At 40.8% G+C, this 72,089-nt stretch overlaps 3 protein-coding genes across 6 annotated transcripts in view; all 3 read left to right on the top strand.

Moving 5' to 3' along the window:
* The window catches only part of LOC311297655 (uncharacterized protein), a gene marked incomplete at its 3' end in the record, with an annotated part of 13,104 nt that extends 7,103 nt beyond the window's left edge, over nt 1-6,001 (top strand). The window contains exons 3-8 of the mRNA XM_084420042.1: nt 5,000-5,070; nt 5,153-5,329; nt 5,403-5,455; nt 5,538-5,603; nt 5,691-5,744; nt 5,816-6,001. Coding sequence (XP_084276168.1) covers nt 5,000-5,070; nt 5,153-5,329; nt 5,403-5,455; nt 5,538-5,603; nt 5,691-5,744; nt 5,816-6,001 — 607 coding nt within the window. The remainder of the gene's footprint in view (nt 1-4,999; nt 5,071-5,152; nt 5,330-5,402; nt 5,456-5,537; nt 5,604-5,690; nt 5,745-5,815) is intronic.
* Nucleotides 6,002-32,588: 26,587 nt separating this feature from the next.
* LOC311301925 (uncharacterized protein) lies at nt 32,589-47,941 on the top strand. Its single transcript, XM_084427340.1, has 3 exons — nt 32,589-32,639; nt 33,973-34,216; nt 45,638-47,941. The coding sequence occupies exon 3, from the start codon at nt 45,643-45,645 to the stop codon at nt 47,554-47,556; it is 1,914 nt and encodes a 637-aa protein (XP_084283466.1). The 5' UTR covers nt 32,589-32,639; nt 33,973-34,216; nt 45,638-45,642; the 3' UTR covers nt 47,557-47,941.
* Nucleotides 47,942-50,645: 2,704 nt separating this feature from the next.
* Nucleotides 50,646-53,533, top strand: LOC311302463 (uncharacterized protein). 4 transcript variants are annotated; one of them, XM_084428366.1, is made up of 4 exons: nt 50,646-51,227; nt 51,353-51,496; nt 51,612-51,867; nt 52,155-53,533. In XM_084428366.1, exons 1-4 carry the CDS (start codon nt 51,189-51,191, stop codon nt 52,271-52,273), a joined length of 558 nt encoding a protein of 185 aa, XP_084284492.1. In that variant the 5' UTR covers nt 50,646-51,188; the 3' UTR covers nt 52,274-53,533. The 4 variants fall into 4 exon arrangements, 3 of the variants coding, with proteins under 3 accessions (XP_084284492.1, XP_084284494.1, XP_084284493.1); XM_084428368.1 differs by having other exon boundaries at nt 52,067-53,533; XM_084428367.1 differs by lacking the exon at nt 51,612-51,867 and having other exon boundaries at nt 52,219-53,533.
* The last annotated feature ends 18,556 nt before the right edge of the window (nt 53,534-72,089 follow it).

Below are 72,089 nucleotides of genomic sequence, written 5' to 3'. Positions count from 1 at the left end.
ATATAATATTCATGAACAGTATATATCACGTATAAATGATGAAATAAAAAAAAAAGTTGTCACTGGAGGGTTTGTGAAGGAGGGACATTTTTTTGTTAAAATCAACTTTCATAATTATGAAATAATTATGAATGCACTGTAAGTGGAGGGTTTGTAAACTGAACATTTAAATGTTCTGGAGACCCCTCCTAACTACGTTGTCTTGCCAAGGCACAAGTCCAGCTGGTGTTTGGAAAAATGTTGTCAGATTGTGCCTTGTGTTCAGTGCAACCCTTGATGCTCTTCCGGCAGACAGCTGTGTTGCCTCAAGAAGGTTTGTGTCGCCTGCCACATGCTGCCTCCATTCCCCTGGCTGGACGTCTCCATTTGCAGTGGGGCTATCTGTCAAGGTGGATGGAATGTACCTGATATTCCCTGGATTTTCTGCATCAGTGTGGATTAGGTAGTTGTGTAAAGCCACACAGGCTTTCACAATGTGTACCACGTTGTCTGGACTGCAGTCAATTGGTCGGCCAAAAATCCTCCACCGGGATGCCATTATGCCGAAGGTGTTCTCAATGATAATTCGGGCCCGTGAATGCCGGTAGTTGTACACTTGCTGTACTGTTGTGAGGTTAGAGCCTGTGAGATGAAGTGAGAGGGCAATAACATTTCATCAGCAAATTTATGATAATTTATGATAATGTGGTATAAAATGATTATATTATAACTATATTATGACTATATTACTGCAAAATATAATTTTATAATTCTTTTGTACATTGTGATAAACAAAAGACTTTACCTGGGAATGGACGCATGAGATTTGGGAGCAGTGGGAAAGCTGCATCTGCAACAAACACAAGCGGGTTGGTGACATCAGTGCCTGGCAGGGTGTCTGGTCGAGGCAGCTTCAGAGTCCCGCTGATTAGCTTGGATCCATAGTTGCTTTCTTTGAAGACGCCTCCATCGCTTTCACGTCCATACGCCCCCACGTCCACCATCGTGAACCAGTAATGGGCATCACAAGCAGCCATCAGAACAAGTGAGTGACTCCCTTTGTAATTAAAATAGTCACTACCCGCATTTCGGGGGGCTTTGATGGTGACATGCTTCCCGTTGATGGCGCCGAGACACAGTGGGAAGTTCCAGATTCTCCAAAAATCATTCGCTATCTCCTTCCACTGTGTCTGGGACGGGAAGGGGACACATTCCGGCTGCAGTGTGTCCCAAATAGCCTTACACACCTCTGGAATGATCGTCGATACAGTGCAGCTGCCCAGTCTGTAACTTGCAGCTACACCGACCTGAGAACATCCAGATGCTAAATAACGTAAAGTCACAGCTAACCTTTCCGCCACACTGATCGGAGCACTGTGTGTTCTGCTGTGTTGAATGCGCTCACCAATTCTGCGTGCCAGAAAATCAAATTTCGCGGCGGACATTCGGAAATACTGATGGTACTTCTCCTCGTCCATTGCATGCATCTCCTGCACCAATGTGTTAAATTCCCCGTCGTTGACCCTATTTTTATTTAGTGGCCGCACACACCACTTTCGTGCTCTCCGTCTTTTCTTCCTTTTCTGTACTAAGTATAGCAGACAAAGCAGTTCTTCCTCATGCATTGACGTCGCCATTTTGCTACTGTCCCGGCCGATCTACTTCGCATGCGTTGAACGCGTTCACCGAGCGGACCTCAGCAGAAAGTATAAATACAAGTAGTCCACGTCCGAGCTGTGCGCGACTGTCGTGTACGCGTCCAAACTGGAGTATAACAGAGGCTTCAGAGGTGGACTCGTCCATCACCCAAGCTGAAGTCACCGAGGTAGTCAAGAAACTCCTCGGTGGCAAGGTACCGGGGGTGGATGAGATCCGCCCTGAGTACCTCAAGTCTCTGGATGTTGTGGGGCTGTCTTGGCTGACACGCCTCTGCAGCATCGCGTGGTGGTCGGGGACAGTGCCTCTGGGATGGCAGACCGGGGTGGTGGTCCCTCTTTTTAAGAAGGGGGACCGGAGGGTGTGTTCCAACTACAGGGGGATCACACTTCTCAGCCTCCCTGGGAAAGTCTATGCCAAGGTACTGGAGAGGAGAATACGGCCGATAGTAGAACCTCGGACTCAGGAGGAACAGTGTGGTTTTCGTCCAGGCCGTGGAACTCTGGACCAGCTCTACAGGGTGCTGGAGGGTTCATGGGAGTTTGCCCAACCAGTCCACATGTGCTTTGTGGATTTGAAGAAAGCATTCCCTTTCGGCGGCCTGTGGAGGGTGCTCCGGGAGTATGGGGTCCAGGGTCCTTTGCTAAGGGCTGTCAGGTCCCTGTACGACCGAAGCAGGAGCTTGGTTCGCATTGACGGCCGTAAGTCAGACTTGTTCCCGGTGCATGTTGGACTCCGGCAGGGCTGCCCTTTGTCGCCGGTTCTGTTCATAATTTTTATGGACAGAATTTCTAGGCGCAGCCAGGGGCCGGAGGATGTCAGGTTTGGTGACAACACAATTTCGTCTCTGCTCTTTGCGGATGATGTTGTTGTGTTGGCCTCATCAAACCAGGACCTTCAGCACGCACTGAGACGGTTTGCAGCCGAGTGTGAAGCGGCTGGGATGAGAATCAGCTAGGGCTGAAACGATTAGTCGACATTGTCGACAACGTCGACATTGCCGACAAATATCTTTGTTGTCAAGTAGTCGTTTGATCTCACGTGACCTAAAAGGGCCTGCAATATCGCGATTTGACCGCTACGGCGCTGTAGCGCTAGAGTGTAATGCAGCCGTTACAAATGCTACTGTGGTAGAAGAAAACACAGCGCGAATTATGACGGTGTGCAAACGAATCCGAACTAGGTGTGTGATTAGTTTCACAAAACTTCAAACCAAGAATGCTGTCGTATGCAATACATGCAAGGCGGAACTTGCTTTTCACGGGAGCACAATATGCATGTTAAAGCACTTAAAGAGGAAACACCCCGGCACAAGACGAGCCGGTGAGGTGAATGTTCTCCAGCTGGAGCTAAATAACTAGCAGTAAATCTCTTTATTAGAGAATGCAATACTACTAATAATAGTAATAATATTAACAATAATAATATAATTACAGAAATGTGGTGATTTATTTTTGCATAGAATAAAGCTTGATCGAGCTTAGGAATCAGGGCTGGTTTTATTATTTCTTATCATTTGCCTGTGTTTTGTTCCATAATTCATCAAGACTTACAAAAGGAGACGTTATGAAGAATATTATGTCAGTTAATTTTTCATACTGTAAATTCAAAGGTGAATGAGAACGTCTCTGTCAGCTCAATTGTCATGTAATTTTTTTTTTTATGTTATACTTATAATAATTGTTTGCAGATCAAGTTTGTCTGTAATGCAGCTGATTAATTTTTGTTTATTTTTTTCTATTGAAAGAGAAGAGAATATTTAAACAATGCTTAGAGAGCATTTGTGTGTGATTTGAGTTGGACAGAAATCTGAAAACTTAAAGAGAATGACCTGTTTAGTTGTCTCAAAGTTCATTAAAACAACCATTTCAAAAGCTTAAGTGATTTTCTTTTTTTATACTATAGTTAGAATATGTATAACTCAGTGTTTTAACTAATTGAAAAAGCGAAATAATCGTTCCAAACGTACTGATTAGCCGGCGAAATAATCGACGATTAGTCGACTAATCGTTCTAATAATCGTTAGATTAATCGATTATCAAAATAATCGTTTGTTGCAGCCCTAGAATCAGCAACTCCAAATCTGAGGCCATGGTCCTCAGTCAGAAAAGGGTGGCTTGCCCACTTCAGGTTGGGGGAGAGTTCCTGCCTCCAGTGGAGGAGTTTAAGTATCTTGGGGTTTTGCTCACGAGTGAGGGAAGGATGGAACGGGAGATTGACAGATGGATCGGTGCAGCTTCTGGAGTAATGCGGTCGATGTACCGGTCTGTCGTGGTGAAGAAAGAGCTGAGCCGCAAGGCGAAACTCTCGATTTACCGGTCAATCTACGTTCCTACTCTCACCTATGGTCATGAGCTTTGGGTCATGACCGAAAGGACAAGATCCCAGATACAGGCGGCCAAAATGAGCTTTCTCCGCAGGGTGGCTGGGCGATCCCTTAGAGATAGGGTGAGAAGCTCGGTCACTCGGGAGGAGCTCAGAGTAGAGCCGCTGCTCCTCCACATCGAGAGGGGTCAGCTGAGGTGGCTCAGGCATCTTTTCCGGATGCCTCCTGGACCCCTTCCCGGGAAGGTGTTCTGGGCACATACCACTGGGAGGAGACCCCGGGGGAAGACCTAAGACACGCTGGAGAGACTATGTCTCCCGGCTGGCCTGGGAATGCCTCGGTGTCCCCCTGGAAGAGCTGGAGGAAGTGTCTAGGGAGAGGGAAGTCTGGGCATCCGACCCGGCCCCGGATAAGCGGAAGAAGATGGATGGATGGATGGATGGATCGTAAATACAATGTCTACTGACCAGAGGGTTGTTCCATAAAAGATGCTAAGAAAAGCGGGGATTAAACTCCAAAACCCGACTTGAATAAACCTAACAAATAAGTTGGGGCTAAAGCTGTTTCATAAAAGGTCATTCAAGTTCAAGCAATCCCACTAATTTGATCCAGGTTTATCTAGTCTAGATAATTGCGTGTGCACGCTATTCTTAAGAAGCCCTGATAGTGGAGCATGGATTCATCAACTTACCATGGCAATTAAGGGGAAAGAAAGAGCAGCGATGTTCACTGCGACTGAGCAGCGTTTGCTTCTCGAGACTTACGAAGAATTTAAACATATGATTACCAAAAAAGGGAATACCTCAGCTATTTATAAAACAAGAGAGAAAGGCTGGCAGGAAATTGTTGATCGTCTCAATGCGTAAGTAGCAACTAATATGAAATGTACATTTTCACTAACATGAAATGTACAAAATGTACTATATTTTACTAAAGTGAAATTAAATATTTGTCACAATACATTGAAGTAAGTGTTTGTGTGTGTGTGTGTGTGTGTGTGTGTGTGTGTGTGTGTGTGTGTATAACTAACTTTTACAGCAGCAACTTAAGTGAAGAAAAAAGAACATGGCAGCAGGTGAAAATAAAATATAAAAATATTGTTCAGAATGGTAAGTATAGTCTATGTAAGTACTTAAGCATAGCCAGCTTGATGTTACAACTGCCCAGTCTCATGATGTTTTTTAATTGCAGCTGCCAAAAAGAAGAGTGAGGTTGCTGGCACTGGGGGAGGGCTACCAACAGCCAACTTTACTCCTGCAGAGGAGCTGGCATTAGAAATGAACAAAGGGAGGCCTGTCATTGAGGGAATAGAGGGGGGCACAGTATCTGAATCCATTCCACCTAGTATAAGTAATGACTACATAAAAGGTGTTTTTTAATTTTTACATTTTTATTTATTTATTTATTCTTGCATTCCTAACCAAATCTTTTCGTTTCATAGTGATGCCAAATTATGTGTGCTTGCTGGATCCACTAGACATCATGCTGAACCCTGTGAGTATGACAGTATGAGTTTAAAGCACTGATTTATTGTCAAGTGGTGATTTATTAAACTGAGTTTAATTAATGGTTTCAGGTTGAAGGCCCATGTACAGTTGAGGAGGATGAGGAGACTGTGTCAGTATGTTCAAGGAGGCCTGAGGTAGGCACAGATTTGCACATTATATATTTAAAAGCCTACCTGTGAGGTGCTAAATAATGTGTATTTCCATTACTATTATATTGGCAGCAGGATGCTGACACCCTTCTAGAGCCATCTCAGTCTGGGACCACATGTGACCAAGTGAGTATTAAGAAATTACAAGAAAGTGCCAAGAGCACTCAATCAAATAACTTAAATTTCTGTTCCTACAGAACCCAGAGAACATAAAGGGAATCTACAAACGTTATCTCCTGAAACAAATGGAAGCCATAGATACTGACATACAATATAAAAAACTCAAGATACGAAAGTTGGAGCTGGAAATCCAACAGCTTGAGAAAAATGCAAGTAGAACTGCCATATTTAAAACAATGACACATGACCTTTTTGTTTTTTGACAACATTTAATTGTATGTTTTCACCCCCAACAGGCAAGCTGCTAAATTAAAAAAAACTAATTCTGACTTGTGTGTCTGGTAAATTAAGGGAAAAGTTGAGGAGAAAGTGAAAACTTAACATGGTTTGGACCGTATTAACCAAAACTGTCTCTTATAACCCTGCATGTTTTATTGTCCTCAAAAATGGCTTCAATGTCCCAGTCCTCCTCTACAATCCTTGGTTGCCTCTCTCTCCTCAGACAGGCAATGTTATGTAGCACAACACATGCAACTACAATGTCACATGCCCATTGTGGAGTCACTCTGAGGTAATTCAGGCACTGGAACCTTGACTTGATGAGCCCAAATGCCATCTCTATACAAGCTCTTGTGCGTGCATGGGCAATATTGTAGTTGTGCTGTGCCTAAGTCTGCGTCTCCTGATAGGGAGTCAAGAGATAAGGCAGGCATGCATATCCCTTGTCTCCCAGCAAAACTCCTTTTTAATTATTTAGATGATTTGTGATGCAATCTGCATCACAAATCATCTAAATAATAAAAAATGTAGGTCACCACACTGGACTTATACCGCTCATGTAGGTAGTTGTCATAAAAAGCCAACGGGTCTGCCCTGTCCCTGAAAGTACGTTCTCTTTGAAATGCCCTGCATATGATTATCGCTCCCTCATCCACCACCTAATCAATGAAAGGACACGCCATGGCTATGCGTCCGACATATGGGTTGAGCTCCTATTTATAGACATTTAATTGATTCATTACAAAAATCACACCAACTAAACAAATGTAACTTTAATTCTTTACATTTGTTTCACTTTTTGTACGTTCGAATAGTGGTTACATGAAATAAAATGGCAGCATGCCAGAGAGTCCGATGTAATATCATCACATTTCCAGCGGGTCAGTGTTAAAACGGTATTCTGGTTAAGCATCAACTCAGGCTTAGCCTGACAGTTAGCCTGCCCCGGACCAGGCTAGTTTCCCAGCATAAGGTTGCCACAGTAACTGAGTTTGAACTATTTTGAAGTTCGCTTTATGAAACTGAATCCAACGACAATAAGTCTGACTAACCAAAATAAGCCTGGCTTGAATTCTAATCTTGTTTTATTGAACAACCCTCAGGGGCCTCATTTATAAACGTTGCGTACGCACAAAAGAAGGCGTACGCCGCTCTCTACGCAATAATTGGTATTTCTAAAAAGCAAGCTTGACGGGAAAATGTGCGATCCTTCACGCAAACTCTGACCCAGGCGTACGCACAAAAACAGGTGAAATGAGAAATGGCGTCACCGTCGGCAGATGGAAGAAACACGTGAAAGCGTGTGAAACTGTAGACCGTTGTGTAAAAGAAATGTCAATACTGCCTCTCATAAATAACATGAAGACTTCACAAAGCAAGTCTTACAATTCACAGCCTACACGAACACCCGTTTGATCAATCTGCAGTGTAAAACAAACAATCAAACGAAGATTACAACAGAAATGCAAATTAACACATATTTGCAAAAAAAAAGTGAAATATGTTCTGCAATAATATTGGCATGTTATGCAATTCATCTTCATAATAACACATCTGTAGCTTTCCCCTTTCCCCCACCTGTGGCAGACACACTCTGCCGATGGAGCGCTAGACGCTTTTTTGCATCGACTTTGATGTCCGACCATTTCTTTTTTATTTCGGCCACGGTTCGAGGTTGTGAGGCTGCAGCATTAACGGCGTCTGCAATCTTTCGCCACTCAAGTGCTTTTTTGGCATTAGTTGCCTAATACCACACTGTGCCCTCCAAACAACATTTTACTCCTCTTTTCCACCTCGCCAACGATAATTTCTACTTCACATTGAGTGAAGTTACGTTTCTTGGTTTTCCTCTCTGTGTTTGCCATGATTTCGCAATCAATGAATATTAACTTGTGGGTGGACTATTTATGGGCAACTATGGGCGTGACATGAAGCCGCAAAAGCTGCGCTACATTTAGAATTGATTGTGATTTATTAAGGGAAAACTGCGTAGGATGTGCGTGCGCACGGTTTTATAAATCTGAATATTTCTGTGCGTACGCACGTCCTATGTTTCATCCATACGCCACTTCTGACGCAAATCCTACGCAAAGTTTTATAAATGAGGCCCCAGGTAATGTTTCACGACTTCATACAAAGATTAGGCTACTGCATAGTTGTATATGTTGTGCTATCGAAGATGAACTTCTGATGATGGTAATATAAGTTTATCAAGCGTTAGCCTACTTTATAATAATAAAGTAGCCAACCGCGTTTGATGGCTTATACATTTTTTTGCATGATTGCAGCTAAATCACAAGTAAATAGCCTATAGCCTAGGCCTTCTGTGTAATTTCATTAGTGTAATATAAACATTACAAAATACCAGATGACATCAATAAAGTTACATGTACGTCACATTTCATAACATTTGCCGTTATGACGTTAGACATGATTATTGCAATTCATCACAATAGTTTGCAAATTGCGCTCGTTAACACTATTTACAATGCGTAGGCCTATTCATGTCCTGATAATTATGTGAGATATTGACAATTGTTCTCAAGCTAGCTATTATGTGGAAATTAGTGGACTGTTCTTATTATCAACAATGGATGAATGAACAACTTTTTTCGTAAAAATGACGTACAACAACATAGAATGCAAACAAGTTTACAGATTTAATTACTAGTACATCAACAAGAACGCCAGGTCAGCATCGCTGTTGCATCCAGTGCTGCGTTTAGCTCTCGCCAACGAGTGAAAGCCTGACCGAGTGGGAATCTTGTCCAGTTCCTCGCGCAGTCAGATTCTCGTTTCCTTTTCCTGGACTCTTCCGACCGCGTTTTCTTCGTCGAGTCTGCCATGATTCACGTCTGAAATGCGTGCTAGTATATTTCTCCTATAAAGGCTGCCTGCTTCGTATGTTGTTGATGTATGTGACGTCGTGCCGCAAAGCAAGTCGTGATTCTCGCGAGATTTTGCGGGGCACCACCTCTCAAACTTGCATTGCTGGTTTTTCCAGCGGCGTCCCCTGCCAGCTTTGCTATCGCCCTACTACGAGTTTGTTTACCATAGAAATGACTTTGAAGCTGTTATATTAAGGTACAATTCTTGCATAGTGTGCCTGTAAAAATGTCCTGGCTCTTTATAATGCACTTATAATGGCAGTGAATTGCTGTTTCTGTTTTGGAGTTGTAATAAATATTGGAGATCAAATGATTATGAACTCTTCTGATAAATTCCCAGAAAAAAACAACTTCTGAAGAAATGGTATATATTAACGATTATCTGCATGCTTTGAATGTAACGGATGGAGATGACCCAGAAATAAGAAATGTTAATGTAACAGACAAGGCTGATGTTTTTATGGACGATCTTATAGTTGAACACCTCCGGAGGGACAACGCAAAGAGAGCTCGCAAGACTGAGAAGGAGAGAAAGGCGCTGGCGAAGATCTTCCACGAAGGCTCAAACGGACTGATTCGTCGTGCACAGCAGTTAATAAAAATGATCAGAAAAGCTGAACGATTAAATAGGAAAATAATACACATTGCAAACTGAAATAATCTGCTCAAATGAGGATGTGTTGAATTTACAAAGTCCCTGTAAAGGCAATTCTAAAAAAAATTCTAAACACATTATAAATGTTAGATTTGTATTGCTAAAACATATGAATGAATGAATGAAGTTTTATTGTGTCATGCGTATGATTACGCCCCGCCCGCATGGGCTTACAAGACACCAACATTAGTAAGCATAAGTAAGAGGATTCATATACAAGATAGATATACAAAATAGACAGATCCAGAGTACATTGAATACATTGCTCCCCAAATAATAGTAATAGAAATAATAATAGTAATAGTACATATGTATTCAAATACATACATGTAATCATATACACGTGTATCCTCATTTATTCACATAACCACCCATATAAACCCATAATCCTACACAGAACAAAATTAAATCTAATTAAACAAACTAGCTTGCCTTCTTTTCCAGGCCTACATCGAGTACCGGGTAGGTCGGTCATTAGCATGCGAGTCAGTCTCATTCAGCAATCGTCAGAAAGCGGATGCAAAGCACGGTCATAGGTACTGTGCACATACGATTGTTTATATATTCATATTTAACATAGAACATTACTCAACGTTTAACATAATCCCAGATTTATGAATGTGTAAATGTCTGACCAAACAACTAAAATGTTAATTATGCAAGAAAACCTTTGTGCTTTGGTCATCTGAACCACTGATTTTGACTTATTTTATTAATTTAATAAGTAAATGAAAAACACATTTTAATAAAGCCAAATAATTTTTTTTGTTAAGACAACACATAAAAGAGACTCTTTTTCGCCCCCTGCTGGCGTATTTATGTAATATGAAGAGATTGTCACAGAACAAATCAATGAACGAATCATTTTGGTGAACGAACTGAAAATGAACGAATCTCGGGAAAGAATCCAAATTTCCACCACTAGTAAACACATTCAGCCATCACGGTTCGGTGCGGTTAGCCAAGTGTGCCCAGAGTTCAGGGCCGAGAATGGTTGTAATTGTGCCGTGCCGTACCAGACTCAAGTGGAAACACAACTGGAACCTTTTCTAAAGGTGGAAAAGCAGCTTTTGTTTCTCAGCACATAAAGATGAACTACTTACCATGATCTCAGACTGAGTTGATGTGGTTTCTCCACTGCATGGATCTTCCTGTGTCGCTTCAGGTCACTTTTAAAAGAGAAACTCTTTACACACTGATCACACGTGTGCGGCTTCTCTCTGCTGTGGATCCTCTCATGTGATCTCAGATGTGTTGACTGACTGAATCTCTTATCACAGTGTGAACACTTGTATGGTTTTTCTCCAGTGTGAATTCTGTCGTGCTGTTTTAAATGTATCCTTGTAGCAAAAGTCTTCTCACACTCAAAGCACATGTACTCTCTCACACCAGTGTGAGTTTTCTCATGTTTATGTAAAATAGACAGCAGTGAAAAACTCTTTGCACACACAGAACATGAATGCGGCTTCTCCTTCGTATGAACTGTCAGGTGTATCTTCAGGTGTGATGCACTAAGAAATGTTTTGCCACATTGATCACAAGTGAACGGCTTCACTCCAGTGTGGATCCTCATGTGAGCATTAAGGTGTGAAGATTGACTGAAACTATTCCCACATTGACTGCATCCATGTGGCTTCTCTCCTGTATGAACTCTCATGTGAATCTTAAGATCTTGTTTGTCTGAGAATCTCTTTTCACACTGATCACATGAGAACGGCTTCTCTCCCGTGTGGATCCTCATGTGAATCTCAAGACGTCGTTTGGTTGTGAAACTCTTTCCACACTGAGTGCAGGTGAAAGATTTCTTGGCTCTTCTTTTCTTTAAAAAAATTATTTTTAGTTTTTAACCGACTCAAAGGTTTTCCTCCAGGTTGGACATGATGTTCCTCCTCCACTTCACTCAGTTCTTCACTCTCCTCGCTCTCTTCCATCAGGTCTAAAACGACAGTAAAACTCCTATTGTAAAATACACTTGAAAGGATTGCTCCTGTCTGCCTCGCTGCCTGCTGTGAGTTTGTTTGCTTCAGTGCTATAAGCTACGTATAGCCTTGTATTTCTTTCTATTTTGAACCATCATTTACTATCATTTCTAGTTGTTTATACTACTAAATACAGCTTACCCAACATCTCAGATTAACCTGACATCGCTAGCTTCCGTTATTATTAGCACAGCACGCTAGTAATTCGCTAGCCTGTTAACGCGCCACCCGTGCGCTCAGTTATTTATTATTTATTTTCTCTCCCGCGCCCACGCCTTTGAGTTCATAAAAAGCCCAGGTGAGTAAGAATCAGTCAACAAACACGGTGAGTAATGTCTTGTCCTGTTATTGTCACCTGCACTTCATGTCACATGTTTAGCATAGCCTTCTCTGTTGGCAATATAGGATTTGTATGTGATAAATGCAAGGAGACAGTCAGGCTGACGGAGAAGATTTCAGAACTAGAGACACGCATCCAAACTTTAATTGAGGATAGTAAGAGGGCTAGAGCTTTAGATACTGCTTTGGATGCGCCTAGCATAGTGAACTCTTTACATGAATCGGTTCCAGCTGAAGTAGAGCCTGTGCAGCCGGGCAAATGGGTGACAGTGAGGGATCGCTCTAGTCGCGGATCAAAAAATCACTCTTCCGTTCCGATTACCATAACAAATCGATTTGCCCCGCTCAGTGAAACACCCACTGAGAATTCAGTTGATTGTGCCCTAGTTATTGGTGATTCGATCACACGGAACGTGAAAATAGAGACACCAACCACCATAGTCACATGTTTGCCGGGAGCCAGAGCGCCTGACATCAAAGCAAATTTTAAAGTGCTGGCTAATGCTAATCGTACATTCTCTAAGATTATTATTCACGTCGGCACTAATGATGTTCGACTCCGCCAGTCGGAGATCACCAAAATTAATATTAAAGAGGTGTGTGAACTCGCAAGTACGATGTCAGGCACTTTAATTTGCTCTGGCCCCCTTCCTGTTCGCAGGAGTGATGAGATAGTCAGTAGATTGTCCTCACTCAATGGCTGGCTGTCGCGGTGGTGTCCGCTTAATAATATAGAATTCATAGACAATTGGAAAAGTTTTTGGGGCAGACCTGACCTGTTGAAAAGAGATGGTATTCATCCATCCTGGGATGGTGCTGCTCTTCTCTCTAGTAATCTGGCTCATAGTCTTTGAGATAAAAAAATGACAAACTGGGCACCAGGTCAGGAAGCAGACAGACTGGCTAAACCGACCGTCTGCTAGCGGCCTCGCGTCACCAAGGTCAGATAAATCCCATCACATAGAGCCTCTTTCACCTAGATATCATCATATAGAGACTGTGTCTGTTCCCCGAATTTGGAAATCCAAAAAACGTCCAAACCCATCTAAGGTTAAAAATTTTACTGATGTTCAACCAATAAAAAACAAATACAGATGAGCAAATGCTAAAGCTTGGGTTGCTGAATATTCAATCCCTTACTCCAAAATCTCTCATTGTTAATGATATGATTTAAAATCTAAACATGTTAATAAAAACAAATTACTATTAGTACTCTTATAAAAGTGAACCGATTATCTGTTACTCTTTACTACTAGGCTAAATAAACACGAATGAATTTGAAAGATACAGTTCAACTTACCGAAATGAAATAAAATCGATCTGTGTTTTTCAACTGCGGAAAGAGGTTTATAATAACAGCTGGAGAACAATATGTCACGTGACATAGCATTTAACTTACCTCTGGAAAGCCATTTAATGACCATAGCACGTTAGTTGGACTTTAAAATAATTGCTGTAGAGAGGAGTATTTTGCTAAATATGATAACTATATTACATATTTATTATATTTTTACCTATATATATCATTAAAATATTATAATGTTGTTATTATAAAAGTATGCATAATATTAAATTTGAGATGCTATTTTTAACCTTTAATAATAATACCCGCTGACAGGGCTTTAAATTAACATGTATCTACTGTACCTAGTATTTATCCAAAGGAATCGATATTGAATCAAGATCAGAATCAAATCACAAGAATTGAATTGAAATTGTGAAAGCAATAATAAAAACAGTTGCATACCAGTCATTGTACCACGTAAACATTGTGTTGTCACTAAACTTAATAAAATTCTGTTTAGTTACCAAATGTTTTGACAATCACAATACACTTTATACAAATCCCAGAAGGGAAAATCAAAACAAAATAAAGTTAAAACTTGTTTTGAATAATTTCTTTGTCTTCTGCAGATTGATTTCAAGTAAGGGAAGAAAAATAAATCGATTTAAATCGTAAATCGGATTTTTTTGTGAAAAAATCTGGGATTTTTTTTTTTTAGGCCACATCACATCGCCCAGCCCTAGATACCGGTAACATGAAATGCTTCAAAACAGAGCGCAAAAAGCGTGTATGTGCATCGCGGGTGCAGAATGATGTGCTCAAAGCAACAACTGCGCTGCACAAGTGCGCATTTAAAAGTTCACGGCACAAAGCGAAGAAATGTCGAGCACACAAATCCTAGTGTATATCTGTCCAACAGTTTATTGATAATTTGTTTCTACACAATTTTAAATTCCAGTTATTGTGCGTTTGATGCCGATTCATAGTCCTTGTGATGTGTGTGATCTAACAGGCACACGGTAGCGAGTCTTTAATTTAAAACTTTAATTTAATGATGTAAATAGACTTCTGTCCCTCACATTAAGCTATGGAATGGCTTCAGATGACTTTGTGAAATTATAAGCAGACCCTCTCAGACCCAAACTGATGTGAAAAAAGCGGGAGGCGCCGAAAAGCGCACTGTTTGCATCCCTGAATAATCTAGATGTGCTGTGTTTTACAGAAACTTGGCTAAAACCAAACGATTACATTACTTTACATGAGTCCACCCCGCAAGATTACTGTTATAAACTCGCTGTAATTTATAGTAATATTTTTAAAACCACTAAGAAATCTAGTTTTAAAAATACTTCTTTTGAAGTGTTGGTGCTTAATGTAAAAATATATAGTGTTAAGACATTCACATTAAACTTCTCCTTCCATTGACTTTACACATGTGAAAGTGGGACACAAGAAACACAAGATCAAGGGAATTTCCCTGCGAGAAAGAACACAAATGTTTGCAGTAAAGCAGAGTAGATTGTAAAATTTACATTTTGGAATGATTATTATTTGTTATACATGTTCGTAAAAATACGCACAAATTCTGGTAACATTGTTACAAATTGTAAACCATATGTTGTAAAATAAAACAGTTATAATATTTAAATTTAGTTTGACCTGATGTTGACAATATGAAACCTCCCTTTACCGACCATTTGTTAAAAAATAAACTTTTGCAGCCATGTCATAGTTGAACTGTTTATCTAAATGTGATGAAGTGCTTGAATGTTTCTAACATGAATGTTCTTCAGCATCATGAATGAATGAAGAATAAACACCAACCTCTTTGTTCTTCAGGATCTTCAGTGTGTTTCATTCTGCAGGGTTCTGGATCACTCATGTTCTCTCTGTCCTCTTTAATAAACTCAGTCTTTGCAGATTTCAGCTCTTCCTGATGCTCTGATGCTCGTCTTCACTTGTAGCTGATGCGAATTTACAGCATTTATAGGGGAAGTACAGTGGGCGGAGCTTCATTGATGATGAGTTACAGTGGGAGGAGCTTCACTGATGATGAGTTACAGTGGGAGGAGCTGAGTTACAGTGGGAGGAGCTTCACTGATGATGTGTTACTGTGGGAGGAGCTTCACTGATGATGAATTACAGTGGGAGGAGTTGATCTGCCAAAATCAAACATATATAATTTACTGAGTTGGTTTAGTTAAATAAAAAAAAATTGCTATAAAACGAGAGATGCGATACATGGATGTGCGCTGTGTTATAATGCGTTGCTATTGACGACGGTTATTATAAGGAAGGAAATGCCACAGAATATTATCTTGCTTAAAAAAGTGCTTGTTTTATTTGTTGATTTTCAAATATTGAACTGTTTTTAGTGTGAGCATCAGTTCTTTTTAAGAACTTTCATCGCGTTATAACAAAACCGTGATAATAATAATTACAATAATTTTGGTCATCATAATCGTGATATGAAATTTTCATACCGTCCCATCCCTAAATATGAGGGGAGTTACAGCGAGTTAACCAATAAGATAGTGTATACCTTACATCATATATGAACACAAGGTCATATATGGTCAGTTTCTGGCTATCCTACCACATGTACATTTGTAGCCTGGAGGACCCTAATACTGTGTTCATAATAGAGAGAATAGGAGACAGTGCCTTCTTACAGAACAAAGAAATGCCTCTGTTATACGCTTTTGCTGAGACTACCATACTAGAATTTCTTAAAGCTGTCAGCAGACTGAGGGTATTTGTTGCTTACTATATGACAATTTACAGGAGATCTGAAGACATCAGCATAATAAATGAGGTGAAAACAGGAACTATTGTCATGAAATAAAGAGTGTTTTCAGCAGATCTGTTAATATTGATGAGCCTCGGACTATCAACACTCATTCAACAAGCCATTCAGGATCATCAGCAGATCATCTCACTTTATTCTGAGTGTTTGCTGTTAGAAACACATTAATTGAGTCAGGATACATGACAAAAGCCTGTAAAACTGCTATATTGCAATATATCTCACAATATAACATAAATCAGAATCAGAATCAGAATCAGAAAGAGCTTTATTGCCAAGTGTGCTTGCACCCACAAGGAATTTTTCTTGGTACTGAAGCTTCCAGTGCACATATACAAATACAAATACAACAAGAACATAGTAATACAAATTCTAAGAATGAAAATATATAAAAAATAAATAGAAATAGTATAAAAGTAAAAAAGTAGGGTCACAGTTGGGTTTAGTCTGAATAAACATTTACAGATTATGAACATATTTACAGTATTTTGAGTAGTATGAATAATATAAATATCACCTGAATTAGAGAATATTACACTAGACAGTGGGAGTCTAGCGCATGTTACAGATTATAAACATATTTACAGTATTTTGAGTAGTATGAATAATATAGATATAAATATCACCTGAGTTTATTGCACTAGACAGTGGGAGTATTCCACTTACAGGCATATGCTTTGGGGGGCATGTTAAGTGTTCAGAAGGGAAATGGCCTGTGGAAAGAAACTGTTCCTGTGCCTGGGAGTTCTTGTGGCCAGTGATCTGTGTCGCCGTCCTGACGGTAACAGTTCAAACAGGGGATGTCCAGGGTGAGTGGAGTCCGTGATGATTTTACCTGCTCTCTTCCTCACTCTGGAAGAGTACAGGTCCTGGAGGGTTGGCAGGGGGGCACCAATAATCCTCTCTGCAGTCCGGACTGTCCGTTGTAGTCTCCTGATGTCCGATTTGGTAGCTGAACCAAACCAGACAGTGATGGAAGTGCTTAAGACAGACTCAATGACGGCTGAGTAGAACTGGATCAGCAGCTCCTGTGGCAGATTGAACTTCTTCAGCTGGCGAAGGAAGTACAGTCTCTGCTGGGCCTTTTTCACAATGGAGTCAATGTGATTTGCCCACTTCAGGTCCTGGGAGATGGTAGAGCCCAGGAACCTGAATGACTCCACTGCTTCCACAGTGCTGTTCATGATGGTGAGAGGAGGGAGTGCTGGGGGTTTTCTCCTGAAGTCCACAATCATCTCCACTGTTTTGAGTGTGTTCAGCTCAAGGTTGTTATAGCTGCACCAGACAGCCAGCTGTTCAACCCCCAGTCTGTAAGCAGACTCGTCACCATTTTGGATGAGACCGATGACAGTGGTGTCGTCTGCAAATTTCAGGAGCTTGACAGAGGGGTCTTTAGAAGTGCAGTCATTAGTGTACAGGGAGAAGAGCAGTGGGGAGAGAACGCACCCTTGGGGGGCGCCAGTGCTGATGGTGAGGGTCCTGGATGTGAGTTTCCCCAGTCTCACTAGCTGCTGCCGGTCCGTCAGGAAGCTGGAGATCCACTGACAGATTGTGGATGGCATGGAGAGCTGAGTCAGTTTGGCTGTGAGAAGATCAGGGATGATGGTATTGAAGGCCGAACTGAAGTCCACAAATAAGATCCGTGCATAAGTCCCAGGTCTGTCAAGATGTTCCAGGATATAGTGCAGTCCCATGTTGACTGCATCATCCACAGACCTGTTTGCTCTGTAAGCAAACTGAAGGGGATCCATCAGGGGTCCGGTGATGTCCTTCAGATAGGCCAACACCAGTCTTTCAAACGACTTCATGACCACAGACGTGAGAGCGACAGGTCTGTAGTCATTAAGTCCAGTGATTTTAGTTTTTTTGGGAACCGGAATGATAGTGGAGCGTTTGAAGCAGCAGGGAACTTCACACTGCTCCAATGATCTGTTGAAGATCTGCGTGAAGACTGGGGCCAGTTGGTCAGCACAGGCTTTTAGACAAGCAGATGAGATGCCGTCTGGGCCTGAAGCTTTCCTAGTCTTCTGTTTTTTGAAGACTCTGCTCACGTCCTCCACACAGACCTTAAGCTCAGGTTGGATGGCAGAAGGGGGGAGGAGAGGGGTTGCAGGAGGTGATGGTGGATGTGTGAAGTGCACATCAGGGCGGGTGTGAGGTGTGAGTCTGGGCTTCTCAAACCTGCAATAGAATGCATTGAGAATGTCAGCCAGTTGTTGATTCTCCACAGATGGGGGGGATGGTGATTTGTAGTTGGTGATGTTCCTCAGGCTTCTCCAGACTGATGCCGGGTCGTTGGCTGAAAACTGGTTTTTCAGCTTTTCAGAGTAGCTTCTTTTAGCAACTCTGATCTCCTTTGTCAGTTTGTTTCTGGCCTGGTTATACAAGATTGTATCCCCACTTCTGTAAGCATCCTCTTTGGCATGACGAAGCTGTTTGAGTTTCCCAGTAAACCATGGTTTATCATTAGTGAATGATAAGAATGTCCTGGTAGGAATGCATGTATCCTCACAGAAACTGATATATGATGTTACAGTATCTGTGAGCTCATCCAGATCGGTGGCTGCAGCTTCAAAAACAGTCCAATCAGTGCAATCGAAGCAGGCCTGTAGATCCTGCTCTGCTTCGTTGGTCCATCTTTTTACAGTCCTTAATACAGGTTTAGCTGATTTCAGTTTCTGCCTGTAGGTCGGTATAAGATGAACCAAACAGTGATCAGAGAGCCCCAAAGCTGCCCGTGGGACGGAGTGATACGCATTCTTTATCGTGGTGTAACAGTGGTCCAGTATATTACTGTCTCTGGTAGGACATGTAACATGCTGTCTGTATTTTGGCAGTTCACGGGAGAGATTTGCTTTGTTAAAATCCCCAAGAATGATTAAAAGAGAGTCTGGGTACCTTTGTTCCATTTCAGCTATATGTTCAGCCAGCTGTTGTAGCGCCGCGCTCACACACGCGTCTGGAGGAATGTAAACATTCGCGAGAATGAATGAGGAAAACTCCCGCGGCGAGTAGAAAGGTTTACAGTTTATGAAATGCACCTCTAAATTAGGAGAGCACATCTTCTTCAGTGTTGTTACATCTGAACACCAACTTTCGTTAATGTAGAAACACAATCCACCACCTCTCGTTTTCCCCGTTAGTTCCGCGATGCGATCCGCTCGGAACAGCTGGAAGCCCGGCAGATGTAGTGCGTTGTCCGGTATGGCTTCACTCAGCCAGGTTTCAGTGAAGCACAGAGCAGCGGAGTTTAAAAAATCCTTGTTAGTGCCGGTGAGGAGAAGAAGTTCGTCCATTTTGTTAGGAAGAGATCGGAGATTCGCAAGATGAATACTGGGTAGTGCAGTGCGGAGGCCGCGCTCGCGGAGTTTAACCAGCGCGCCGGCGCGCTTCCCGCGTTTGCGTCTGACCGCACGTTTTAACAACACCGCTGCGCCTCCAACGAGAATGTCCAGTAAAACGTCTGAGTAATCAAAATCTGTAAAAAACTTGTCTGGTGTGTGTTTCCTAATGTCCAGAAGTTCGTCTTTGGTGAAACTGATAGGAAAATAATGACTAAACGCAGAACAAACGAACAAAAACAACACAATGACTGGAGAGCTCCACACCGAGGCAGCCATCCGCGGCGCCATCTTGGATCGAGAACCATCAATAATGATAAATCATCAATAATAAAACAAAATAATTAAATAACCTCTCTTTATGAACCTCTTCAGGCAAATAGCTACAACACCATCATATGTGAATCTAAATATAGTTTGACTTTATAATAACTATTAATTGCAATAAAGTAATTCCATTATTAACATGTTACATATTCGTACAGAAACTGACAATGATCATAAAACTCTAAAAAATAAAGAAAATGTAACATTTCCTGTGACAAACTATCTATATTCCTATGCATGTATAGATTTGATATTTCCCACATTCATTACTCATACAGGGGCAATATAAAGTGTCTACATCAATTTTAATAAGTAAATGTAATCTGCCAAAGACAAATGTCGACAAATAAATAAAGGTAAACATGAAAACAGCAACACTTGAAATCGATTCCCATTAATCCCCCTCACAGATCTCAAACTTTAACTTGACATTCAGTAACAGTTCTCACTCCAAACATCGAGACAATCACACAAACGAACACAAACTCGCTCAGGTCTGAATGAACTCAACATATTCTCCTCATGCTCGCTGCTGCTGCACTAAATGTTTATTTCAGAAGGAAGACGCCAGAAAAGACGCACAAGTATCGCTGTGATCGATGAAAACAATACAGAAATGAGCCTGTCGCTTAATCAAACTGTATAAAGTGTGTAAAGACTCGACGCTGAAACTCTCAATGAGAGAAGAGACGGCGCGAGCGAGCGGTGACGTCATTAGTGATGTCCTGTTCGTGAACGAATCGTTCTTTTGAACCGGTTCTTTTTAGTGAACTGGTCGAACCAGTACCAGAGAATGTCTAATAGGAAGAGAATTGGCACTCTCTGGTTACTTCCGGTTTCTGGACTGGCTGCAGTAACACGTCTCTGTCCATGCGGGGGCGCTCGCAGGCGAGTGCAGAATGAATGGAGGTCTATGGAGCTATACCCCTCAAAATCCACTTTTCTCAGGATATAATTTTTTGTCAAGTAATTTGAATGTTGTATTCGAAAGGAGATGCTAAGAAATTACACATTGTTGGGTGTTAGATTTTTTAGAGTCACTTATTTGCTTTAAAAAGTCATTTAAAATGTCAATGACGTCATACACATCGTACGACCAGAGATACAGCTTTACGGCAATCCTTCAGTCGCTTTGGTGCTTTCGCGCTCTGCACTTTCCTTTCTCTCGAGGCATCGACAACACAGCTGACACAGGTAAACACACAACACAGCTGACACAGGTAAATACACGTGCTAGAGTTTTTGTTTTGTTTGTTTCTGGTCCCGCTTCGGATGCCACGATGCCATCAAGCGGTATCTCTGGTCGTAATCAGTCCTTCACTGACCAATCAGCGTTCATTAGCAGAATGCTAGCGTGTTATGGGCAACAACAACTCAACCTGTAAGAAATCGAAAGGACATAAGTACTCGTTCATTCAACTTTCGACCTATAACCCATGTTGAACTTGCAAAACCTACAATAAAATCTGAGATTTCTCAACGGCAATCGGGTGAAAGAGACACATTTAGCCGTCTAGCACCATAGACTCCCATTCAGTCTGCACTCGCCCGCGATCACCTCCAGTGGAATTCTAATGGAACTGCAACCAAGATCGATACAATGGGGCTAATAGGAAGTGCCAAGGCTCTCCGTAGACGGGCTCTGGCAGTACATTAAATCGGACTGAACCGTTCGAAACAGTTCGCGTCTTGCGTCACTCAGCACCAGGGGCGTGTCTAGAGGGGGGGCACGGGGTGGCTCCGGCCCCCCCTGGAATAAGATTGGCCCCCCTTGGTGCCCCCCCCCCCCCCCCCCCCCCCCCCCCCCCGTCAACATGACAATGCCCAACGCCATTGGATCAGAGTGCTGTCAATCACTGCTTGATTTGCGATTCGCAAAGCAGAATCACTGGTCCGCGTTTTTCAAACAGGAGAGAGAGACACCTCGACACGTCACTGTTTACACACTCAATTACAGTATATATTTTGAAATATCGCATCGTATGTTAGTGTGCAAGGACCTTAACGTTAGATTAGCTAACGTAACTTCGACAGACTAACGTTACTGAATAGAGAGGACTTGTCAGTGTTATTCAGCGGCAGTGCACTCCACCACATAAATAAAAGAGATATACTACTTTATGTTGTTTTAAAGGCACAATAATATTTGTCCATTTTAAACATTAAAATGTGAGAACGTTAACTAACACCATAACTACATGCAACTCTGTGTAATTTCGATACTTAATGGTTTTTTATTTATTTTTAGGCAGAATTTTTTAGGGGGGGAGGGGGCTGTCTTTTTTTTGTTTTTTCTTTATGCCACATTTAATAATGCCCAAATATTTTTGAAATCGTGCTTAATGTTTTCTAAACAAGTATTTATTTCCAGTTGAATTTTCTGATTTCCTATGGGCCCCCCCTCCCTGGTTCTTGGTCCCCCCGTATCCCCCGTATCCCCCCCCCCCCCCCCTGGAATCGCTGAATAAAATCCTGGAATCGCCCCTGATATGTTCAAGGGTCAATTTATAATACATAAATTTACCTGACTTTTAATTAAGTGTACATCCTCATGTGCATGTCTCTAAGGAGTAAAGGGGGATATTATCGTTCCTGCTTTCCGAGGAGGAAAAGCTACATACAGCACCTTTAATATATGTAAATTTAATCTAAATTAAGCTTTGGTACCGAAATTGGTACCGAGAACCATGGATTTTCACTAGTATTGGTACCGAATACTGAAATTTTGGTACCGTGACAACACTAAAATACAGTAGGCCTATATATACGTCTGCCATATGTTGCCACCCCTCAAAATTTCCTGCCCCCTGTAGCTACCCCACTTGAATGATGGTCAAATTACTCCTTAAACTGATGTTTCCATTAGCTTTTTATTCGTGACACTCATGTAGACACCGTAAGAGCTACAGCAAAACAAAAACAATAAAACAAACAAACACTGTCACTCCAACACATTAACCAACATCACAATAAAACGATACAGTTACAAAAATGATAAACATTACACTTCGTTTACCTTATAACCCTCAAATGGGATGCACAAAACTTCATGGGGGGAAGAAAACCGTCATGCATTAAGCTGCGTCCTTCACGAAAGTGTGCGCACATACACAAGGCGGAAACACAGCGTGCTTTATACACGTGTTGGTGCACGTTAAGGCCGTATCATAATAAAAGTCCTTCAAAATAACTAAACACATAAATCGGTACAGACCTTATATTCAAGCAAATTAGCAATCAGTTACACTCCCACCAAATCATGAGTTATAATAAACAAATGATTTCAAAATTACAATGACACTTCAAACATTAAAATAAATAAATAATAATAATAACAGACAAAAAACTTTAACAAGTCTCCAACAGTAAAACCAATTTCTGAACAGGACGTTCAATTACAGAAAGCTTCCCTAGACGTTCTCCCTTCTTTCCAAGAAGGGAGAACAAGGTTCTCCCAAGAAGGGAGAACATTTGTCACCATAGGGTTCATCTTTGTCACCAAGATGAACCCTAACTCTCCTCACAAGTCCATCCGAATCTATGGTCGTTTCTACAATCCTACCTAACAACCATTTGTGTCTAGGTAGATCATTGTCCTTGACAATCACTATGTCCCCTATTAACAAATTTCTCTTAGGGGTGTGCCAACGCTGTCTGACTGCAATATTTGAGAGATACTCTTTACGCCAGCGACTCCAGAATTGTTCAGCGAGATATTGGACATGGCGCCACCTTTTTCTGGCATAAAGATCTTCTTTAGTGAACTTGCCTGGAGGAGGTAAAGCAATAGTGGATTTCATGGTAAGAAAATGATTTGGCGTTATGGGTTCAAGGCTATTTGGATCGCTTAAATTGTTGACAGTGAGTGGGCGACTGTTTACGATTGACATAGCTTCGTAGAGGAACGCTCTTAAAGATGAATCATCAATCCTTTCAGAAGCAATTGAAAGTGTAGACTGGAGGACACTTCTGACAGTCCTAATCTGTCGCTCCCATACACCTCCTGTATGACTTGCACATGGTGCATTCATTACAAAGTCGCACTGATTCAAAGCCAAGAAGTTATTCAGCCTCTCAGTGTCAAGTTCTTGGAGTGCTTCAGCCAACTCATTCTTAGCCCCCACAAAGTTGCTCCCTTGATCAGATCTAATCTGACGCACAGCTCCACGTATGGAAATAAAACAGCGCAAGCCATTAATGAAGGAATCTGTTGACATTGAATCAAGCATCTCAATATGAATGGCACGAGAAGACAGACAAGTAAAGATCAATCCATATCTTTTGTGCACCTTTCGTCCTAGTTTCACAGAAAATGGACCAAAACAATCCATACCACAGTAAGTGAATGGTGGAGAAGGATTCACTCTCTCTGAAGGCAAGTCAGCCATCCTTTGCTCTTCTGTTGGACGCCTGTGTTTTCTACAGGTAACACAATTACGCACATGAGATGCTACAACACGATTGATGCCTGGAATCCAAACCCCCTTGAACGAATCTCATTGATGGTAAATCCTTTGCCTTGATGTTTAACTCTTTCATGGCAGTCAGCTATGATCAATTTTGTAATGTGATGGTCTTTGGGGATAATTGTAGGATGTTTGAGTAGACTACAAATAGAAGAATTGCGAAGTCTTCCTCCCACCTTAAGCACACCATCACTATCAAGAAATGGATCAAAGTTGTACAATTCATTGTGAGATGACAATTGGATACCTTTACTTAATGTTTTCAATTCAATTTCAAACACATGTTTTTGCAGAAGTTTGTTTATGAGGCACTCAGCCTTTTCTCTTTCCTCAACTGTAGAAAGTCTGTTTGACTTATCCTTGCGAATCCATCGTTGAATACGTGCAATTGCTCGTATTACCTGAGACCAAGACGAGAACTTTGACAGGCGATTTACAATAGTTTCCTGTTCCACTGCTTTTGTGTTAAGCGTTTGAGAACATCTGACTTCAGAGTCACCTAGTTGCAATTCTGAAATCTCGTTGGCGGGAAGAACCATATCCTTATTCCATAAAAACCTCTGCCCTGTGAACCAGTCAGATGAAATCATTTCATCAACAGTGAGACCTCTTGAGACATGATCTGCAGGATTGTCCCTTGTTGGAACATACCACCATTGCTGCGGAACTGTACTTAAATGAATCCTTTGTACTCTGTTAGCAACAAATGTATGAAATCGTCTGGCCTCATTATTGATATATCCCAGAACAACCTTGGAGTCAGTCCAGAAATACTCTGTGATGTCAGGATACCGAAGTTCTTGCTTAAGGATTTTACTAACATTTACTGAAACGACTGCAGCAGTCAACTCCAACCTTGGAATAGTTGTAATCTTTAAAGGAGATACACGAGACTTCCCCATGGCTAGAGCAACATGGACATCTTTACTTTCATTCTTCAACCTCAGATATGAGCACTGTCCATAGCCACTAGTACTAGCATCTGAAAAATGATGCAGCTCTACTTCTGTTACCTTTCCAAACCCAGGAGGAGCATATGTGCGGGGAATATTCACTTTCTTCAAGTTGCCCAAATCTCTTCTCCAGCACTCCCAACTTGGCTGCAACTCATTTCTCAGTGTGTCGTCCCAACCTGTACCATGTCTGCATACTTCCTGAAGTATTTTCTTTCCATGAAGAATGAATGGAGCTAAGAACCCTAATGGGTCATACAATGATGCAATCGTAGATAAGATTCCACGTCGAGTTGCTGGCTGTTCCTTGAGAGAAATATCAAACTTGAAACAATCGCGTTCAATGTTCCACTGAATCCCCAATGTTCGCTCTGTCAAGGAATCAAATGAGAGATCAGGTTCCTTTACATTGATTGCTCGTTCTGAGGGAGGAATACTTTCCAGCACAGCATTATAATTGGACACAAATTTGTGAAGTCTAATGCCACCAATGGCACAAAGGTCTCGGGCCTCTTGAGCAAGTTGAATTGCATCCTCTGTTGTTTGTACACTTGTAACACCATCATCGACATAGAAATCATTCATTACAAACTGAAATCCCAAAGGGTACTGATCTTTGTTAAAGAAGTGTGAAGTCCGCACACTGACATTAACTGCTTCCAAATTTGGATTGTGCCTGATGAAGACCTGAGGGTCGAAACGTTGCCTTGTTAAAGTTAAATAAATCCATTTGGAAGCAGTTAATGTCAGTGTGCGGACTTCACACTTCTTTATTTTTGTTTATATCACTCAGTTGTCCTGCACCTGAGCCCAATCTGGGTGTTTGGGATGTGCACACCAGCTTTGTGTTTTTGATTTTCTACTGATCTTTGTTACCTTCAGCCAAATGCTTCAATCCATAGTTCACACATCCTGGAGATGAAGACGCTCCAAAGAGATGAACTGTCATTTTGTACTCTCGAGGTTGTTCTTTTAAATCTCCATTTCTCCACCACAAGAAACGCAGAAAGTCTCTGTCTGCTTCAGGCACATGGAACTGATGAAACATTTTCTCAATATCACATATTAAAGCAACAGGGTGCTGGCGAAATCTGAGAAGAACACCGATCAAATTGTTCATCAAGTCAGGTCCTTGTAAAAGATGATCATTTAAACTTATTCCATCATACCTCGCAGAACAATCAAAAACAACTCTCAGCTTGTCTGGTTTCTTCGGGTGATAAACACCGTGATGAGGAACATACCATGTTTCACCTTGACTCCCTCCATCTTTAACTTCCTCTGCCTCTCCTCTGTCAATGACCTCCTCCATAAATTTCACATAATGCTCTTTGTACCTTTGGTCCTTTAACAATTTTCTCTTTAGATGGTTAAGTCTCACAAGAGCAAGTTGTCTGTTATCTGGCAAATTAGGTCTCTCTTTAAAGGGTAGAGGCATTTCATAGTATCCAGAGCTATTTCTCTTTATACCGTCACTTAATTTGTTCAAAAAGGTGATGTCATCTTGAGAAAGAGTTTTTTCATCATCATTAGCATCTTTAAAATCAGATTCTAAAATGCGTATGGCATCTGCTGGAGTCAATGAAGGAATTTCTTTAACAGAAAGTCTATGACAAAGACTAGTGATACCCGAAGAGTCAAACCTGGGTAATGAAGGTCCAACAATGCTCCAACCCAAATCAGTTTTGACAGCATAAGGTTCATCATTCTCTCCTAAAATCGCTTGTCTTGGTGCCAGCGCTCTAGCACAATTATAGCCAATCAAAAGACCAGCTTCACAGTCCTTCAAAGAGGGTATCTCCTCAGAAATTGCAGAAAGATGATTCCAAAGTTTGGCTGTTTCACACGTAGGTATATGTGCATGGTTGACTGGAATACAATCTTTAGTATAAACAGGGGGAAGTTCAATATAAGTGGCAGAACTATAACCCCTTACACGAAGTCCTGAAATCCTTTCACTCTTCACTATGGTATCCCTTCCAGTCATAGTGGTCAGTTTTAACTTGACAGGAAATTTATCTGCCTGCAAGACATTGCTCACTTCTTGGTCGATAAAGGTTGTATCACTCTGTGAATCGAGCAAGGCATAAACAAGTTTTTCCATACTCACATTGTTGCTTGATGATAACCATACTGGCACAACCATCGATGTATAAGATGATCCCTTTCCGGCCACACTCAGAGACAGAACGGCTGTTGACTCATCTTCTAACCTTGGAGCAGATGCAGTTAATGGAACTAGCCTTTCTCCTTTGGTGAAGTTATCATCATGAAGGCAAGTAGGATGTTTCCCTTTACATGAGTTACAGGAATGGCGATGACGACAGTCTCTTACACTATGGCCAGTTTTCAAACATCCATAACAAAGATTGTTTTCCTTCACATATGCCCGTCGTTCTGCTAGTGTCTTGGTCATCAATTTGGAACAATCATAGAGCTGATGTTGAGGATCTTGACAAAACACGCAGGGAGGTTTGACATTTTTCTTGATCTTTGGTCTGTTAAGTCCCAAATCAGTCTGAGTATTAAAGACATTAGCTTTATTTCCTTTGGACTCTCTGAAAGTTTGTTTGTTAACAGATGTTAAGCTGAGAGCGTAAGATGATGTGACTGGATTACAACCAATCTCTGCTTCTAACGAAACAAATGCTGCAAAGGTCTTAAAGTCAGGAAAATCCTTATTGTCTCTCAAGGTTTGTGTAACTTGTCGATTCCAACACGAAGCAGCCCATTCAGGTAGTTTTTGAACTAACTTTTGGTTTTCATCACAGTCATTTAAGATTTGTAAACTTGCAACATGAGGTATGGCATCTTGACAGGCGTTAAGAAAATCTGAAAATTCTCTAAGTCCAATAGCATCCTTTGATTGAATTTTTGGCCAATTTGCAAGCTTCTGGCGAAAAGCACGTTGAATCACAAATGATTGACCATACCTTTGATCTAATTTTCTCCAGGCATCCTTATAAGCTTCATCGTCACTCCTGTAGAAGGTACCATCCAAGATTTTGCGTGCCGATCCACCCACATACCTTTTTAGATAATAAAGTTTGTCAGCAGCAGATATACTCTTTCGATCAATCAATGACATGAAGGAAGCCTTCCACTCAACATACTGAATGGGATCACCATTAAACACAAAGGGCTCTGGAGCTGGCAATCTGTTCAAATTTATGCTGTCTTGTAGGGCTTGAACAAGAAAAGGCAGTTCATTTTGAGATGGTGATATATTATTAGCAGGTTGGCTAGAAAAGCTTGGAGGCAGGCAATGTTGTTCTCTGTTAACCCGGTTTGTTGAAGGATTATCAACTTCCTGCACTGCTATCCGATTGTAGGCCTCGAACCTTGCCTGTGCTACTTTTAAATCCCTTTCCGCCTGTAACAGCTCTAGTTCACGTTTCTGAGCATCTAGGTCTCTTTCTTGTTTTTCTTGCAACTCGTGAATTTTCTCCTTCCGTTTATTTTCCTCCATTAACATTTTGTACTCCACTTCCTTTGCCGCCAATTCTGCAGCTGCTTCGGCATGTTTTGATGCTACACATGAAGATGCAGAACGATGACTTGACCGAGCACTAGACTTATGGCTAATTCGAGAAACAGTAGAGCCATAGATAGAACGAGCATGGCTAGATTCAAGCAAATCCTTCAAGCGATGTTTTACTTGTTCTACATCAAATTCATCAATGCCTGATATTCTTTCATAAGCAACTTTTATTATTTCTGTTGTCACAGCCTCACAGGCATCTATACGACGTCTCATTTCAGGAGATGGCGTGACATAATTTCTAACTTCAACATAGATATGCATAACTTTCTCCTTTTCCTCTTCCAGGGTATCAATTAGAGTTGCTAGCTGGCTCTCAGTAATATCAGACTTGAGTTGATTTCTAGCCTTACGTGCAGACATTTTCCATTGTTCGTACATGGAAATAAGCTTTCTTTCTCTCTTCTGAATTTCATCTTTTTGAAATGCAAGCATTTTTTCTGTAGGATTTCGTGGACGAACAGAACGTCGAGGACCTTGAGATTCTGCTAAATCTTCTTGAAGTTTACTTTTCACTTGAAGTTCACTCAAAGTTTGTTCTTTAGTCTCAATTGTCTCTATTATCTGTTGTCTCTTTAAACTGTCTGTTGATGTTTGATATTCATGATTAAGGGTTTCAATATCATGTTGGAGACTATTAATCAGCCCTTCACATTCAACAATATCAATACAATTATTTGACTCAGTCATTTTAAAATTACCAGATTAACACACACAATTATATAAGATGTCCAGCACAGTTAAAAAGTCATTTAAATTACAAAACAGTAATCATGTAGCCTCAAACATTAATATCAAGTGTTTTAAATAACCCTTTTTAAAGACAAATATTTTCTTTAAAACTCGTATAAATATCCCTTCTTCATACACAACAAAGGATTTGGTCTTTCAAAAGGCTTTAAACATTTCAACCCTTGTATTAAACTTGAAGAAAATGTCTATCGTTGGTTAAATGTTTCACCTTAATATCCTTTTACTGCTGTAGAAGTGCGTAGAGGGATAAATGTCACCTGAAGAAGAACACAGTCTTTCGCAATCCGTATCGTTTAATCCTTGATTTCAGCCGTAGTAGTTATCCGTAAACGAACCACATTTGACCATCGGAAATCGACCTGCTGCCCGTGAACCAAGGTTATAATCGTTAACGAAAACGAACGAAAAAACGAAAACTAGGTGGGAAAAAACATTGTCGTTAACTGAAATAAAAATAAAAACGAGGCATTACAAAAAAACGATAACTAACTAAAACTGTAATGTGTGTTTGGCAAAACTAAAATAAAATAAAATTATAGAGTAAATGTCCTTAGTTTTCGTCTTTGTCAAGGTCTTTCATTTTTTAACGCTATTTAAAACACGCAGCATATTCATTCAGCTGCATTTCCTTTCCCCATGCGTCTCTCACATGCGCGCGCGCACGCACACACACACACAGCCCCTCCCCTCTGTGCACACCGCGTCTCCATGAGAACGAGTGTTTGTTCGACCAGAGAATGTCTCTGGTTTGACGTTGAAAGCAAGTTCGCGAAAGGTTGGTATGTCTATCTCGTGAACACCTTTACACAATCACACATTAAAAAGTGGTATAAAAATATTTTAAATTCTGAATATAATTTTGTCAGTGTGTTAATGTCGACCCGAGAAGCGATTGCGCCTTCTTTAGAAAGTTAACTAGTCGCAAGTTTGAGGTAAAATGCACTTTTTGGTTGTGGTTGTCGATGTCAAAACACTATATAAGCTGTGATTCAAATATTAAATAATGTTATGTCATTTTTTTACTTTTACACTGAATGTTTGCTGCTTCAATCCAGATGACTAGGCTATTGGCTGTATAGGGTAAATTTAGTATAGGGTGTGAAAATTGTACAGCTGTGGTATTTGTATAGGGTGTGAATTCTGTATAGAAGATGTGTAGATTTTTGGTATGGCGTGTGGATTTTGTAGCCTGGTAATACCAAACTCTGCTACTTCGCTTTGCTTCGTAGACAGAGTCTGGCATGGCATAATTGAAAAGCGTTTTCTTTCTCGCGGGGAGGCGCTTGTCTGAAGTTTAAAATCATTGGTTCCCGTAAGCCAATCACATAACGTTTGGTTATGGCGCGTGTTATGCGCTTGCTCAGCTGCATCTAACTTCCACTGTAAACACATGTATGATGCGAAAACAAAACCATCTAGCGAAATACCGGCGTGAACATGGCTGTGAATGACTTTTGCAGATTATGTGAAGTAAATCTACGCATCCACGGTACAATCAGTGTCTACGTCACGGCTCTCAGCCCGCCCTCTGTTCGTTGATTGGCCGGCTGTTTTCAGGCCGGAGGAAAACGGAAAGGTATTACGCTGTCTCAGACTGAGTACAGAAGCGAAATGAAATTGAGCGGAAGTAAGAAGTCTGACGTAGTCGGGCTATGGATTTTGTAAGAGGTTAAAGAATTTCAATGGGGTGTGAATTTTTTTCTAAAATTGTATGATGTTTTTGTTGAGTTATTATTACACAATACTTTTTCCGACCTTTTTGAATCTTGCCCCTGACAAATAACCCAAATTACAAAAAAAGACTAAAACTAACACTAAAACTAATAAAAACTAAACTAAAACTAAGCATTTTCCAAAAATAAAAACTAAACTAAACTAGCAAACCCACTTTAAAAACTAATTAAAACTAAACTGAATTTGAAAACAAAAAGTCAAAACGAAATAAAAATAAAAACTAATGAAAAATGCAAAACTATAATAACCCTGCCGTGAACATCCACTTCTTAAAGACCCGTCGGCATGGACACCAGTCATTAACGCAGCAGAGTCGAACGACGAATGGCCAAGCTCTTACTGTAGCTACCCCACTTGAATGATGGTCAAATTACTCCTTAAACTGATGTTTCCATTAGCGTTTTATTCGTGACACTCATGTAGACACCGTAAGAGCTACAGCAAAACAAAAACAATAAAACGAACAAACACTGTCACTCCAACACATTAACCAACATCACAATAAAACGATACAGTTACAAAAATGATAAACATTACACTTCGTTTACCTTATAACCCTCAAATGGGATGCACAAAACTTCATGGGGGGAAGAAAACCGTCATGCATTAAGCTGCGTCCTTCACGAAAGTGTGCGCACATACACAAGGCGGAAACACAGCGTGCTTTATACACGTGTTGGTGCACGTTAAGGCCGTATCATAATAGAAGTCCTTCAAAATAACTAAACACATAAATCGGTACAGACCTTATATTCAAGCAAATTAGCAGTTACACCCCCCTCTCGCTACCCCATAAATATTTTTCTAGATCCGCCCCTGGCAACATGCCAAAGTAATATTAAATAGTCATTAAAATACATTACAGGATGTGCTCTATCAGCATAATTGCGTAATCAGTGTTGGGTGTAATGCAGTACTAACTAATTAATTAATTACTGTAATTTAATTACTTTTTATTCTAAAAGTAAATAAGGAATTATTCTTAAAAAATGTGTAATCTAATTACACTGTTGAAGATGTAATTAGTAGCTTTTAGTAGAATACAGTAGAAATTACGAGAATACAGTCTTCTAGAAGTGTTTTTATTTCAGTGTTTTTTCTTTAGTAAGGAAATGCGCTAGTCGAACTGCCTCATGGATCTAAACATAACAGTAGCTTTCTACTTTTATCTGGGGTTTCAACAAAAGGAAATTCTACAGGTGCTAATCTACCAACATGCCTTTACTATTTGTCTTAGGACGCTACAGAATATACTGAGCCGGACTTTACAGGCCAAAACACTTCAGACTGGATGGAGGTGATCCTCCTCTGCTTATTCTGACTATTTTGTGCTTCACTTGAAAAAGTTCCTTTCACCTTTAGTAACTGGAGTCACTTAAGTTCTAAAATAATAATAATAATGGAAGGCTACTAGTAAAGCCGAATCTGCGTGGCCCTGATTGGCTGCGGAGGTGTCCCGTACGCGCGTGACCGCGTGCTTTGGAGGCCGATGACGTCACCGCTCGCTCGCGCCGTCTCTTCCCTCATTGAGAGTTTCAGTGTCGAGTCTTCTGAGGTGAGGAGAGCAGTTCACGGTATTTCTCATATTTACTCAACCATCACACACACTTTATACAGTTTGATTAAGCGACAGGCTCATTTCTGTATTGTTTTCATCGATCACAGCGATACTTGTGCGTCTTTTCTGGCGTCTTCCTTCTGAAATAAACATTTAGTGCAGCAGCAGCGAGCATGAGGAGAATATGTTGAGTTCATTCAGACCTGAGCGATGTTGTGTTCGTTTGTGTGATTGTCTCGATGTTTGGAGTGAGAACTGTTACTGAATGTCAAATTAAAGTTTGAGATCTGTGAGGGGAATTGATGGGAATCGATCTCAAGTGTTGCTGTTGCCGTTTTCATGTTTACCTTTATTTCTTTGTTGACATTTATCTTTGGCAGATTACATTTACTTATTAAAATTGATGTAGACACTTTATATTGCCCCTGTATGAGTAATGAACGTGGGAAATTTCAAATCTGTACATGCATGGGAATATAGATAAATATGAATAAAATTTGACACAGGAAACATTACATTTTCTTCATTTTTAAGAGTATTATGATCATTGTCAGTTTCTGTACAATCATGTAACATGTTAATGATGGAATTACTTTATTGCTATTAATAGTTATTATAAAGTCAAACTATATTTAGATTCACATTCTATGGTGTTGTAGTTATTTGCCTAAAGAGGTTATTTATTTAATTATTTTGTTTTTTTATTGGTGATTTATCACTTATTTTGGTGGTTATATTGTGAGAAATAACAGTATTGTCTTTCAGTAGAGCAGTTTTACAGGCTTTTATCATGTATCCTGACTCAAATAATGTGTTTCTAACAGCAAACACTCAGAATAAAGTGAGATGATCTGCTGATGATCCTGAATGGCTTGTTGAATGAGTGTTGATAGTCTGAGGCTCATCAATATTAACAGATCTGCTGAAAACACTCTTTATTTCATGACAATAGTTCCTGTTTTCACCTCATTTATTATGCTGATGTCTTCAGATCTCCTGTAAATTGACACTTAAAGCTCATTTCATTGGTGTCAGCAGACTGAGGGGATTTGTTGGCTATACGTTTATTTCTGTCTTTATGCTTTTAACTGTTTTCCTTACCATTATTTATATTAGGAAGAATTTAAATTATTTATATTATTTTCTATAGTTCTAGATACCTGTATTTTAATGAAGAAGCAGAGTAATGTTAGGATTAGTAATAAAAATAAATAAAAATAATGAATTGGCATCAGTTACTGTACGATAAATAGATAGACAGGCATAAATGCTTAGAAGTGTCATTTATTATTTAAACAAACTCAGTAATTGATATTTTTGATTTTGGCAGATCAGCTCCTCCCACAGTAATTCATCATCAGTGAAGCCCCTCCCATAGCAATCACATCATCAGTGAAGCTCCTCCCACAGTAATTCTCCAATAAATGCTGTAAATCCCCATCAGCTACAAGTGAAGACGAGCATCAGGAAGAGCTGAAATCTGCAAAGACTGAGTTTATTAAAGAGGACAGAGAGAACATGAATGATCCAGAACCCTGCAGAATGAAACACTGAAGATCCTGAAGAACAAAGAGGTTGGTGTTTATTCTCCATTCATTCATGAGGCTGAAGAACATTCATGTTAGAAATCAGTGTTTCCCACAGAATTAGATTCTATTTGTGGTGGTGGGCTATGGGATGGGATGGGATTGGATGGGATTGGATGGGATGGGGAGGGGTGGTGTGGTGGTGTGGTGGTGTGGTGGGGTGGGGGTTGATTAAGGCACAACAAAAGGGTTAAATATATCATATATTTTTATTGACACGTATACACATTTCCATTGTCAACACTTAGTGTTAGATAACTTAAAGACATTGCTATTGCTACATTGCTATGCCATTGCTACACTTTCTATGGCTGCTCCACAGACTTGTTGCAAATTTTGCACCCTTTGAACATTTTATTTTACGGGCCTTTTTGAAAAAATGTTCCAGTGCCCTATCATATGGGAAGGCCTCAGGACAGGGTCCATTAGGGCTGGGTATCTTAAAAAAAAATTCCCATACCGATACCATCCATTTGAAATCCATTTTAATAAGATTACATAACACATTACCCCAGAAAAACTTTGGTTTTATTTTTTCAGTTTGACTCATGCTCCTTAGCCAGTGAACAAAGGAACACTTTTTTTTCATAAAGAGCTCATGCTCACCAAAGCTGAATTTGTTGGTTCCTGGTTCTATTGCCAGTAATGACTCACGTGTGCCACCCGCTGGTGCATGCGCAAATAACAGCTGTCAACAATCTCCTCAGACAGTAGAAACGATGCTGCCCGCGGGTAAAACGCTTTAAATTAATGGATGCTCGAATCTGTAGAAATTAGGACAGTAGCTTTTTTAGTACCCAAAATGTCCTTTCTTAATCTCTTCTCTCTTAACGGGATGTTTGCTGTCTAGGTCAGGGGTTCCCAAACTTTTTAGCCCACGACCCCCATGATAAATGCGCTGCTGCCCCGCGACCCCGCACCTCCCCCACCCCAGGGTCCGAAATGAACTTTTTGGCTCACCTGCCACGGGTACTGGTAGATGAAAAAATCCACCAGCCAAGTATATTTTTTACCGGCCAAAATAATAAACAGCCTTTTTTTTGTCACATATACATTAATTTCAGTACTTTTAATTGAGATAAGGTAGGCCTATTATGTTGAATACAAACATAAAAAATGTCCAGAGCAAAATTTGAAATGTATATAAAAAAAATGTATATATATATACAGTCAGGTCCATAAATATTGGGACATCGACACAATTCTAATCTTTTTGGCTCTATACACCACCACAATGGATTTGAAATGAAACGAACAATATGTGCTTTAACTGCAGACTTTCAGCTTTAATTTGAGGGTATTTACATCCAAATCAGGTGAACGGTGTAGGAATTACAACAGTTTGTATATGTGCCTCCCACTTTTTAAGGGACCAAAAGTAATGGGACAGATTAACAATCATAAATCAAACTTTCACTTTTTTATACTTGGTTGCAAATCCTTTGCAGTCAATTACAGCCTGAAGTCTGGAACGCATAGACATCACTAGACGCTGGGTTTCATCCCTGGTGATGCTCTGCCAGGCCTCTACTGCAACTGTCTTCAGTTCCTGCTTGTTCTTGGGGCATTTTCCCTTCAGTTTTGTCTTCAGCAAGTGAAATGCATGCTCAATCGGATTCAGGTCAGGTGATTGACTTGGCCATTGCATAACATTCCACTTCTTTCCCTTAAAAAACTCTTTGGTTGCTTTCGCAGTATGCTTCGGGTCATTGTCCATCTGCAATATGAAGCGCTGTCCAATGAGTTCTGAAGCATTTGGCTGAATATGAGCAGATAATATTGCCCGAAACACTTCAGAATTCATCCTGCTGTTTTTGTCAGCAGTCTCATCATCAATAAATACAAGAGAACCAGTTCCATTGGCATCCATACATGCCCACGCCATGACACTACCACCACCATGCTTCACTGATGAGGTGGTATGCTTTGGATCATGAGCAGTTCCTTTCCTTCTCCATACTCTTCTCTTCCCATCACTCTGGTACAAGTGGATCTTTGTCTCATCTGTCCATAGGATGTTGTTCTAGAACTGTGAAGGCTTTTTAGATGTTGTTTGGCAAACTCTAATCTGGCGTTCCTTTTTTTGAGGCTCACCAATGGTTTTCATCTTGTGGTGAACCCTCTGTATTCACTCTGGTGAAGTCTTCTCTTGATTGTTGACTTTGACACACACACACACCTACCTCCTGGATGTGTTCTTGATCTGGCCAAATGTTGTGAAGAAAAGCATGTTGTGACCAAATGCTTCAGAACTCATTGGACGGCGCTTCATATTGCAGATGGACAATGACCCGAAGCATACTGCGAAAGCAACCAAAGAGTTTTTTAAGGGAAAGAAGTGGAATGTTATGCAATGGCCAAGTCAATCACCTGACCTGAATCCGACTGAGCATGCATTTCACTTGCTGAAGACAAAACTGAAGGGAAAATGCCCCAAGAACAAGCAGGAACTGAAGACAGTTGCAGTAGAGGCCTGGCAGAGCATCACCAGGGATGAAACCCAGCGTCTAGTGATGTCTATGCGTTCCAGACTTCAAGCTGTAATTGACTGCAAAGGATTTGCAACCAAGTATTAAAAAGTGAAAGTTTGATTTATGATTGTTAATCTGTCCCATTACTTTTGGTCCCTTAAAAAGTGGGAGGCACATATACAAACTGTTGTAATTCCTACACCGTTCACCTGATTTGGATGTAAATACCCTCAAATTAAAGCTGAAAGTCTGCAGTTAAAGCACATCTTGTTCGTTTCATTTCAAATCCATTGTGGTGGTGTATAGAGCCAAAAAGATTAGAATTGTGTCGATGTCCCAATATTTATGGACCTGACTGTATATATATATATATATATATATATATATATATATATAGATCAAAATGTGAGGAATATATGAAATATTACTATCATTGGTATTACTATCACAAATATTACTAAATTTTTTTTTGTCAGTTTTGTTATAAAAGATTTCCTAAAAGAGTTTGCAGATTTTCTCTCAGACCTATTAGTCAATGTCGATAAAGCATTAATTGTTGGAGATTTTAACATACACGTAGATAATCCAAATGATGCGTTAGGGGCTGCGTTTACAGATTTATTAAACTCCTTTGGGGTCAAGCAAAACGTTACCGGACCAACTCATCGTTTTAATCATACATTCGATTTAATTATATCACATGGAACCGATCCAACCGATATAGATATCAGTCCACAAAGTGATGATGTCACTGACCATTACATGGTAACTTGCATACTACATACTCCTGTAATATATCATGCTGCGCCGCGTTATCGATCAGGCAGAACAATCCTTCCATCCACCATAGATAATTTTTCAAATTGCTTATCTGATCTGTCTCAGCTGCTCAGTGAACCCAAACAAACAGATGAACTAGAGGAATTAACTAGCACTATGAGCACCATTCTCTCTGGAAAATTGGATATTGTTGCACCCATTAGATTAAAAAAGGTCAGAGAGAAAAGTAAAGCACCATGGTACAACAATACTACGCATGTTCTAAAGAGAGAAACCCGTCATTTAGAGCATAAATGGAAACAAACTAATTTAGAGGTCTTTAGAATCACGTGGAAAGACAGTGTCACGTTATAAAAAGGCCCTAAAAGCGGCCAGGGCTGAGCACCTCCGCAAACTAATAGAAAACAACCAAAACAATTCTAGGTTTTTATTTAACACCGTGGCTAGACTAACAAATAAACAGATGTCACCTGAACAAAATATCCCGTTACAGTTCAGTAGTAATGATTTCATGAACTTCTTCACTGAGAAAATAGAAAACATCAGAACCACAATTGTAAACGTTCAATCCTCAATCGCGCCTTATAATTCAGCCTCAATTATCACCCCGCAAGAACAATTACAGTGCTTTACAACTATAGAACAAAAAGAGTTAAATAAACTTATCTAAACTCATCTAAAACAACAACATGTTTATTAGATCCTATACCAACTAAACTACTGAAAGAAGTGTTACCTATAGTGGAAGAGCCTCTCCTCAATATTATTAACTCATCTTTATCTTTAGGTCATGTTCCAAGAACATTTAAATTGCCAGTTATAAAACCTCTCATTAAGAAACCACAATTAGACCCACATAATATAGCAAATTATAGACCCATTTCAAATCTACCTTTATGTCTAAAATACTAGAAAAAGTTGTGTCCGCCCAACTGGGCTCTTTCTTGCAAGAAAATGACATCTATGAAAAGTTTCAGTCTGGATTCAGACCGCATCATAGCACTGAAACTGCGCTTGTTAAAATCACAAATGATTTACTCTTAGCTTCTGACCAAGGCTGTATCTCAATACTAGTTTTACTTGATCTTAGTACTGCGTTCGATACTATAGATCACACAATACTCTTAGATCGACTACAAAATTATACTGGTGTTCAAGGACAAGCATTAAGCTGGTTCAGATCATACTTATCTGACCGCAACCATTTTGTCTATTTAAATGGAGAAAAATCGATCATAACTCCAGTAAACTATGGAGTGCCGCAGGGATCTGTGTTAGGCCCTCTGTTATTCTCAATATATATGCTGCCACTTGGAAATATTATAAGGAAGCATGGAATTAGTTTCCATTGTTATGCTGATGACACTCAAATATATATTTCATCACGGCCGGATGAAAACACTAAATTATCCAAATTGACAGAGAGTGTTAAAGATATAAAAGATTGGATGACGCGCAATTTTCTTTTATTAAATCCAGACAAGACAGAGGTAATACTTATCGGTTCAAAAAACCGCTCACAAAACCTCTCACACTACAACTTTAACATAGTAGGATGTCCTGTTACTTTATCCTCTACAGTAAAAGACCTGGGTGTTATACTCGATTGCAACCTGTCTTTTGAAAATCATATTTCATTTGTTACAAGAACAGCCTTTTTCCACCTTAGAAACATTGTTAAGCTACGTAACATGCTATCAGTTTCTGATGCAGAAAAGTTAGTTCATGCATTCATGACCTCGAGACTAGATTACTGTAATGCTTTATTAGCCGGTTGTCCTGCATCCTCAATAAACAAGCTACAGTTAGTCCAAAATGCCGCCGCTAGAGTTCTAACTAGATCAAGAAAATATGATCATATAACACCAATTTTATCATCACTGCATTGGTTACCTATAAAGTTCTGTATTAATTACAAGGTATTGCTACTGACTTATAAAGCCCTAAACGGCTTAGCTCCAGTCTATTTAACCGATCTTCTATCGCCCTATAATCCATCGCGCTCTTTAAGATCACTAAATTCAAGGCTTTTGGTCATACCTAGGATATCTAGATCCACCAAAGGAGGGAGAGCATTTTCACATTTAGCTCCAAAACTCTGGAATAGTCTTCCTGATACTGTTCGTTGTTCAGACTCGCTCTCCCAGTTTAAAACTAGATTAAAGACGCATCTCTTCAGCCAGGCATTCATATAATACTTTTAATCTTGCAGTTAAATCCGACCTCTAGTTCATAAACGCCAGAGGAGAACTGGCCCCCGACTGAGCCTGGGTTCTCCCAAGGTTTTTTTTTCTCCATTAGGTCACCTGATGGAGTTTTTCGGTTCCTTGCCACTGTTGCATTTGGCTTGCTCAATTGGGGATATTTGGGGATATTTAATTTAATTGATCAATCAACAATACTATTGATCAGCATTACCAAACGTGGACGTTTTCCACTAGAAACAAACATTGATGTATTATTTTAATTTAATACTGTGAAGTAGAGTTCTCAACGGGTCGGGTCGGCCCGACAAACCCGACGGGACCCGCGGGTTCGGGCCGGGTTCGGGTCGAAAATATAATCAAATGACTCGGGTCGGGTCGGACCTCGGGCTTAATCTTTTCCAGTCAGTGAAAAAAACAAAACATTTATTAATCATCGCTGCTGTTCACCGTAAAGAAAGTCTGGCTGCTGCGTGCAAGCGCATCACGGAGAGGGGCGGGGGCAGACCTGACGCCGCTGCGTGCACGCCTTTAGCCTGGAGTTGGTGAAAAGTAAACTTGCCTCAGGTGAATTCACCGTCGCTACTACAGCCTATTTATATATTTAAAGTTTATTGTTTCAGTTGTTTGTATTGTTAAAAGGCGTGAACATTAAAGGTTGATTTGAATTCCCGTCTGCTGGTCATGATAATACGTGTATGAGAAAAAAAAAATTCCGACGCGGCGTCGGGCCGCGGGCCGGGTTCGGGCAGATAATTCATGTTGATGTGTCGGGTTACATCGGGTCCGGGCTTTAAAAGCCACGGGCCGGGTCGGGTCGGGTTGTTATTTTCAGGCCCGTTGAGAACTCTACTGTGAAGCTGCTTTGATACAATCTGTATTGTGAAAGCGCTATATAAAAACATAAACTTGTTACCCAACTCGTGGAAGGGAAGGCAGAACGTACTCGGTTACTTACTTATGTAACCTCGATTCCCTGAGAGATAAGGGAACGAGTGCGTTGCAAACGCTATGGGAAAACTCCTTTTCTCGAGAAAAGAATGGCCATGGTGTGTAAAGCAGAAGCAGCCTGGCCAGCGGCGGAGTATGCACGATCTGCGAGTGCTGAAGACGTTCTGCACGGCTTAGATGGGTGCGCAGCCTTTGCTCTCCAACTGCCAGCAGGACACAAATGGGCAGCGACGACCGCTTCTTCCAGTGGCGGGAGCTTTTTCCTCAGCGCCATCAACAGATAGAGCGTTAACTGTACGTACAGTACACACCGCCGCCAACTTGAGCTGCAAAGAAGTTCTGGCCGTCCTCTCAAGGACGCTTGTCAAAAAGTACGGGGAAGCTTGACGCTTGGCCAGTCTGAATACTAGTGAATGCGCGCGCGCGGCCGGGGCTCTCTCTGTCTCTCTCTGCTCGTAGAAGAGCGCGTGCGCGTAGCCTGACTTCGTCATACTCATATTCTAGTCAGAATGTGAGTCTGATACTGCTCAATAGAGCTTTGATTATGAGGCGTGTCTTAACCGAACCAGGAAAAAAAAAACTCTGCACCCAATTGGATAGACCTACAACCAATCAGAGCAACGCAGTAAGTGATGTATGTTGAGCAACGCATATTTTTTCTATTTTTTTTTTTTGCAAATCAAAAATATTACAATACTTGAAAATTAATAAGGGGGGATACGGACAATATCACATGTAGATATACGGGCAACATAAATCATCATGGTATATCATCACAACAGATACCTTACGCAACGCATAGTTGTCAACAGAGCTCAACTGCACACACGCAGGAAGAAGTAGTAAAGTAATGAGTAAAGTAATAATAAAGCACTCCATGAGTGTGAACAAAGGAGAAACCACAATGAACACAGGGTTTTCATTGCGTCCCATCTTCTTAGCGACCATCGGAGCCAGCTGATCAATTAACCTTTTGCCGAATCCCGTAGGAAGGACGGCAAACACATCTTTCCGATCGACAGATGCCTTGATTGCGGTTCTCTGTTCGTCTTTTAAAATTAATCCGCTGTCGATTTCTCTTATAACAGACGCGATAGCGGAATCTAAACATCTCCTGCTGCAGTCAACCCAAACGCTCTTTGGTGACGTGGGTGATTACGTAACCGCAGATCATCTGTCCACCATCGATTAAAGCCCGCCCTGGCAATTTGATTGGCTCGGCCTTCTGGGAGACGAGCATAATTACTCCTCAACGGATCGAGTCCAGACCGAACTTCCCGACCAAAAAATGTTGTGGGCGGGGTTCGGGCTGGCACCCAGGCTAGCGTGCGCGCTGAAAATGTAATATTTTGGTATGAACATACACCCGCCAGTGTGGCGGATAGCCTTTTGGAGATTTACTCGCCAAACAGAAAATCTACCCGGTGCGATCGTACGTGTGAAAGGGTTAAATTAATTGCAACAAAAATATATAGGGACACTTTTTTTTGTAGAAGTCATCTCGCGACCCTTGCGCCGGGGTCCCGCGACCCCCACTTTGGGAACCACTGGACTAGGTAACATAGGGGAACTCCCACTGCCAACGGTCCAAGTTCAGTCAGGCAAATTAAGAAAGATCACGGTTTTAGTCAACATGTAGGCCTATTTTAAAATAAACTAATATGTAGATTGTGTGTAGAATTTTTAAACTTATTTTTTTTTTCCTTGTACATGTTAGTTAAAAATAAAACAAAATAATCTGTAATACCATACTGTAGCCACTAGATGTCTGTATAGACCTTTACATACAGTGAGGAAAATAAGTATTTGAACACCCTGCTATTTTGCAAGTTCTCCCACTTGGAAATCATGGAGGGGTCTGAAATTGTCATCGTAGGTGCATGTCCACTGTGAGAGACATAATCTAAAAAAAAAAAAATCCATAAATCACAATATATGATTTTTTAACTATTTATTTGTATGATACAGCTGCAAATAAGTATTTGAACACCTGTCTATCAGCTAGAATTCTGACCCTCAAAGACCCGTTAGTCTGCCTTTAAAATGTCCACCTCCACTCCATTTATTATCCTAAATTAGATGCACCTGTTTGAGGTCGTTAGCTGCATAAAGACACCTGTCCACCCCATACAATCAGTAAGTATCCAACTACTAACATGGCCAAGACCAAAGAGCTGTCCAAAGACACTAGAGACAAAATTGTACACCTCCACAAGGCTGGAAAGGGCTACGGGGAAATTGCCAAGCAGCTTGGTGAAAAAAGGTCCACTGTTGGAGCAATCATTAGAAAATGGAAGAAGCTAAACATGACTGTCAGTCTCCCTCGGACTGCAAGATCTCACCTCGTGGGGTCTCAGTGATCCTAAGAAAGGTGAGAAATCAGCCCAGAACTACACGGGAGGAGCTGGTCAATGACCTGAAAAGAGCTGGGACCACCGTTTCCAAGGTTACTGTTGGTAATACACGTCATGGTTTGAAATCATGCATGGCACGGAAGGTTCCCCTGCTTAAACCAGCACATGTCAAGGCCCGTCTTAAGTTTGCCAATGACCATTTGGATGATCCAGAGGAGTCATGGGAGAAAGTCATGTGGTCAGATGAGACCAAAATAGAACTTTTTGGTCATAATTCCACTAAACGTGTTTGGAGGAAAAAGAATGATGAGTACCATCTCAAGAACACCATCCCTACTGTGAAGCATGGGGGTGGTAGCATCATGCTTTGGGGGTGTTTTTCTGCACATGGGACAGGGCGACTGCACTGTATTAAGGAGAGGATGACCGGGGCCATGTATTGCGAGATTTTGGGGAACAACTTCCTTCCCTCAGTTAGAGCATTGAAGATGGGTCGAGGCTGGGTCTTCCAACATGACAATGATCCGAAGCACACAGCCAGGATAACCAAGGAGTGGCTCTGTAAGAAGCATATCAAGGTTCTGGCGTGGCCTAGCCAGTCTCCAGACCTAAACCCAATAGAGAATCTTTGGAGGGAGCTCAAACTCCGTGTTTCTCAGTGACAGCCCAGAAACCTGACTGATCTAGAGAAGATCTGTGTGGAGGAGTGGGCCAAAATCCCTCCTGCAGTGTGTGCAAACCTGGTGAAAAACTACAGGAAACGTTTGACCTCTGTAATTGCAAACAAAGGCTACTGTACCAAATATACAGTAGTATATTTTCTCAGGTGTTCAAATACTTATTTGCAGCTGTATCATACAAATAAAGAGTTAAAAAATCATACATTGTGATTTCTGGTTTTTTTTTTTTTTAGATTATGTCTCTCACAGTGGACATGCACCTACGATGACAATTTCAGACCCCTCCATGATTTCTAAGTGGGAGAACTTGCAAAATAGCAGGGTGTTCAAATACTTATTTTCCTCACTGTAAATATAAATTCAGGGCTGTGAAATTCTTAATAAATAAATAAATTTTTTTATTTTTTTATTTTTATTTTTTATATTTGACCTTGAAGTAATCCAAAAGTAATCAGATTACATTACTTTCATATTGTGATACTTGGATTACGTTACTGAATACTTTTTTTATGAAGTAATTTGTAACTGTAACGGAATACATTTTTAAAGTAACCCTCCCAAGCATGTTAGTGTGAAATTGAACACTACAGTATATGCCAATGTTGTTTTGTTGTTTATATGCCAATGTTGTCAAAAAAACATTTGCACAAAGCAAGCCGATCCACTTTTCCCTGTTGATAAGAGCATTAAAATGAGAAAAAATAATGGGGCAAAAAGAAATCAAGAGACATTTAGAATAGATAAAAATGTGCGATTAATCGCGAGTTAACTATGACATTAATGCGATTAATCGTGATTAAATATTTTAATCGTTTGACAGCACTAATTTATACTCATAAAAACTTGAGATCAGAGTTTTAAAATCAAACAGTTTAAAAGAGAACAATACATCACGGTTGTTTAAACCAATGAGTCGTTTCCCATCATGCTCTTGATCTTCAGTTGGTGGAGAGCATCTGCAGAATCCGACACGGCCGCCTTGCGCTCGCGAGAGTTTCAGACACACGTCAGCATGACATCAGAGCAAGGCGGACCGCACTCGGACACATTTATAACCAGCATTCACCTCGCGCTGATCATCGGCGATCGGTTCTGCGCAGATTTTGCTCATCAAGCCTAGTTTTTTCTCGTCTTCCCATCATGCAGTAGAAAGATCCCAGATGATGTCACTTCCTGTGTGTCACAGTATTAAGAAATGCTCTGTTTTTAAAAGGAGGAAAATCATGTCAGGAGTAACAGGGTCGAGTGAAACATGTAGGACACAGATAAAGCTAATAAAATAGTTAATTTTTTGAAGCCAGTTAAAGTTATGGCCACTCTACACTTTGAGCTTGTGAAGTTTCTACAGACACTGCAACGGCCGTGAAATGACGTCACATTCTGCGGCAGCTTTTTTACAAACACAAGTTCAACAATAATAATTCAAAATGTAAAAATAAACAATCCACTCCACTTGAATGCTAAACGCTTGTGTTATTTCTCACAGGGTAATTCACTTGAGCTTGTGTTTCTGGTGTCCCACTTTCACATGCGCATGAATGGAAGTCAGTGCAAGGAAAAGTCTAGTGTGAACGGCCATTAATAATTAAAACATTTTAGTAAAATAAATATCAATCTCAAAGTTGGTGTCAACATATGGCAGTATTGTATATTTTAATGTTAATATCATGTTAAATAATTGTGTCATTGATCAAATATATTCAATAGTTCTTGCCAAAAAACATGTGATTTGTGCCTATAATGTTTTAAAAATAATAATTAGAAGATAAATTTACCTCGTTCATGGAAAGTTTCAAGGACATATAACCAATTATAAAAAGGCATCAGATTATCATAATATTTTATAACAGTTGTCTACTTTCTACTATTACATCAGGGCTCACTTTCATGTCCTTTCACTTTATATTTCTCTCTTTTAATTATTTTGATGCACTGAAAATTAAATGTAATAATTTTTCTTTCCTGTCAGGCCTGATGGAAGAGAGCAAGGAGAGTGAAGAACTGAGTGAAGTGAAGGAGGAGAGTGAAGAACTGAGTGAAGTGAAGGAGGAGAGTGAAGAACTGAGTGAAGTGAAGGAGGAGAGTGAAGAACCGAGTGAAGTGAAGGAGGAGAGTGAAGAACCGAGTGAAGTGAAAGAGGAGAGTGAAGAACCGAGTGAAGTGAAGGAGGAGAGTGAAGAACCGAGTGAAGTGAAGGAGGAGAGTGAAGAACTGAGTGAAGTGAAGGAGGAGAGTGAAGAACTGAGTGAAATGAAGGAGAGTGAAGAACCGAGTGAAGTGAAGGAGAAGAGTGAAGAACTAAGGGAAGTGAAGGAGGAGAGTGAAGAACCGAGTGAAGTGAAGGAGGAGAGTGAAGAACCGAGTGAAGTGAAGGAGGAGAGTGAAGAACCGAGTGAAGTGAAGGAGGAGAGTGAAGAACCGAGTGAAGTGGAGGAGGAACATCATGTCAAACCTGGAGAAAAACCTTTGAGTCGCTCAAAGACTAAAAAGACATTTTCAAAGAAAAGAAGAGCCAAGAAATCTTTCACCTGCACTCAGTGTGGAAAGAGTCTTACAACCAAACAACATCTTGAGATTCACTTGAGGATCCACACTGGAGAGAAGCCGTTCACATGTGACCAGTGTGGAAAGAGTTTCAGTCAATCATCACACCTTAATCTTCACATGAGGATCCACACCGGAGAGAAGCCGTTCTCATGTGATCAGTGTGGAAACAGATTCTTATGCAAACGATATCTTAAAAAACACATGATGATCCACACCGGAGAGAAGCCATTCACATGTGATCAATGTGGCAAAACATTTCTTAGGTCATCAGGCCTGAAGACACACCTGACAGTTCATACGAAGGAGAGGCCGCATTCATGTTCAGTGTGTGGAAAGAGTTTTTCACAGCTGGTTCATTTACATACACATGAGAAAATTCACACTGGTATAAGAGAGTACATGTGCTTTGAGTGTGAGAAGACTTTCACTACAGCGTACAATTTAAAACAGCACCAGAGAATTCACACTGGAGAAAAACCTTACAAGTGTTCACACTGTGACAAGAGATTCAGTCAGTCAGCAGAGCTGAGATCACATGAGATGATCCACACTGGAGAAAAACCTTACAAGTGTTCACACTGTGACAAGAGATTCAGTGTGTCATCAAACCTGAAAAATCATGAGAGGATCCACACTGGAGAAAAACCTTACAAGTGTTCACACTGTGAAAAGAGATTCAGTCTGTCATCAAACCTGAAAAATCATGAGAGGATCCACACTGGAGAAAAACCTTACAAGTGTTCACACTGTGACCAGAGATTCAAACACTTAACAGGTCTGATAACACATGAGAGGATCCACACTGGAGAAAAACCTTACAAGTGTTCACACTGTTACAAGAGATTCAGTCGGTCATCACATCTGAAAACACATGAAAAGACACATACTGGAGAAAAACCTTACAAGTGTTCACACTGTGACAAGAGATTCAGTCGATCAGAACATCTGAAAACACATGAAAAGACACATACTGGAGAAAAACCTTACAAGTGTTCACACTGTGACAAGAGATTCAGTCGATCAGAACATCTGAAAACACATGAAAAGACACATACTGGAGAAAAACCTTACAAGTGTTCACACTGTGACAAGAGATTCAGTCGATCAGAACATCTGAAAACACATGAGAGGATACACACTGGAGAAAAACCTTACAAGTGTTCACACTGTGACAAGAGATTCAGTGTGTCATCATCTCTGAAAACACATGAGAGGATCCACACTGGAGAGAAGCCGCACACATGTGATCAGTGCAGGAAGAGTTTCTCTATTAAAGATAAGCTGAAGCGACACATGAAGATCCATGCAGTGGAGAAACCACATCACCGCATGCATCGTTAAAATAGTCCAACAGACTGCAGTGGCTCAACCTTAAGTTTATCAAGCGACGAGAATACTAGCTATTTGTGTTTATCAAGCGATGAGAATACCCCGCTCTCCCCTACGTAATATTTGCATATGATTTGACAGTTTACTTGAATAAATATCTAAAATATAAATGCCTGATCCCTACATGAACACTTTTGGTTTTGTGATTGAAAGTCATTCTCTTCAAATGTTATTGAAGTTAGAAACGTGAATGCCAATAATCTTATGTAACTGTATAGATGGTCCCTAAATTTGCGAACGTCAAACTTTATGCCAGTCAATCTCCAAAAGCCCCAAGCGAATTTTTTTTTTTACTTCATTGCAGGGGCGATTCCAGGATTTTATAAATGGGTGGGCACAGGGGGGACCAAGAACCAGTCGGGGGGGGACCAAGAACCAGTCGGGGGGGGACCAAGAACCAGTCAGGGGGGGGACCAAGAACCAGTCAGGGGGGGGACCAAGAACCAGTCTGGGGGGGGCCAAGAACCAGTCTGGGGGGGACCAAGAACCAGTCAGGGGGGGACCAAGAACCAGTCGGGGGGGACCAAGAACCAGTCAGGGGGGGACCAAGAACCAGTCGGGGGGGACCAAGAACCAGTTGGGGGGGACCAAGAACCAGTCAGGGGGGGGGACCGGGGACCAAGAACCAGTCAGGGGGGGACCAAGAACCAGTCAGGGGGGGACCAAGAACCAGTCAGGGGGGGACCAAGAACCAGTCAGGGGGGGACCGGACCAAGAACCAGTCAGGGGGGACCGAACCAAGAACCAGTCGGGGGGACCAAGAACCAGTCAGGGGGGACCAAGAACCAGTCAGGGGGGGACCAAGAACCAGTCAGGGGGGTACCAAGAACCAGTCAGGGGGGGACCAAGAACCAGTCAGGGGGGGACCAAGAACCAGTCAGGGGGGGACCAAGAACCAGTCGGGGGGGACCAAGAACCAGTTGGGGGGGACCAAGAACCAGTCAGGGGGGGGACCGGGGACCAAGAACCAGTCAGGGGGGGACCAAGAACCAGTCAGGGGGGGACCAAGAACCAGTCAGGGGGGACCGAACCAAGAACCAGTCGGGGGGACCAAGAACCAGTCAGGGGGGGACCAAGAACCAGTCAGGGGGGGACCAAGAACCAGTCAGGGGGGGACCAAGAACCAGTCAGGGGGGGACCAAGAACCAGTCAGGGGGGACCGGACCAAGAACCAGTCAGGGGGGACCGGACCAAGAACCAGTCAGGGGGGGACCAAGAACCAGTCAGGGGGGGGACCAAGAACCAGTCAGGGGGGGGACCAAGAACCAGTTGGGGGGGACCAAGAACCAGTTGGGGGGGACCAAGAACCAGTCAGGGGGGACCGGACCAAGAACCAGTGGGGGGACCAAGAACTAGTCGGGGGGACCGGACCAAGAACCAGTCAGGGGGGACCGGACCAAGAACCAGTCAGGGGGGACCGGACCAAGAACCAGTCAGGGGGGACCGGACCAAGAACCAGTCAGGGGGGACCGGACCAAGAACCAGTCAGGGGGGACCGGACCAAGAACCAGTCGGGGGACCGGACCAAGAACCAGTCAGGGGGGACCGGACCAAGAACCAAGAACCAGTCAGGGGGGACCGAACCAAGAACCAGTCAGGGGGGGGACCAAGAACCAGTCAGGGGGGGACCGGACCAAGAACAAGTCAGGGGGGACCGGACCAAGAACCAAGAACCAAGAACCAGTCAGGGGGGGACCAAGAACCAGTCAGGGGGGGACCAAGAACCAGTCAGGGGGGGACCAAGAACCAGTCGGGGGGGACCAAGAACCAGTCGGGGGGGACCGGACCAAGAACCAGTCATGGGGGACCGGACAAAGAACCAGTCAGGGGGGACCGGACCAAGAACCAGTCAGGGGGGACCGGACCAAGAACCAAGAACCAGTCAGGGGGGGACCAAGAACCAGTCAGGGGGGGACCAAGAACCAGTCTGGGGGGGACCAAGAACCAGTCTGGGGGGGACCAAGAACCAGTCAGGGGGGGACCAAGAACCAGTCAGGGGGGGACCAAGAACCAGTCGGGGGGGACCAAGAACCAGTCGGGGGGGACCAAGAACCAGTCAGGGGGGGGACCGGGGCCCAAGAACCAGTCAGGGGGGGACCAAGAACCAGTCAGGGGGGGACCAAGAACCAGTCGGGGGGGGACCAAGAACCAGTCGGGGGGGACCGGACCAAGAACCAGTCAGGGGGGACCGGACAAAGAACCAGTCAGGGGGGACCGGACAAAGAACCAGTCAGGGGGGACCGGACAAAGAACCAGTCAGGGGGGACCGGACCAAGAACCAGTCAGGGGGGACCGGACCAAGAACCAAGAACCAGTCAGGGGGGGACCAAGAACCAGTCAGGGGGGGACCAAGAACCAGTCAGGGGGGGACCAAGAACCAGTCGGGGGGGGGACCAAGAACCAGTCGGGGGGGGGACCAAGAACCAGTCAGGGGGGGACCAAGAACCAGTCGGGGGGGGGGACCAAGAACCAGTCAGGGGGGGACCAAGAACCAGTCAGGGGGGGACCAAGAACCAGTCAGGGGGGGACCAAGAACCAGTCGGGGGGGGGACCAAGAACCAGTCAGGGGGGGGGGGACCGGGGACCGGGGACCAAGAACCAGTCAGGGGGAGACCGAGAACCAGTCAGGGGGGGACCGAGAACCAGTCAGGGGGGGACCGAGAACCAGTCGGGGGGGGGGACCGAGAACCAGTCGGGGGGGGACCGAGAACCAGTCGGGGGGGGGACCGAGAACCAGTCGGGGGGGGGGACCAAGAACCAGTCGGGGGGGGGACCAAGAACCAGTCAGGGGGGACCGGACCAAGAACCAGTCAGGGGGAGACCGAGAACCAGTCAGGGGGGGACCGAGAACCAGTCGGGGGGGGACCGAGAACCAGTCAGGGGGGGACCAAGAACCAGTTGGGGGGGACCAAGAACCAATCAGGGGGGACCGGACCAAGAACCAGTCAGGGGGACCAAGAACCAGTCAGGGGGGGACCGGACCAAGAACCAGTCAGGGGGGGACCGAACCAAGAACCAGCCGGGGGGGGGGGGGGGCTGACCAAGAACCAAGTTGCATTTTTTCATGGCTGTCTCTACAACATGACATCATGACTTTGCGTAAACATACACGCCACTTTCAAGTCAAGTGGCGTGTTATCTATACGCATTTTGAGCTATCCGCGTGTATGTCCACGCCGTCATCTTCCGCGTGTATGTCTACGCCGTTAAATGTCCTAGTGATTCCGCGTGTATGTCTACGCCGTTAAATGTCCGAGCGAAACGAAGCAAAATGTAAATCTACATCTGGGGAGCGATATTTTTTTACTAGGATGGTAGGGGAAGACTCATAAATGGTATTAACCCCAGTGACGGGTAGGTTTAGGGACGGGGTTGGGGTAAGTCATATATATTTATATAGAGAGTAATGTAACGTTAAGTCAACGGCGTTGATAAACACGCTGAAAAGCGATTATGCGTGTTGATAGCACGCCAAAAATGGAAATACGAATTGACGTGTCATACATACGCCATTTCATGAGATCAGTCTGGTCTCTAGGACCTTCACCACATTTTTGACCAAGTATCAGACAGATGAGCCTGTGATGCCTTTCATCAGTAAAGATCTGGCTATTCTCATGAAGGTAATGTATAATATGCCATGGATAGATAAAGTGTATGAAATTGCTATTTTAATTAAACAATTACCCTCCCAACACTTTTCTTTATTTGTATTGTTATTTATATGTTGTACTGTATATGTTCTCAGAGCTTGCTGAAGAGGTTCATCAAGGCAGAGATCCTTAATGAAATCACAGCACTGCAAATGGTCAAACTGGACACAACTGCCAAGGAAGCAAGGGCTCGCCTAAAGGATGTGGACATTGGATTAGGAGCAGAAGCAGTCCTAAAGGTAAAGGCGAAGGTGACAAATATCAAACAATGGTTAAGGTACAGGAAATCAAAACTTTATTTTTGCGTAAAACTTTTAGTCAGTCTCATAGGCCCTCCTCCCCTCTTCCTGTTAGGAACTCCAGAGTAGTCCCAACAGCAGCGTAGGCGAGCTCAGTGTGTTGTCATTTAGAAAGGACTGCATGGACTGTTTGACTAACATTGTCAAGAAAATGCAAGACAAGAGCCCACTGAAGTACACCATTGTGAGGCAGATGGCATGTTTGGACCCAACGAACATGTTCTCAGACCCCGACTTGTGCTATGAAAGAATGAAAGGAGGAGTTCAGAGGTTTCTTCATGATCACCAGCTGTCAGGAGGCATCTCTGCTGGTACTTAACATTTAGAAGTCTACCAGAATGTACACTGTCACACTTACGTTCTGTGTTTTTTTATTTTTTATTATTATTATTATTATTATTATTTTTTTTTTTTTTTTTTATTATTTTTTTTTTTTTGTGGTTTGTCTGTCTAAACTTTTTCATTACATTGATTTTTTTTTATTTTTTTTGTTAATCTGTTTCACAACAGGTGATGTGATTGTCCAGCAATTTGGAAATTTCTTGTCTCTGGAGGCAAAAGATTAATCATTCTCCTCTTTCTCACCCATGCGTACAAGACTGGACGTTTTCTTGCATGGGTTCCTCCATCAATCCTACCCTGAACTCTGGACTTTCTCCAAGAAACTTCTGCTCCTCTCCCATGGCCAAGCAACGGTTGAGAGGGGCTTTTCAATAAACAAGGAGATAGAGGCTGATAACATGAAGGAGGACACAGTGGTTGCTCAGAGGATGATATGTGACTACGTCTCTGTCTGTGGGGGGGTTCTCAAAGTACCTCTGACAAAGGAGCTTTTGGCAGCTTCAGCTTCAGCGAGGTCTCAGTATCGGCTACACCTGGACCAGGAAAAGAGAAAGCATGCGAGCAATGCACAAAGAGAAAAGAGAAAAGTTGCAGAAGATCACCTTGAGCAGCTCAAAAAGAAGATGATGATACTGATTAAGGTAGCAAACAGCCTAGAGAAAGACGCAGACTAACTGGCAGAGCAAGCTGAGGGTAAATCAGGCACACTCATGGCCCAGCTAATCACAAAGTCAAACATACTCAGAAAAAGATACAAAGAAAAAATCACAGAACTCAAAGAGGTTGAGAAAGAGCTGGAAGATAAATCAGCAGAACTCAGGCATATGCCATAATGTCTCATCAGGCATTTTCTACAGACTGCCAAGCGCAGTGAATGTTGAACAGCTTTAAGACAGGAACCATCCCAACCCCAACCGTGGACTGACAGGTGAAATAATTCCAATCCTAATCATCTCTTACATTGTCATCATCGCTGTCGAAAAGCTCTTGTACAAGCGGTGTTACAGTTACTAATCGAAGTAATGCTGCGTTACTGCATTCCCCGAATGTGATTTTGTTTTTTGTCCAAGGTAGGCTTTCTTATATGCCTTATACAGGCATGCCTCTGTTTCAAGTGTTCATATGTTCAGTTGTGCAGATGCACATTGTTATAAATTAACACTATTTTGGGAAGGCTTTGTTTATTAGTGCCAAAGTGTTTTGTTTATTATTATATAAAAAAGGATTGTTTTCCAAGTCTATTCACAAAAGCTCAGGAGTAGACATAAACTTGTGCAAAAACAATTGTCACATAGACATGAGAACACACACACACACACACACACTTACTTATTCCCACACACCTCCGCAAAACACTTACACACTGCTGTCTACTCTGTCCATGATGAGTCCTCCACAAACTGCAATCTATCTGAGTTTCTCTCTCTTTCTATCTCTGTCTCACACACACACACACACACACACACACACACACACACACATTCTATTATCTAAATGTCTTTGCATTTTAGCAGCTGGAATTTTAATTCATTCATGTTATTTGATTTATTTTGTTCAAAATGAACTTTTTTATATTTACTTGATTTTATAAGTATTTGTTAATTGGACCTAAATGTTCAGAAAATATTGTAATAAATATAATTTAGGACAGCAATGACATTTTTGTGTTATCCTTTCGCATTACACATATAGTCAATGTTCTTAAACTCAATTGATTATTGTCATTTTACCATACTGTTCATTTTGAACAGTGTGTTTACTTTATATTTCCACTTTTGATTTGTTTTTCCATCGTAAGTTTGGTCTTAAATTTCATTTAGAAGTGGTATTAAAAAGTCTTAAAAAGTCTTACATTTAACTTGTTTATACCTGTAGCCACCCTGATGTTGCTGGTAACGTAATTCGTGCTGCTGCGACTTGCAAGCGACCCCAATAATGTGAGCCACAGTATATGACAGATTATTTTAGCATGATGTATTTCCCGTTGATAAATACAGTGCAAATAGTTCAAATATCTCTTTGGATAAAAGGGAAGTGGAAATAAAAATCAATAATAGGCTGAACTGTTTGAATGATAATGTGTTCGTAACATGTACCACTCTCGTCTTTTATTTACATCAAAAGGCAGGTAGGTGCAGGGTTGCCAACTCTCACGCATCTGGCGTGACACTCTTTCAGCATCAATCTCACGCTCTCACGCACAGGCAAGAAATGTCACGCCAAAATCCATCTTTCTCCCCTCTCTATCCGTTAATTTTCTGTTGATGACTAGACCACAGCGTATTAATGACAGGAGAGGAGTTTAAGGCCCACAGCTGTTACATCTCCCTACAACGTTCACACTGCAGTATTCTCTGATCGTTGATTGGCTGAAAACCTTGCACCTGATACGTCAGTTGCGTGTGAAAAGTTCAGAGAGAGTTATGGTTCGGAGCCATAGGTTCGTTCGGAGTCGGAGTCGGCGCGTTTGGAAGACAATCAAGGTAAGCAAATAAAATGGTGAGCCTTGCCTAATCAGTCTGTGTGCTGAGACTACAGACTTAAACTATAGTTGCAAATGTTGTCTGACGTGCGTTATGTGGGCTGGCTAATTGCTCAATAAAAATAGTCTCATGTAGGGTCCGAAAATAACACCCGCCAAGCGCCAAATGCGGGTAGATTTTCCGTTTGGCGAGTAAATCTCAAAAGGCTATCCGCCACACTGGCGGGTTACAGGGTTCCCGCGGGGTCTTAAAAAGCCTTAAAAGCATTGAATTTATTAATGTGGAAATAATACCTTAAAAAGTCTTGAATTTTGATGTCTGGGTCTTAAAACCCCTTCTCAGTCACCCCCAATTTTGGCAAGTGCTGCATACATGAAATGCCCAAAATAAAAAGGTTACTGCTCATAAGTAATTCTGAATAGAAACATAACACACATACATTTAGAAAGCCAACACTTGAGAGTTTATAGTTCAAGACTCAAAATTAACCAGACTGTTATTAATATTGAGATATATAAGCTCAAACATATTTTGAACTAAAATAATCTGGGATCACCAGTGATCCCTGACTGGTAAGGGGTTAAAAATTGTGCTGTATGTAACTTCTCCGTATTGTATTTTTCCTCAAAAGTTTAATTTGTCAACCACGATTATTTTGATTAAATAACGTAGTATATATAAAGAGTGGCGGTGGTATAACTTCTCGCCTTATTAGTCATTCTCTGACACAAGTTAGCCTACAAAGCGGAGCTCCCTCGCGTGCTACCAGTAGCCCGGGGCTTGATATGAGGTCGCTCGCCAACAGGCAGTTCACATACCGCGTCTTTTACCGCAATTTTTTTCCACCCGCAGCCAGATGGACAACATCTTCCTTGTTGCTGTGGAGAGTGTGTTGTATGGTTGCTTAGCAACGACCAAATGTTATTAATAATATTAGATAAGCGGATGTGCATTGTAAATGTCAGTAATTAATCCTTTTTGACTCATTCTTTTTATAAAAAAATATTTAAAGGCTGAAATATGTGAGGTTTATCTTTTTATAAAACCATTTTTGTAAAAACTTTATTTGAACTTGTACATATTAGTAGATAACATGTTGCAAGACACTCCTTTAAAATCTGGCCATCATTTTTAATAGTATTTTGATGTTTATGTAAACAAAACTTGCATATTGATAATTTTATTTGTTATTTGCGGGGTTTCGACAAACTCGGTAAATTGATTTCATAATAATCGTGAAAATAAATGTTCATGCCATTTCATCTCTAGTTATGATCAACTAAAATCAGCTATAATTATGTGTTTTTAGAGTATATTATGCAAACTACAATTTTCTAAAATAATCTCTGAGCCTGTTCAATCTCTATTAGGCTATTAATATGCTGCTTCGTAATGTAAATAAATATGAGATGAAATATATTCTATTAGAGGGCAAGTTTGTTTTAGCCTATTTTCATTTTAGGCCTAAGGGCATTTGGCATGTTGTTGGGTGTGGAAGGTTACTAATGTGATTGCTTTGTCTGTAAATTAAATTAATGCTTTTTCAATTACTGAATTCATTGAAATAAAAATATTTTTTTCAGAATTCTGAAAAAAAAATTTTTTTTTGGTTATGTGCCGTGTAGGTCTTAAATTTCAATCTTTTTGGACTTAAAATGTTTTAAAAAGGTCTTAAATTTGACTTACTGAAACCTGCAGGAACCCTGGGGTTAATGTTCATACCAAAATATAAGATTTTCAGCCCGCACGAGCAGAGAGAGAGAGAGAGAGAGAAAAAAAGCCCCGGCCGCGTGCGCGCACTCACTATTCAGAGCGGCCAAAGTGTCAAGCTTCCCCGTAATTTAAAAAAAATAATTATTTCACCCCAATGATAGTAATATTTCATACATTTCTCTCATTTTGATCAATATATAGATTTTTTGTTATTATTTCAAATTTTGCTCTGGACAATTTTTCATGTTTGTATTCAACATAATAGTCCTACCTTATTATCTCAATTAAATGTACTGAAATGAATATGTGACAAAAAAAAAGGCTGTTTATTATTTTGGCCAATAAAAAATATGCTTGGCTGGTGGATTTTTTCATCTACCAGTCCCCGTGGCAGGTGAGCCAAAAAAGTTAATTTCGGACCTACAAATTACGTTTTGTTACATGAGCTTGCTGAAATATTTCAAAAGAAAGAAGAAAGATGGAGATGATGGAGAGGAGAAGAGTCAAGAAGAGCTTCAGCAGGTAAGCTAGTCACATACAGTAATTAATAATGTTAAGTTGTTTGTTAGCAAAAAGAAAAATGTTACACTGGCCAGATGTGGGCTAGTTCTGCTTTATTTGTTTTGTTTATGGCTGACATGCGGCATTGCTATGGCTTAATTGTGGCCCAAATCTGGCAAACAGGAGCAGACCACCCATGTGCCATCATTCCAAGCGGTATGTGGGCCAGATGAAAATGATGGCACTTGGGCGGTCCGCTCCTGTTTGCCAGATTTGGGCCACAATTAAGCCATAGCAATGCCACATGTCAGCCATAAACAAAACAAATATAGCAGAACTGGCACAAATCTGAGCCACAGTTCATTTTAATTCGGGCCCAGATTCGACACCTTGTATGTATACCTGAAATGATGGCACTTGGGTGGTCCACTCCTGTTTACCAGATCTGGGCCACAAGCAGGCCATTTGTTCAGCCACATATTAGCCAAGAATGAACTAAATAAGCCTTAAATGTGTGTTTTTGTGTGTGCATGCTGTGCCATTTAAACTTTGGGAAACTCAGTGACTGAATATCACTGACACTAAGTGAACTCTGCATCAACAATATCCAACATACAGAGAAGAGAAATGTAAAAATGGCCCCTCTTTATGTTAAGATAAGTTACAACAGATGATTCAAACACATTTCTGAAAACATTTGCATCATTTATTAATATTGTCAAAGAACAACCCACTGCAAGTTTACATTTTCAAAACTGGAAAGCAATCTAAACAAACAAACAAACAAACAAACAAACAAAAAACCCAACAATAAACAAACACAAAATATATGCATAGAAAGCATAGTAAAAACTAAATAAAAACAAAACATGTTTCCAGTAGCCTTGGTCAGGATGACAAACAAACACACACACAACTACTTAAGAAGCCAAATTAAATAAAAAAGCCCTAAACAAAATGTAATTAAAAAATAAAATAAATAAATACAAAACAAAAAAAGCAGGCACTGTAGTGAGAGATGCATTCAGGAATTACCTGCGTCTATACACCGTCTATTTACTAATAGTGAAGCTGCAAGTTTTAAAAACTTTAAAAACAGCTGTCTCTGTGCTTTAATCAAAGCAGCACATTAATACTGAATGGTGAATAAATGGACTGGAACTACCAGTGCATTAAACGGTTTGGTAACACTGTAAGGTCTTATTTGTTAACATTAGTTAATGTATTAATTAGTATTAACTAACATTAACTACATTATTTATTAAGCTTTCTTAAAGTTACAGTCAATCATTGTTTGATCATGCACTGAAAAAAATGTTATGTTGAATTTACTTAATTTTATTACGTCAAGGGGTTGCACGAAATAAATGTATCTAAATCCAGATATATTTTTTAAGTTGAGTGTACTTATATTTTGTAAATTGGTTGTACTTATATTTTATAAGTAATTTCAGATTAATAATATTCATAATTTTAGCTAAACTATTTTAAGTTGAATTTACTAAATTTTTTCAAGAATCAGCCTGTGAATCTCAACAATGGGGACAATTATAAAGTAGTGCATTCTGGGTGCCACCAATCAAAAATCATTCATGGCTCCCATCATGCATTGCTGCATGAATAAATAATGAGCTTATGTTCAGAGGTGATCGGTTTCAGTGTTTCAGGTCAAACGATTGTGAAATAATGATTATGTTAAAACACAACCAACACCATCAGATCCCCTTTTCTATTTGTTCAGCTGGCTGTTATAACTCAGGTACAGCAGCCAAACAATATCTAAAGTTAACGGTTTCAGGGTAAAGAGCCCAACTAAAACACACACTGATCCCCATGATGGTAACTTAAAATTACGGTTGTAACATTACAGTTTTCTCCTTCAGTGATTCTGCTTGTTAACATCATGGTGTCTTCAATGTTGGGAATTCAAAATAAAGAGTTCTTAATTCATCTTTGACGTCGGTCTGTTATTCAGATATTTTTGTTTAAAAATTGTTAAATGGTTCACTTTTAAGGAATTAATTTGATTAATTATTACTCAATTCTAATGTGTTAAATTTAATTAATAATATTGCTTGTAATCTGCACAATTTTATTGAGTAGATATAGCGTATTCATTTTACAGTGTATATGGAAATTAACTTAAACTTATTTTTTTCTAATTACTTTTAATTGAATGAAATTAACTTGTTTTAAACAAGGGCAGTGAATTTGAAAATTAATAATAAAAAATAAGTAGGATTAAATAACACATTATAATCAGTGAAATTAACCAGATAAAAACATGTAACATTTACAAGGGGTCAGAATCATTTTTTTCAGTGTGTTAGTTCACAGTGCATTAACTAATGTTAACAAATACATTAACAAATACAACTTTTGATTTTAGTAATGCATTAGTAGGCATCACAATTAGCATTAACTACGATTAATAAATACTAGGGGTGGAACGGGACACAGAAGTCATGGTTCGGTTCATACCTCGGTTCGGGCATCACGGTTCGGTACGAGTTCGGTACAATGGAGGGAAAAGCAAAACAAAAATGTAGAAGGCAATTTTTTTTTTCTTGTGCATGTCTGTAGGCTGTTAGCCTGGCTATCGTCAGACGGTCTGGGAACTACATGTTCATTTTCTCGTATTTGAGGCGTGGTTTACGAATGCCCAGAGCCGTTTATTGGACGATATGAATGTCTATCAAATGCGCCTGTACGTAGCTCATAGCCAATCGCTTCAATTATACCAGATGACGTATGTAGAGCGACAGAAATTCGACGAGGAAAAAGACGATGGGTCAAAGATTTATTTGTACACGATGGCGTTTAGCGAATATTACCGTTTGTGCAAGATAAACATGAGGGTAGAAGGTAACGTCGAGTCTGATGCCATGTTGGATCCATAGATATAAACAAACTGCTTCGGTGTCGTCATCGTCTTGCTGCTCCCTCCCCGTTCTGTGACTGGTTCCCTTTTTCAGGGGAAAATCTGGTCCATGGTGTCCAGACTGCCTAGCAGCGTGAATAAAATCGCGCTGCGAGCAAGGCAGCATGGGGAAACCCAGGCTAGTAGGCTGTACCACCAAAGGAAAATAAATGTCTTAAAGGAGAACTCCGGTCAATTTTAACATTGAGCTAATTTTTTAGGGGTGGGGAAAAAAATCGATTCTTAAATGAATCGCGATTCGGGACGTGGACGATTCTGAATCGATTCACAAATGTCAAAAATAGATTTTCAAAAAAAAAAAACTAAAAAAAAAATCTAATAACGTAACATTGAAGGAACGCAAAAGGCGGAACTCTGAAGCGGACGTGCAGTGCGCGGACAGTCTGTGGCGTGCACATAACAGAGACGCGCACATAACAGACGCATGATGGCTGAGCGCCAAATCCGAACGGCACCAGAGAATGTCTTCGTTAAAAGCTAACGTATGGAACATTGGCAATTTCATTGTGATCTATTTAGTATTTTTTTGTATGAGAGCTAATTTCGGTATTGTTTAGTTTTCACATCAATATGCTGTGTAAACCGATCTGATCTGTATGCAATATGTGCAATGCCAGGCACAAAAAGTTACATTTTGACTGTAAGTTACTCTCTGCAGATGTTCATTCACTTTCTTTGCTATTTTTGATTGTGGTATACAGCAAACATTTCAAGTCATAACTCTTTATTATTTAGTTGTGTATAAGTCAAGAGCGACTTTGTATGTTACTAATTATTCAGAATATGCATCAGAATAAGTCCACCAGCATTATTCGTTATGATAGCTTCTGGGACATAATTCTATATTTTTGAACGAAAACTGTTTGTGAATTTGCTACAGCAAAATGTTTTTTGTTTTTTTTTGTCTGAAGGATTATATTGCTCATTGGAAATTACAAGAGGATGTTGGTTAGAAGTCTATTATTAAATGCTAGAGATTCAGAATATGCTGAAGTTTGTATTAATTTACTACAAGTATGCTGCTAGTACAGGCACACATTTATTTTCATGTTGGTTCTCAGTAATGTTGGGACATATGCTGGCAAATGTAACCTTACAGTTGACTTGCCAAATCACTTCCATTTGTTTTATTAATACAATTAATATAGGAAGTATTGGAAGTAAGTTCGTTATGGGTCATCATAAATACTTTGCTTTAAAAGTACCAAGTAAAAATATTTTTTCAATGTTTTTGATAAAAGGCACTTCCCTGAGAATTGAACTTAATAAATGTGAAAAATTCACTTTAATGTCTCCGTTTGTCATTCTGTATTGCAAAGCAGATGAGAGTAGATCATGATCAGAAACCTGATTAGAAATCATTATGAATAAAATCGAATTGTTTTGAATCGAAAATCTTTTTGAATCGAAAATCGATTTTGAATCGAATCGTGGCCTCAAGAATCGGAATCGAATCGAATCGTGAGATGGTAAAAGATTCCCACCCCTATAATTTTTTTGTAAATTTGGAGTGCTGTCAGTACAGAGAACAACGACAAAAATCGGTGTTGCCTACACCGTGTTATCCTCTTTTTAAAATTTGCACCCTGTTGACTTCAATGGGGCAAGTTTTAAACCTGCTTTCAGCCTCTTAACATCCTTGATGTGTCATTACAAGTGCACAGCTAATGCACAGTGATTCCTTCAGCGTGAACACGGTGAATCTGACTGCAGTAGATGTGAAAGATATAAAAGTGATGTTAATTCAGCCAGCGCACATACCTGTATTTACTTCCTGTTTTCGGTCGAAGTCCACAGTAGTCGATTGTCGAGTTGCTTAGTTACCTATGATCACGCGCGTGAACTCGACAATCGACTACTACAGTTTGACAACAGCACAATGTTGTGTTTTATTGCGAGTGTACACAAATATAAGTAAACACTTTGCAGTTTGAATGATGTCCTGTATGAACAAAATGACGGAGTATGTTTTTATGTTTCCACTGTTCGATCACGCCCGCGCCTCGATCTCTCTCTCACACACGCACGCACACAACATATTCCAGCATTGCAATCTTGACATCGCAGCCTGTTCATTATAGACACAGAGCTTCAGAGCTAAGGCGGAGCTACAGATTAGGTGTCCCTAAAGAACCTGCGTATTTAACACTAGTTCCACATTACATTAATTAATTTGCACGCAAGTTTTATTTATTTTTATACCGTGTATTCTCTGTGTATATTCATGCACCGAACCGTGACGCCCGTACCGTTTCGGTTCAATACGAATACATGTACCGTTCCAACACTAATAAATACTGTAGAAGAATTGTTCATGCAACATGTTTACTAAAGTAGTTAACTAATGTTAACTTGTAAAGTGTTACAAATGGCTACACCTTGCAGCCAATCAGAATAAAGTATTCAGACAGACCATGGTATTATACACATCTAGCAAAAACACAATGTAACTGACTTACTGGTGTCTTGGACCCTCCTCCGTTTCTCTCTTTCTCTTCTCCCTCCGTCTCGGTCAATTGCAAGATGAAGCCATTTTTTTAATAAATGCACAGCTATCAACATATCATATACACGATCATTTCAATCTTCTAAGTACCAATTTATAGAGCCCAAACATGGTTCTATTATAAAATACACAGTATCAAAACAATAGTATTAAAATGGGACGATAGGTCCCAGAGTGAGTTAAATATAACAAATAATTGTGTCTGATTTGTCTCAGTTGTTACAACAGTAGGAACAAAGAAAGACCCTAAGAAAAAGACCATCTTTAAACATTGGCTTAGAACCATACAAAGGGACATAAAACAGTAAGGAACATGTCCTACATATCTCCTTATTCATCCAGGGAACTGTGCGCTCACAGTGGAAACTGCACCTGGAATAACAGCCAATGTAATCTCACCCACTAACACAGAAACGGACATCTGGGTGATACCTCAACCAATTTACATCAAGTTTGGACTCTACGAGTTCGGAACGCTGCCGCAAGGACTTTAAGAAAGGTTTGGAGAGGAAATAAAGCATTTCCAAGGTTCTAAAGACACTCTTTCATTTAACTGTGTATTTTGGGACAAATCCACAAGCTCCACAAGGTGGAAAGGTGGGACGTGATGGGCGGACACTTGGAATGCAACGACCCAGTTTGTCTCACTGTGAGGCAGGAGGAAGTAGGAAGACGGGATTTGGTAATCTGGACTGGAGATTACAAACTGGAAGGTTAGCTTATATTTATGTGTCACATGGTCGGGTGATCAGTCCTGCGATGGGCTACGTCTTCCACTGGTATCTTTCCGCTCGCAGTGGGGGAAAACTGGATCGCTTTCCACCAGTTGCAGAGCCGCACTGAGACTGAGAAACCTCTTCCCAAAGGCCTTGGCATTAGGTTGTTGCTATATTAGATTGGTATTTGTGTAGAGACTGTATCTAGGGTCAGCATATCGTCGCTGTCCGATGAAAACCGCGTATGTCCATTTTGCCGATTTTTTTATTTTTAGACGGATAATGTCCAGGTTCATTTCCGTATACAGTATGCTTCACATATCTAAATGACCAATGAAAAGTTGTGAAATCATGTCATCTGATTTTCACGTATATCCATTTGGTGTCAAAGCTGTCAATCACGCCGCGTATCTCCCACCCTGTGGAGGCATTTTGCCGGTCTCGTGAAGTTTCATCTTAAGCGTCTCTGGAAGCTCAGCATTGAATAGCCGAATAACACTGTGAGGTAATAAGCAAACGTTTGTTTTTGACAACTGTTCTCAAGTTTATTATATATTCGCAATGTATTCACAACTGAGGAGGAGTGACAAAATTACGGTAGGACTGTGCACACAAAGTATCTCTAGCATTGCCATGTCAGTGTATTTGATTCCTTGTCCCTTCATAGTTTGCAAGAGACATTTAATAAACTGAGCGTATTTAATAAACTGAGACGTAGGCTATTTAATAAACTGAGCGTAGCCTATTCATCTGTCAATATGAAACGCGACTTGGCCATTCTAATTAATGACTGGAAGAACGCGTATCGACCACCGTTACTGTAAAATATGCACCTACGTCCATTTAAACTCGATTTTGGTCAAATGTGGATTATATCATTACACTGACAAGAATATGGTTACATTTAAAGATGCCGTACCAAGTATGACAACGCTACGTTCAACTGCTTTTGAAATTACGGTGTTTTTTTTCACTTCCTGAAAAGTAACCGTTTTGGACATACGTGAGTTTCATCGGGCAGCGACGATATACACATTAGACATGTTATCTGTAGTCATAGTACATTCATTGCTTCATCCAATCCATTGCTTATCTACTTGGAATTCATTGTTATCGTCCATTTGTGTAGTTGTTTGTAGTTTCTGTTTGACTATTGATTCAATTTTCATAGTAGTTTAGTCATTTTCTTGCTTTGGCTCTCAACGAAGGCGGTCGCATTTTTCTACCCTCCTCTCCCTTATCTTCCCTGCTTTGCTCCTCTCGTCTCGTCTACTGTCTTGTACTTTGAGAGACTCTCTCCGCACTGCTCTACAAACTAAGAAATTATGGATTTGATCAACTGGTCTCTCAACGCAATTGACACCATCTTCTCGATGAGAAGCTTGGGTTCGGGGGAACCTGACTGCCCTGCCGGAACGTTCGCAGCTGGCTACACGATGGACGCATGGGAGAGGTGGCGGGTCGTGTGTCTGGCGGCTCTTTCCGTGGAGGACGTTGAAGATATCTACCTATTTGGAACCATGATAACAGGTTTTCTGCTGTTTGGATTAGGCATTGCCCTGGTTTATCGAGGAATTAAGAAGACGGTGACAGCTGTCCAAAGCCCCACAAGGCTGCCCGTTATGATTGAAGCAGTGGGCAGAGCTGTTGGCACTCAGACTGTGACTATGAACCACAATATGGATAACATCATGGAGAAGCTCACAGCTTTGCAAAGGCAAATGGATCGTTTCGGAGACCCAAACGGACCAGGAGCTGTGTAAATTGGAATGCGGCTACTCGTCCCAAGACCAAACAACCACAATCTTATCTGCTTTTGGCCCCCCTCTATCAGCACTGGCCTTGGCCGAGGCTGCTGCTGGAACAACTCCTCCCTCTGGAGAGAGCACTGCAAAGAGACGCTCTTGCGCTCCTTCCCCGACTCCACACTGACACCTGCTGATTGTTGACTCTGTCTGGGACCTGATCAAGGTTGTCTCCATGGCAACTGCTGTGTTTCGCTATGACATCCTGCGGACTGAGGCACCTAGATTGGGATGCCAGGCGTAGCGACTCTTCAGGCCCACACATACAGAAACTCTTACATAGATACAGATATGCAATCACCCTCCCCCACCCCCCATCCCACGCCTTCGACGCTTTTTACCACCAGTTTGTCAGGCGGGTCTGTGACCAGCGCCGAAATGGCTGCAGGACCGGATGGCTGCTTGCCTGTGCTGGATTACCTCCAACCCCCTCTCCCCTCCCCCCTCCCCCCTACTCCCTCCCCTGTTGCAAGTCTTGTGTGTTCATGTTGTGTACTGATTATGTGCAAATTGCTGAGGTGTTTTACTGTCCCCAAACTGTACTCCCTATTGGAGCATAGTCTGGGGGTTGCCTTTTTTTCTCCTCAACTCTCCTCATGTTATGCTGTATTCTTACTAACTTCAGGTCGGTCCTAAATTGCATTTCGTTGCCTTGTACCTGTACTTGTGTAATGACAATAAAGTTGAATCTAATCTAATCTAATCTAATTTTCCTTAGTAGTATTTAGTGAGTGTGATTATATATATATTTTTTAAATAAATTTATTCTTTTAGCAACTGTGTTATTCTTGTATTCTTGAGGCTCCACAAGCTCACCGGAATCTAAATCCTTCAGATTGATCAGATGATGACTTGATCAGATGATGACATCATTATAGGATGACTTCCTATAATGTATATAATTCTAATTCTTTCAACATTCTTCCATGATTGTTCTTCATTGGCAAGGTGAAATTCCTCAGTTGGTGCCCTGTAATATAGGAAGGAATCATCTGAAACTCTCACACTTGCCTTAGTGTGACCAAAAACTAAATTAATACTAATATAGACTTTTTTTTTTCAAACATACGAAATGTCACTGCCTAAACCTGACGAGACTCTTTAAATAAAGAAACTGTAAGACCTCATGTCTTCACACCGAGGAACGGCAAAGACCCCAGGTAAGGTGAGTGTGGTGTTACAAAATGTAAACGTGCTGTATACAACTCAATATTATCACAGAAATATCTCAATAATCCATCAGATGGAGATGCTTTGTACCGATCCATTGTGTAATGCAAATAGAGCATCAACTAAATGGCAGTTTTACAGTCTAGCTACTAGTTATAGCTAAATAATGACATTTTGGTTGGTCTTGAATAGTCCCAAAACAGGAGGTGAGGCTGTATCTCAGCAACGCTCTTGTGTATTGGAATGGAACTTTGGAATGCTTTGTTGGCACCACCTACAAGTCAAGAAATAACTTCTTTGGATCATTTAGAATCTGATTTTGCAACGGTCGGCTGTAATGCTGCTTTGTTGTATACATGGTGTAATGGATTGACCTAATTAATTGGGGTGCACAGCAGGTGATAAAACCTACTACATTTCTTTGAGTCAGTCAACCATACAAAAGATTCACACATTTAAATATAAATAAAAAATAGGTACCCTTAATATGTGGATGAAGTATTAACACACAATCAGCATGGCTTAATTAATAGAAACTCTTATTAGTTTTTGAACAAAATACCATTCAATGAGGGCAAAGCATTAATAATTCACACAGCCTCTACTACAGCCTATTTATATATTAAACGTTTATTGGTTCAGTTGTTTGTATTGTTAAAAGGCGTGAACATTAAAGGATGATTTGAATTTCCGTCTGCTGGTCATGATAATACGTGTATGAGAATTTTTTTTTTAAAAGCCGGGCTTTAAAAGCCACGGGCCTTAAAAGCCACGGGTCGGGTTGTAATTTTCAGGCCTGTAGAGAACTGATCACACGTGTGCGGCTTCTCTCTGCTGTGGATCCTCTCATGTGATTTCAGAGATGATGAGTGACCGAATCTCTTGTCACAGTGTGAACACTTGTAAGGTTTTTCTCCAGTGTGGATCATCTCATGTTTATTCAGAGTTGCTGTCTGACTGAATCTCTTGTCACAGTGTGAACACTTGTAAGGTTTTTCTCCAGTGTGGATCCTCTCATGTGTTTTCATATTTGATGACTGACTGAATCTCCTGTCACAGTGTGAACACTTGTAAGGTTTTTCTCCAGTGTGAATTCTCTGGTGCCGTTTTAAACCGGTCGCTGTAGTGAAAGTCTTCTCACACTCAAAGCACATGTACTCTCTCACACCAGTGTGAATTTTCTCATGTGTATGTAAAGATTGCTGCAGTGAAAAACTCTTTCCACACACAGAACATGAGTGCGGCTTCTCCTTCGTATGAACTGTCAGGTGTGTCTTCAGGTCTGATGACCTAAGAAATGTTTTGCCACACTGATCACATGAGAACGACTTCTCTCCGGTGTGGATCATCATGTGAATCTTAAGATTACTTTTGCATGTGAAACTCTTCCCGCACTGTTCACACATGAACGGCTTCTCTCCGGTGTGGATCCTCATGTGACGAGCAAGACTTTTTTTGGTTGCGAGACTCTTTCCACACTGAGTGCAGGTGAAAGATTTCTTGGCTCTTCTTTTCTTTAAAAATGTCTTTTTAGTCTTTGAGCGACTCAAAGGTTTTTCTCCAGGTTGGACATGATGTTCCTCCTTCACTTCTATCAGTTCTTCACTCTCCTCCTTCACTTCACTCTCCTCCTCCACTTCACTCAGTTCTTCACTCTCCTCCTCCACTTCACTCAGTTCTTCACTCTCCTCGCTCTCTTCCATCGGGTCTGACATGAAAGAAAAAAATATTAAATTTCATTTCATTCATTACCACTTCATTCACCATGAACTTGTTTGTTTCTTTTATTATTTTATGCAATCAGAAACCCTCAAACCGGTCGCGCTTTGTATCTCTCTGTGCAAATCCTTCCTTCCCGCTCTGCCAGAAAGCAGCTGTCATTTACTGACGGAAAGCATGACAATAACCGCAATAAAGCCGTATATTGCCGAAAAGCGCATGTTGTCTTTTTTAGGAGCAATTTGAACGGTTTTGATAGGACCCGATGTCAACGCAGTGCTGAAGTGCCAACTAGTCTCTCCCTATGGAGGATCCCTTTACCACTCTACAGATAAAGCGTTGTTGGGAAAATTTGTTCCGCGTACCTACCCCGAAGTGACATAATAAAATAAAGGAAAAAATAAAGGAAAGACCAGTACTTTGTTTAGGCTTGGTCTGTAGAGAATTACAAACCTGCGCACATATATTCAAACGCACATAACTATAGAACCCGTTCTTAATGTGCATGTGAACGCCATCAGCGTTTCTCACAGGATCGCGTTTAAAGTCTGTGTAGAGGGAATCTTAGAGGGTCTTAGCGGCTCCTAATTAAATAACAAATGATCGGTGCGACGGAAGCGAATCAATCAAAACTAACTTTAGCTGGAAAATAACTTTATTAAAGAACCGCTATAAAGCCAAAACAATCTCTGTTACCTTAAATTATACGTTTATCTCTGTAAAGCTGCTTTGAAACAATCTACATTGTTAAAAGCACTATATAAATGAAGATGACTTGACTTGTAACCAGAGGTGTAGTGGTAAAAAAAGAGGTGGGTAAACTATAAATTCTAGTGGACCACGACGTGGTCACCCGGTAAGGTGGGCCACTCCCTACCGGTGTATGTGTATCCTGATGACATTGATGGTACTACCAAGGGTATCACTGGTTGTTCCCTCATCATAGGTCACACAATCACTATTAAATTCACACATTAATCTAAGTTCTTGTTAAAGAGACTCAAGAAGGAATAATATGGTTGAAATCTATCAAGTTTACTAAATGACAAAACAGAGAGAACAAAAATATTTAAGAGGGATAGAGAGGGAGGCTTATATCCAGGGCTTCCAATGCAATGCACTTGTACATAATGATTAGGGATTTGGGATTATTTTCTTAGTCAATTAATCTGTTGAATATTTTCTTGATTAATCGATTAGTTGTTTGGTCTATAATATGTCAGAAAAATGTGGATCAGTGTTTCCCTGTAGAGGGAAAAGTCTTTAACCGAGCGTATCTTTTCCGCTCCGTGTGTGCCGTTCTCTTTGCGCCGTGTGTGTGTGTGTGTGTGTGTGTGTGTCGGCGCGCTGCGCTCTCTACTCAATGTTCTGCTCTGTCGTTAACGGCCCAAATGCTCGAATCATGTACCGATCGGCGATCACGCACTGGAGAAGCAAAGTCCGCTCAAATAACGTGAAATTTAGAGGTGGATAAACGCAATTTAGAGGTGGATAAACGCAATTTAGAGGTGGATAAACGCACTTTGGAGGTGGGTAAACGCTATTTCCGAATTTTGGGAGGTGCGTAAACGGCGTTTACGTGCGTTTAGCCTCCACTATATCCCTGCTTGTAACATGTCACCGTGCAGCTCTCAAGCCAGATGCTGTGGACAGGCTGGTGTTTTTTATCACACACCTTGAAACGCATGTAGATCCAAAGAAATGCAGTTAATGGCAAAAAAAATGTTCAAGCTACTGAAAGCCTGTTTCCTCTGTTCTAGTGACTTTTATATTATAAAGGCTATTTTACCTTTTAGTCTTTAAATCGTAGACTTTGTTTAATGTAGAATCATTTGTTTACTTTACATGCATATTTTTTTTCCTGAGTTCAATATTTTACAAATCTGATTATCGTTATCGTCAAAATCCCCCAAAATATTGAGATAACATTTTTTGTCAATATCGCACACCCCTACGTTGATAACATTCATCAACCCTGTTACCAAGGTTATTATAAGAAGAACAATCTCTATAATTATGAATAACTTGCATGAATTTTGACTAGGGCTGGGGTAAACGATTATTAATTAAACGATTAGTTGGGCGATATTTTATCGATTTGTCGACTAATCTAATGACTAATTGGAATTAATTATCCTGTCTGTTATTCGCATATCTCTCGAACCGTTACTCCGATGGATTTCAAACTCAACAACTGTCTCTGGGCACGAGTAAGTGCAGTGCCAAGTTTGACGTTGTTTGGATGAGAAATGCAAAAGATATTGTTAAATATATCGGTAAAAGAAGCACTTAGAAGGTTGTGGTTTAAAAATAAACATTCTGACATAAACACTCTGTCAGCTACAATGTTTACTTCTGAATGATATAGTATAAACGTGATAAATCCATTTTGATTAATTTGAGTAAAAAATGTGTTTTCTTTACCAAGAAAAGTGGTAATCCATTGAATCAATATAAAGTTATTTTTCATATTGAAACTGTTGAAAATACACAACAAAGTAAGTTGTTCCACATATGACAGCCTCTGAACTATTAGAATGATTTCTGAAGGATCATAAGACACCAAAGACTGGAGTACTTGCTGATGAAAATTCAGCTTTGCATCACAAAAATAAATTACATTTTAAAATATATTAAAAAAGAGAACCATTATTTTAAATTGTAATAATATTTCATAATATTACTGTTTTTTGTTTTTTTTGTTTTTTTAAACTGCAGGCTTGATGAGCATAAGAGACTTCTTTCAAAAACATTAAAAATAGTAATGTTTCCAAACTTTTGACTGGTACTGTACATTCAATCAGCCATCGCTAAGAAATACCTCCTGAACTTTTTTGACGGCGATCAGCTGTAAAATGGCTTGGTCCTGCTCGGTTTTCGTTGACTGAGTACAAGAATTGAAAGATCCCCTGGGGTTAACGTGTCAGCGTGACACAAGTTTGATGCTGTCGTGTGAGAACAAGCAACAGTCGCCATTTTTCCTCCTCCCGCGTGCCTCTTCTTAATCTCCTCACGTAAATGATTAGATTTCGATGGCTTAGGTTTCTTCCATACGGCAGAAATCACCACAGGTTCATCAATGCCGTCATTGTATTATTTATTTTGTTTGTTTGTTGATCAAAAAGTACAAAGTAGATAAGTAAACTATGTTGAAAATGACTAAAATTATGGTAACGCTGTTGCAAATTGGGAACCAGATATAAAATAAATGTAAAATAAAATATATTGAGCTTGATCTGATGTTGACAATCAATAAAAAAATGTCTCAAACCTTCCTTTACTGACCACTTGTTGCAAATAAACCCAGAACATCCTGTACCGTTTCATAGTTGAACTGTTTATCTAAAAGTGATGAAGTGCTTGAATGTTTCTAACATGAATGTTCTTCAGCCTCATGAATGAATGAAGAATAAACACCAACCTCTTTGTTCTTCAGGATCTTCAGTGTGTTTCATTCTGCAGGGTTCTGGATCACTCCTGTTCTCACTGTCCTCTTTAATAAACTCAGTCTTTGCAGATTTCAGCTCTTCCTGATGCTCTGATGCTCGTCTTCACTTGTTTTCCAGCATTTATTGGAGAATTGCAGTGGGAGGAGCTTCACTGATGATGAATGTCAGGAGATCTAATAAATGAGGTGAAAACAGGAACAATTGTCATGAAATAAAGAGTGTTTTCAGCAGATCTGTTAATATTGATGAGCCTCAGACTATCAACACTCATTCAACAAGCCATTCAGGATCATCAGCAGATCATCTCACTTTATTCTGAGTGTTTGCTGTTAGAAACACATTATTTGAGTCAGGATACGTGATAAAAGCCTGTAAAACTGATCTACAGATAAATAATTACAGAAGCATAATATGTACATTTGAATCTAAATATAGATTTTATGACAATCACGATCGTGATTGTCATAAAATCTATATTTAGATTCAAATGTACATATTATGCTTCTGTAATTATTTATCGATCGAAGTACTTAAATAATTAAAATATTAAATTTTATGTGCGCTGCAACTGATAATGATCATAAAAAGTATAAAAATAAAGAGCATCACAAAGCAATAATGTTCCAATAGTAAAACGCTATTCGTTTATAATATTAGCATTTAAGAGTTGATTTAAATGTCTGACGTTGCTCATTATAGGCTCAACGTAAAGTAACTTATCAGTATAACACTTGAGATCGTTTCCCATCAATTCCCCTCACAAACCTTAACTCTTGACATTCAGTAACAGTTCTCACTCCAAACATCGAGACAATCACAAACGAACACAACATCGCTCAGGTCTGAATGAACTCAACATATTCTCCTCATGCTCGCTGCTGCTGCACTAAATGTTTATTTCAGAAGGAAGACGCCAGAAAAGACGCACAAGTATCGCTGTGATCGATGAAAACAATACAGAAATGAGCCTGGCGCTTAATCAAACTGTATAAAGTGTGTGTAAATATGAGAAATACCGTGAACTGCTCTCCTCACCTCAGAAGACTCGACGCTGAAACTCTCAATGAGGGAAGAGACGGCGCGGGCGAGCGGTGACGTCATCGGCCGCCAACTGTAGATGATCGGAGACGCGCCAATGGCAAGCTGTTTTAGCATTAAAGTCCGCATGAACCGGAAGTTGCAAACGAC

This window comes from Rutilus rutilus, assembly GCF_951802725.1.
Source record: "Rutilus rutilus genome assembly, chromosome: 1".
In the NCBI taxonomy this organism is placed as follows: Eukaryota; Metazoa; Chordata; class Actinopteri; order Cypriniformes; family Leuciscidae; genus Rutilus; species Rutilus rutilus.
Note: the sequence above shows the minus strand (reverse complement) of the source record. Positions and strands in the feature narration are given on the sequence as shown.

Coding starts and splice junctions, on each gene's coding strand:
- LOC311301925 (XM_084427340.1), top strand. CDS start 45,643: ATGGAAGAGAGCAAGGAGAGTGAAGAACTGAGTGAAGTGAAGGAGGAG.
- LOC311302463 (XM_084428366.1), top strand. CDS start 51,189: ATGCCTTTCATCAGTAAAGATCTGGCTATTCTCATGAAG. Junction 51,228..51,352: donor ATCTGGCTATTCTCATGAAG/GTAATGTATAAT, acceptor ATATGTTCTCAG/AGCTTGCTGAAGAGGTTCAT. Junction 51,868..52,154: donor GTCAGGAGGCATCTCTGCTG/GTACTTAACATT, acceptor CATGCGTACAAG/ACTGGACGTTTTCTTGCATG.